At 39.3% G+C, this 72,089-nt stretch overlaps 1 protein-coding gene and 2 non-coding genes across 3 annotated transcripts; all 3 read right to left on the bottom strand.

The window, feature by feature from the left end:
• Positions 1-28,695: 28,695 nt before the first annotated feature.
• On the bottom strand, positions 28,696-28,802 carry LOC141645042 (small nucleolar RNA R71). Its single transcript, XR_012544637.1, has one exon. It is a non-coding gene; the product is annotated as a small nucleolar RNA R71 (small nucleolar RNA).
• A 17,909-nt stretch (positions 28,803-46,711) lies between these two features.
• Positions 46,712-46,818, bottom strand: LOC141645153 (small nucleolar RNA R71). The gene has a single exon (XR_012544740.1). It is a non-coding gene; the product is annotated as a small nucleolar RNA R71 (small nucleolar RNA).
• Positions 46,819-50,180: 3,362 nt separating this feature from the next.
• LOC141641030 (uncharacterized) lies at positions 50,181-50,843 on the bottom strand. Its single transcript, XM_074449707.1, has one exon. The coding sequence runs from the start codon at positions 50,841-50,843 to the stop codon at positions 50,181-50,183; it is 663 nt and encodes a 220-aa protein (XP_074305808.1).
• Positions 50,844-72,089: the final 21,246 nt, after the last annotated feature.

Genomic DNA, 72,089 nt, shown 5'->3' on the forward strand with positions numbered 1-72,089 from the left:
ACATACCTGAGACTTTGATCGAACTTCGCGGGAAACCAGAGATATATTGAAAACAGCAGGACGTCGGTAGAAACTGCTGGGGATCCGCTGCGTCGGTCTCAAGCGAACTCTGGCGAAATTTGGAGGGTTGAATCTGCTTGCGTTGGTCTCAAGCGAACTCTGGGTTGGAGAATATGTCGACGACTAGGAACATCTTGATCGTCGTAGGGAAACCTTGAGTAAGCAGTACTTGCAAAATACTACTGCGCTGGGGACAGACGACCAGGAACATCTTGATCGTTGTAGAAAGAAAGTCTTGAGTGAGCAGTACTGCAAAATACTACTGCGCTGGATAAAAATTGAGCAATACCGCGAAATACTGCTGCGCGGGATAAAACGAATTTGGACGATACTGCGAAATATTGTCGCGCTGGATAAGACGCGGGCCGGAACGAAAGGAAATCGTCGAAACGGACCAAAATGATAAAATGTCATCGAGGAAGAGGCGCACCAAGGATGGGCCCACGAATAACGAACTCATAACGGATTTTCGAAAATCCATATGGAGGGAACAAAAGGAAGAGGCGCAGCAAGAGCTGCGTCTCTTGGAAGAGGCGCAGCACCTGCTGCGTCTTTTCCCCAATTTGGCAATTCTGCGTAAAAACGCGAAAGTCAGAAGGTTTATGTTCATTATTTCGAAACACAAATCACTCTATTCTCTCTCAAATCTTCACCATTTCCGCCAAGGTTGGATTCAAAAGCTTGCTTAAAATATGACTAATCGAGGTATGTGCTTTAATCTTGCATTAATCTTCCATATTTGTCGAATTTTGAGCCGCGAACATTAGGGTTTTCGACCCTTTTGATCGAAAATTTGGGGCTTTTCCCCCAAATGGATTTGTCTTGCCAAATTGATGCTAGGAATAGATAATAGGTAATGTTAGGAACATAACCATGTATTTACTTCGAATTTTCATCGAGTTTTGAGCCCTTGAGTGAATTTTGAGACGGTTTCACAGCTAGATCGTAAATTGCTTCGAAAATGGCCTTAGGATTGCCCATTTGTGATGAAATTTGATATTTGGGACCCTTGGATGATGGGTAAACTTTATACCATCTTGGAATTTTGGTTTGTGACAACTTTTTCAGGACACTTTTTTAGGGCATAACCGCCATTATAGCGAAATGCTGCCGAATTTTCGACTCGAACCCGAGACTAGGCCTTGACTTTGTCTTGACTTGACTCAACTCATCACATGAGTGATTGAATTGGTGGGAACATGGCCAAGGATGGCCAGAAATGGGGAATTCCGGGGCTTTGAAGGCTCAAAAATTTCTTAACAAAGGCTTGTCGTCATGGGACGCGGCCTGAATTTGCTTTAATGTTTGTAGGTGACGCTGCTTCTACTTCTGGGAGAGATCCCATGGACATAGACGCCGCTGTTGTTGAGGAGGCGCTAGAGCAGGCCTTCACCGCTGCGGTGATGGCTGCTGCGGACGAGGTTCCCGAGGAGGAGGCTGCTAAGGAGGAGGAGATTCCGAGACGGGCCCACCTCGGACGAGGGGGTCGTCAGGTGAGAGGAGCTCCCGCGTGGGCCGAGACCTGGGAGAGTAGGCACCTTGTGTGGGCTGTCGAGGGTCACTTGTCCTACAGGACGGTGAAGAGCTTGGTAAATAGGAATTCCCTAACTCATTACCTATCCTTTTCTATTTTTGGTTCAAATTTCTTTCAAATTCATTCAAAACTAAAGATAGCTTTATTTCGAATCATAATAGGAGGCCGGGAACATCCGGTCGTTCTCGGGGTACACGACGGCGATGGAGCATTACGAGCGGTTGTCGGAGGAGGAGAGAGCCATGATCGAGGGTGGAGCGTTCGGTCCTCTGGTTCAGGTCTGGAGGGATATCGTGAAGAGGAAGTTGCGGGCCAACCTTAGCCTGGTCCGCGCTTTCTTGGATCGATTTTGGGATACGACTTCCACGTTTCACCTGCCTTTTGGTGAGGTGGGAGTCACCTTGGAGGACTACGGCATGATTTCTCGGTCCGCAGTGCGGATCGAGGAGATGGTGTGGCCGGAGACTGGCATGAGGGCGGATTCGGCCGAGGCGAAGAGGTTGAGTGGTCGGAACCCGTCGCCGAAGGCTATTGCGGTGCGGGTTTGGTACCCGGACCTACGTTCGAGATTACTTTGCGGGGAAGACCCCGTCATCGGTGGTGATCGATGGGAGGGAGACGGCTCCTCCTCCTCCTGTACCGGTGAAAGCAGAGGGCTCGTCTGTGGCTTTGGTGGTTCTTGTCTTCGATTTACCTCGGAGACAAGGGTGAGAGGTTGTCGACGAAGCTTCTTTCCTTTCTTTCTGACCTGAGCTCCCTAGGGCGTTGGGACTGGGTCACTGCTGGTTTTGCGGTCCTCATCCGCTTTATGAGGGCCATGGTTCGTCCGGAGTTGATGGAGAAGGGGACTTCTCCCGGCGCTGTCGGACACAGGCTCTGTTGGAGGTATGAACCTTCCTTTAGACCAAAGTAAATTCCTTTCTTTTATCAAAGGTCGAAAGATCGTCATTGACTATTCTGTTTTGCAGGCGTGGGTGTATTCTTACTTTCCGGGCCTCGCGCCCAAGAGGACGGAGCCGTTGGAGAGGGCCTACCCCGTGGTGAGGGATTGGGTCATGTGCCGGACGAAGAGCAAGCGTTCTTCTCACAATGTCTACCGGCGGGATGTGAACGCTCTTCAGCTGAGCAGCTTGAGTATCCCATTTGTATTCATTCACACCTTCTTATACTTTGTTTTAAATTGATCATAGGAATGACCTTTGCCTTTATATTGTCGCAGTGGGTGCCCAGACCTTGGGCGGAGTACGCTGGAGCGCCTCCTTTTGTCGCTGAGGTCCTTCGACCTAGGAGCTCGAGTCGACTTTGTTGTGGACGTCGATGGGTCCTGTGTGGTATCTCGGGCGAGCGGTTAGCTCGTCGGTGCTTTCGGGCGCGTTGACGGTTCCCATCGATCCTCCTAGGACGATGTTTAGGGAGCCTTCGAGGGCCGAGAGGGAGGCGGACTTGGCTGGTGCTAGTGGCGACGACCTTCTTCTCCCTGACGAGGACTACTCGGCGTTCCTTTACGGGAGGTTGGCGTATTGGCCGGTAGTGGTGAGTATCTTTTGTTTCTTGTTGGATTTTGATTTTCGAGAATCGCGACGAAAGATCATCGATTAACGAGGGCCATTTGTCTTTGCAGGAGGTTGAGGCGGCGGGCATCGAGCCCCCAGAGTACCCCGAGACCCTTGAGTACACTGACGCTACTGGGAGGACGACGATCTCCGAGTTACGTGACTTTGACGTGGCTGTGACGGATGCTGGCCTAGATGACTGGCAGCATCTGATTCGGAGGGTGAGTTCCCATTTTGCATAGTTTTCGTGTAAGAACACATTTGATTGAATTTGTTCAATTTTGCTGAGAATTACTTTTTTAAAATGCAGGTTGCGCCGTCCCGGTTCGTGGCATTATGGAGGGTGGCCAACCGGCTACGAGCTACGGCCATCGAGGCACTCATCAGTGGTCGGGGTCGTCAGGTATGAACCCCACTTGACTTCTTTTGATCTTTGGTTTTTCAGTTTTGTTTGAATTGATTGACATGAGTCAATTTATTGTTGTCCACAGGCCGATCGTGAGCTGGAGCGAGAGTTGACCCAGTCTCGGGAGGAGACGGCTCGTTTGTCGAGGGAGCTCGAGTTTCGGGACGCCGAGATTGCCGCTCTTACGGCTAGGGTTGCCGAGCTGGAGGGTGCCCAGTAGTAGCTTTTGTGTACATTTGGACATCCGTTTTTGAAACATTTTTGGACTTGTATTGGGGCGCAAGCCCCCAGTTTACTTGGACTTTTGGAATTGTTTGGGGCGAAGCCCCGTTGCACATTTGGACTGTTTGGGCGAAGCCCCCAGTTTGCTTATACATTTGCTTTTTTTTGTTGTATATACGACGGCCTGAGTGCCTTTTGCTACTGGGTTGTGTTGTTTGTACCTGCAGGTTAGCTTTTGAACAGGTTTGGTAGACAACGGTTTACGCCGTCATGCTGCCGAAATTTACATAGAAAATCACGTAACACATACATTTTTATATTCACATAGGGCCTTTAATTAATGCAAAGATGAGACTCAAAAGGACGTGAAAATGCAAAAATTTTGCCGGAAATGACCGGACGGTAGGGAGGGTTACCCCCGAAAAAAAAAGAAAAAGAGAAATCTATAAGTTAGAAAATGGAAAAAAATTAAGAAAATGAAATGACTAAGTAAAATGTTGAAATAAAAAAGAATTAAAATGAAAACTAAATATAAAAGTGTGAGAAAAATGGCGGAAAATGTCGATGTCGCCTCGAAATGCGTGTCCGCGGATTAAGGAAACCTGAAGCATGGTAAATTTCTCGGGTTTACCAAAATAAAATCCCGTAGGAATAGGAAATTATTTGTTTATAGAATTAGGAAAGATCCAAGCGAGGAAATCACGTAGTGAGGTCAGGGAAGAGGCGCGACATGAGTGCGTCCCTTTGAAGAGGCGCAATGTGTGCTGCGCTGTTCCTGCAGTCGGTTCCGACGGATTTTTGGAAACAGCAATTAGTATAAATAGAAGCGTCGACGAAGCTTTAAATCATATAATTCTTCCGTCTCTTCTTCGTCGATTCACACATAAAAACTCTCAATAAATTTTCAAGAGAAAATTATCATCATGAATACTTTGGAGATTCGTTTGAAGGAATGGACTAATGAGTTTTCGAACATTGAGAAGCACGATATGGGTGCTTATAACCTTGGGTCTTTGTTGAGTTTGAAACTCATTAAGGTTGTAAAACCGTTCTTGGATGCTTGCCTTGATTATTGGGACCCAAATTATCATGTTTTTGCGTTCCCAGGAGGTGATATTTGTCCTTTTCCGGAGGAAATTGCTGCTATTGGCGGGTGGGACCCTGAACATTTACCTGCCATCCCTTCTACTGCTCAAGGGTATAAGAGTAAGTTCAGAGATTTGCTTGGACTTACTAGACTTGAGGTGGACCGTCTCGTTACTCCGAAGGGCGTGAGGATGCTAGATTTTATAGACCGATTCATCAACAGGGCCGACCCTACTGTTTCTTATGTTGCTAGGAGGAGAGCATTTGGCTTCTGTTTGCTGCATGTGTATGTCTTCCAGGGACATGTTGATGAAGATTTGAGAGGCGATCCTCGCCTTCTGGGCCTTATTGAGCAAATGGAGCTGCGCAGGAGCCCAGCTTGTCTATGCCTAGGGGAGATCATTTTGGGCTTGGACAATAGGAAATCCAACCGTGATCTTCCATTTTTGGGGAGTCCCGTTATCCTACAGGTAAAAGACACCCTTCTTTCTCTTTTTTCTCTTTTTTTTTTTTTTTTTTTTTTTTTTTTTTTTTTTTTTTTTTTTTTTTTTTTTTTTTTTTTTTTTTTTTCGCGGGTGTCTAATACCTGTTTTTTGGTAGGTTTGGCTTATGGAACGGCTCCGATTGCTCGAGCCCCCAGTTCATGCACTTTCCTATCATGCCCGTATGATTTCGATGAGGACACGGTACAGACATGGTGGACTTCACCCGGTCTGCGACTATTGGAAGAACAAGTCAAGACCGATGATGGCCCGCCGATCGGGTGGGTCGTTCCGTGGTGGCACCTCAAGTCATTCTTTGGAGTGTCTTCTTTGGATCCCACTAGGTCCGTGCGCATTCCCGGATTGGAGTTTATGATATGCATCTTCCCTGAGAGATTGATGAGGCAAGTTGGGTTGAAGCAGATGATTCCTAGGCTTGACACCGTTCCGCAGACTGCTATGGCGCTTACTACAGAGAGCCGAAGAGAGTGGGCTATGAAGTGGGTCCAAAGAAACATGTGGTTCTTGAACTTCTCCTCCAATGCCTTGCGGGTGTCGGACTCTTATCTGAGGTGGAGAAAGGCTGCAACTTCGGAAGAGCGAAAGATCGAGGAAGCGCGAGCCCGTTGACTACAAGGTGCGCGAGGAGAGAAAGAGAAGGAGAAGCATCCGATCAAGGAGAAGAAGAAGCCGGGTTCCAAGTCATTCATCCTTCGAAGAAATCGAAGACTACTCCTGTCGCAGAGATGGTGGTTGGCAAGAATGGAAGAGTCAGGCCTCGAGAAAGACCGTTGGTGATTAGGTCTGAAGTGGTGCAAGAGCGCCCGGCTCGAGGTCGTGACAAGAAATATGACAAGAACGACAAGGGCAAGGGAAAGATGGAGGAATAGCCCAAGTCTTATTTATTATTTGATTATTATTATTTATTGTTGTAATAAGAAAGGAGGGATTTTTAGAATCCTAGCCTAATCTATTTTTATTATTTGTCGTATTATTATTATTAGAAATTGAATGAAATAAAAAGGTTAAGTGGTTATGAAACCGTTGTGATTTTCTTTAATTATTCTTGTCGAATTTCAAATGCAATGCAAATGTCCTTCTATTTACATTTTAAATATAATGGTGGGTTGAATCCCGTGAAGGATTGCCTACGTATTCACTTAGAGAAAGCGAAATCAAACCCTTGCGCGTAGTTCGAGTAAATGTAAAAGAATAATTGTTCGAAGCAAGAGCTTGTAATGAACATAGAAAATAAGCATGAGCTTTTGCTTACTCGGGAGGTGCGAATTTAGTTTGTTTGACGATATGAGGATGACAAGTTTGCCAAGATGCAAGAGCATAGTGACATTCAAATGGGCCAGGGGCCGTTTATTTAGTGCCACAAGAGCGACACTTAGGTTTACGCGAGGCGCGTTTTTGTTCCTATTCTAGGCATAGTATCGTTTCAGTTGGTCGAGATTTGTGGGGTTTGAAAACTCGTTCCCATCTAGGTCTGTGATTCTAACCGCGCCTCCTGGGAGTATGGATTTGACTAGATATGGTCCGGCCCAATTAGGTTTGAATTTTCCCCTCGGGTCGACAGGTAAAAGAGCTCTGACCGATTTGAGAACTAAATCTCCTTCTTTGATGTTTCTTGGCCTAACCCTTTTGTTGAAAGCTCGTTTGATACGTGCTTGATATGTTTGGACATTATGTAAGGCACGAAGCCTACGTTCATCCAGGAGGATGAGTTCTTCATATCTATCCCTTTTCCAATCGGCCTCCGGATTTGACTTTCTAGCGAGAATACGCAAGGATGGTATTTCTAGCTCGATTGGTTGTACGGCTTCCATGCCGTAAGTCAAATAGAAAGGAGTAGCCCTGATGGGCGTCCCGACGGATGTTCGATACCCCCACAAAGCGAAGGGTATTTTGCTTGGCCAATCTCTATAATTGTCAGTCATTTTCTTGAGGATCGTGACGACATTTTTGTTAGCCGCTTCTACCGCGCCGTTAGTCTGTGGTCTATAGGGCGAGGAGTGATGATGCTTGATCTTGTATTTGGCTAGCAATTGTTCGGTTTCGGCTTGGAAGTGGGACCCATTATCGCTGATGATCTCATGTGGGCAACCATATCGACAGATGATGTTATTTTGTATGAATTTGGCTACGTTTTTGGCCGTAAGAGCGGTGTAGGAAGCCGCTTCTACCCATTTGGTGAAGTAGTCAATTGCCACTAGGGACGAAACAGAGACCTCCCCCTACGGCTGGGGTTATTTTCCCAATTATGTCAATTCCCCATGCGGAGAATGGCCAAGGAGATGTCATCGTATAGAGCAACGAAGGAGGGACATGTTGTACGTTCCCGAAGATTTGACAGTTGTGGCAATGTCTCACATATTTGATGCAATCGGATTCTATTGTGGTCCAATAGTACCCTAGACGTGTGATTTTCTTTGCCATCATAGGCCCACTCATGTGAGGACCGCACTCTCCGTCGTGGACTTCTTCCATCACTTTTCGTGCCTGTGAATGATCAAGGCAGCGTAGGACTACACCAAGAGGTGTTCTTTTGTATAATTCTCCTTGCATGAGAACGTATTGTGAAGACAATAGGCGTATAGCTCGTTGTCCCCTTTTGTCCATATCCGTGGATTGGTGCCATTGAGCTTGAAGTTCATGATTGCTTGGAACCAGGGTTCCTGTGCGATTTCCTCTTCATCGGTAATTTGATGGACATAAGCCGGCTCCGACCGTCGTTCGATACACAAAGGCATTTCCATCATGTAATCCGGCATGTTTATCAAAGATGCAAGTTTCGCAAGAGCGTCCGCAAATTGATTTTCTTCTCGAGGTAGGTGTAAGTAGGTTACGTGATCAAAGAATTGAGCGACTTGGTCTATCCTAGCCTGATAGGGTGCTAGGCTTTCACTTCGGATTTTCCAGGATCCTCGTAACTTGGTTGATGATCGCTGATGAATCTCCATGCACTCGGAGGTTTTTGATGCCTAAGCTTACCGCCGCTTGTAGTCCAATTAGACAAGCCTCATACTCATGCGGGTTGTTTGTCACCTCGAAGTCGAGTTTGACAAAGATCGGTGTATGCTCACCTTCAGGAGAAATGAGCAACACTCCTATCCCAAATCCTCTTAGGTTTGATGCTCCATCGAAGTATAGATCCCAGGAGTCTACATCTGTTTGAAGTATATCCTCGTCGGGAAATGACCAAGTATCTATGGTTTGTGCGTCGTTGATGGGGTTTTCTGCGAAGAATTCGGCGACGGCGCGACCCTTTATTACTTTCAGTGGCACATATTTGAGGTCAAATTCCGAGAGCATCATGGTCCATCTTGCCAGGCGTCCATTGAGGACGGGTTTCTCGAAGAGGTATTTGACTGGATCCATTTTGGAGAATATCTTGACGGAGTAGCTAAGCATGTAGTGACGTAGCTTCTTTGTTGCCCACACAAGAGCGAGGCATGTCTTTTCGAGTTGTGAGTATTTGCACTCGTATTCCAAGAACTTCTTACTTAGGTAGTAAATAGCTCTTTCTTCACTTCCTACGGTTTGAGCCAGCATGGCACCCATGGCGGTTTCGGTTACCGTGAGATACAAACCAAGAGGTTGATCTTGTTGTGGTGGCATGAGCACTGGTGGTTTAGCCAATATCTCCTTGATTCTGTCGAACGCCTTTTGACAGTCATCATCCCACATGGTGTGGTCTGTTTTCTTGAGCTTCTTGAAGATAGGCTCGCAAATCATCGTAAGTTTCGATATGAATCGACTTATGTATTGAACTTTTCCCAGGAATCCTTTGACTTCTTTTTCTGTTTGAGGTTGTGGCATTTCGATCAGAGCTTTGATTTTGGAAGGATCTATTTCTATACCTCGTTGGCTAACGACGTATCCTAGGAGTTTGCCAGATGTTACCCCAAATGTGCATTTCTGAGGATTGAGTCTCATGTTGTACTTCCGTAGCCTTGCGAAGAACTTGCGAAGGTTCGTAATATGTCCCTCTATTTCCTTGGATTTGACGATCATGTCATCTACATATACCTCGACTTCTTTATGCATCATGTCATGTAGGAGTGTAGTCGCGGTGCGTTGGTATGTAGCTCCGGCGTTGATCAATCCGAACGGCATTACTGTATAGCAATAGGTTCCCCATTGGGTGACGAACGCGGTCTTATGCATGTCTTCCATGGCCATTTTGATTTGGTTATAACCTGCATATCCATCCATGAAGGATAGTAATGCGTGGTCTGCAGTATTGTCTACCAATATGTCGATGTTAGGTAGAGGGAAGTCATCTTTTGGACTCGCTTTGTTCAAATCCCTAAAGTCAACACAAACTCGGATTCTCCCATCCTTTTTGGGTACGGGTACTATGTTAGCTACCCAGTCAGAATACTCGGAAACCTTGATGAACCCGGCTTTGAATTGTTTGTCAACTTCTTCCTTAATCTTTAGAGCCCACTGTTCTCATTCGTCAAGCTTCGTTTCACGGTTTGAAACCCGGCTTAATCGGAATCCTATGTTCAGCGATATCCCCGTCGATCCCGGCATGTCTTTGTAGGACCAAGCGAAAACGTCTTTGAATTCATTTAGGAGGTCTATGAAATCGGCCCGTTCGGTAGAGCTCAAGGTAGTCCCTATCCTAAGTTCTTTGGGTTCTAGTTCGGTTCCTACATTGATGGGTTCGGTGTCTTCAATTACAGGTCCCCCTTCCCCTTCCTGTAGTATTTCTTTGGCTACGTAGGGAGGTATTTCGGTCAAGTCTGGGTCTTGGTCATCCTTAGTATCATCATAAACAGAATTGCACTCAAGATAACGCAAAGAGTAAGCAGAACCTGATTTATTCATATTAAGATTTGAGTAAAGTTGAAACAAAGAAGCCAACCGATCCATGGTCATGGCGGTAAAGGGACGATAATTGGGCATTTCCCGAACTACTGTGGCTACTTGAAAATAAGCTAGGAGAAACGAAGGGAGTGGGGATGACGACGAGTAGACTCTCTAATGACTTCTCTAGACTTTGACTCGACTCCGACTCCGACTCGATTCCGATTCGAACTCGTCGTCTTCCGGTTCTTCTTTGAACATCTCTCCTTCTCCAGTGGTGAGCTTGAAGAGTCTTCCCTGATTGTTGGTCCATTTGATTGATTTTCTCCATCCTTTCTCGCCGCTTTGTGTCGATTTCTGTGATCAATGCGGTGGGTTTGAAGCGATCGTCTTGAAGTATCGTAGTAATGATCTCATCCTGCGCGGCCTTAACAAATCGGTCCTCTCCAAACAGGAGGCTCACAGCTTGCTCGTCTAAGCAAGGTGCTTGACGGGTTTTGACGGTAGGAACCGTTTCTGGAGGGATGAAGTAGCAATCGTGAAAGATCTCGATTCCGGCTAACTTCCTCTCAAGGTAATGCCAAGGTTCGGGAAATCCGTGAAAGAGTTCCGAACTTCCTTCTTGAACGAAGTATCCATTTAAGGTGGGGAGATATGGCCTCATTTGGACTCCTACATACTTGCGATTTTGGACTTGGGCAAGCATTTCGAGAACTTCTTCTGTTGTGGGTTTGTACCCTAGTCCAAGTGGTATTCTCGATGAGTTGCCTTTCTTGTATGGTGCAAAGGTGTTCTTCCGAACTGGGTTTAAAGGCATTCCAGGGAAGTATCCCTGATTTTTGAGTATGTGGTTGACCACCAAGTTAGAGTAGGGATTATAGTATAAGGGTGCCAACTCACTTTCTATGACATTTACACTTTGGAAGCCCCCAAGTTCGTATATGGGATCCGCAAGGACTTGATTATTTGATTGCTTCTCGATTATGGCCTTGATGGGTGACGAAGTGATCGTCACAACCTTGCCATTTAGTGGGATCTTGATCTTTTGATGAAGGGTGGATGTTACTGCTTTGGAAGCATGAATCCAAGGCCTTCCCAGAAGTATGTTGAATGAAGCTTCGATGTCCACTATCTGGAAGTTAACCTTTCGTTCAATTGGTCCCGTTGCTATGGTTAGGTTAGCAAGTCCTACCACCTTTCGTCGTGTACCGTCATATGCACGTACGCTTTGATTTGTAGGGGTCCAGTCGGACTCTTTCATGCCTAGTTTATATGCCGTTTTGAGGGGTATGACGTTGATCATGAGCCATCATCTACCAAAGTCATTGGCACATTCTTCTTTAGACAAATGACGGTGATGTATAGAGCAAGGTTGTGACTGGCGCCGAAAGGTGGCAAGTCTTCGTCTGAGAAAGTAATAGGATTACTTAGCTTGGGTGATTCTTGGAAGACCAAGTTGACTACGTCTTCAGGAGTAGAGTTATGTGCTACATTTAATTTGGCCAAAGCTTGCAAAAAGCTTGGCGATGCGGAAAAGGAGCTTGCCACTAGTTGCCAGACTGAAAGATCAGCCTTGGTTTTCTGTAATTGCTTGAGCAAATGATCAGTGGGGTCGTCTTCGTTGTCATTTGGTGTGATGACGTTGGTTGGACCGTTTTGAGTGGTGCTTTGATATGGGCGACCCGAACGAGTTAGGTGGTCCACATCTTGGTCTTCACCATTTTGGACTATTTCCTTTACCAAAGAGTTTTCAATGAGATACTCGTCTTCATCATCATCGGCCCAAACTCCATTGATTGCAGCTAGTTCCTTCATCCTCATGATGTCACTTTCTAGTTGTATGATTTGATTGACTAGTTTATCGACCACGGCGACTACTTCTTGCATAGTGGCATTTTGAGAGAAGGTCAATGGTACGCGCTCTTTAGGTGTTGCATTGGGATTGCGCAAGGTCATTACCATGTTTTCTAGTTCCCACACTTGTCTATCTACGCTCCTTGCCCATGCGATGAAGTCGAAAATGGTAGGGGAGATGGTAGAGTAGAGTCTTTCTTTCTCAATTGCATGAATTTCATTTTCGGTGGGAGAAATGAGATGTGAGCAATCTAAGGTAGATTCGTCACTTGTAATCACTAGAACTCCAAGAGGATTCTGAGTGTTGTTGGGCTTACCTCCTGGTGGAATTGGAAGTCGGCCATCTTCAATCATATCTTGTAGCACATGTTTCAATTTGTAGCATTTTTCTGTGTCATGCCCCTTGCCCCTATGGTATTCACAAAGAGGAATTTTCGTCCCAGAATTTGGACTTCCTTTCAGGTTCGGGAGTAGGCCCAATGGGTTGGAGTTTGCCTTGCTTCATTAGCCTTTTTAGAGCATTGGAGTATGTATCCCCAAGGTTTGTGAACTTCCTTGGTGGGCTAGTTTTCTTGGATGGCTCGAGAAGGTTGACTTCGTCGGTCTTGCTAGTAGAGCCGTATGAACGACTTGTGGACCCTTGATATCCTCGACCTACCGTTTTGGACAAGAGTCCTTTACGGATGTCGTCTTCAATTCGTGTCCCTAACACGGTTAAGTCTTTGAAAGTCTTGATATTTTGATATCTCAAATGGTTGGCATATATGGGCTTGAGATTGTCCATGAACTTCTCCACAAGAGTGGCCTCATCCGGGCGTTCAACTAGTTGAGTACTAGTCTTCCTCCACCTACTTAGGAAGTCGGTGAATCCTTCTTTGTCATTTTGGGTAAGAACCTCTAGAGTGCGCATGTTGACTTGGATCTCAAAGATTATCCGCGTATTGTTTAGAGAACTCGATGGCGGCGTCCTCCCAAGTAGCGACCTTTTTGTGATCTAAAGTGTAGAACCATTGCTTTGGGATGGTGTCAAGAGATGAAGGAAAGATCCTTAAGAACATCTCGGGTTTGATGCCTTTGATAGACATGTAGTCCTTGAAGGCGCGGATGTGGTTCAAAGGGTTCTCATGTCCTTTGAACTTAGGGATATCCGTCATGCTAAAGTTAGTGGGCAATTTGGAATTGACGGCTTCATACTTGCGATTGTTTTCCCTATAAATGTCATCCCCCTTAAGGTACATCAATTGCTCCTCTAGGTATTGGAGTCTTTTCTCAGCTGCGGTTGTTCCTAGGACAGGATTCTCATCTTTAGACTCGTCATCGGAAAATTGTAGCACTCCACCTTTAGGGGGAGGTAGCTTTCCCGCTACATCAAAGATACGGCCTTCGATAAGCTCAAGGCGGTCATAGGTTTGTTCTTGGGTAATTTGCATTTGGGCTATCGCGGCTAGGATTCGATCATTACTTTCTTGAATTTGCTGGAGGTTCGTTTCATCACTTGATCCAGGCATCTTGGAAACTGGATAAGAGATCGCCGACGAATCAAAACACGATCGACCATTCTATCACACTTGCTAAAAGAGGAAAAGTTTTGACTCGTGAAGTGGGTGTGTGCCACTTGTGTTGAGTGAGTTTTGAAGAAAGACAAGGTCTTTGAAAATGTGTGTCCTAGTCAACTGTAGTGTAGTTGTAGGAGTGGACTCGAAGTGAGGTTTGAAATGGGCTTGTGGCCCGAGTTTTGACACGACAAACGGACATAGTTTTGACCGGATTTTGTACTAATTAAAGGCCCTATTTCGAAATTCTTGATTGAAAACGGGTTTTGATTTTTTTGAAAATTCGTCATGGTTTTGTTTTGAAATGGTGATCACATAAGGTTTACACATTTATACAAGCATTATAACGGGATGCTGAGTGCTTTTAAAAGGGTTTTGGTTTAAAGGGTGGGTTGCCATACCGAACCATCAAACCCGAAGTCTGTGGAGAGGCTCGTGCCAAACAAGAGTAAGGCCGATTCCTAGTCCATTTCCTCAAGTAGTGAAGGCCCTTGATACAAACAAGAGTAAGCATCATGGTATGGATGACGTCAATCGTTATCCATCTTTAGGCCCAAATAAGAATTAGGACCGTTTAGACGGGACGATTGGTCGAATGGGTTGGGTTGGGCCTAGGAAGGCCAATTAAACGGTCTAGGAAGACCGAGTTATGAAAGCCGACAATTGTCTTGTACAAACTTATTCCCTAACCTTGTTCAAGTTTCACCCTTAGCTACACGTAAGTGTATATCCCCAAAGGGAGTCGCCAAACGTGGACAGCGGGCCGCCCACGGGGCGCTTTGGTGAAGGGGCTCGAAACAAGCGTTTGCATTTTGTATGGAGTCGCCACCAATTTTTATGGGAAATTGGAACCGTTCGAATACCTCGTGTCATGTCAAGACACAAAGTAGTGACATGAATACTAAGCAATCGTTACCCTTAGAATTCTATGTCTAGAATGACTCTCGTGGATGCCAATGAACACGGGTGCTCACGGAGATCTGGAGTAAGGGGTGAGGGTACGTATTAGGAAGCTCTTTTGATCGAACACCTAATCCCGCCCGCCTCGATAGCGGCCTCTACTAATGATTAGGGAAGTTATTTATACTCGATATATCGTCGGCTATATGCATGCAATGCAACATCCAAGTTTTAATCCTAGCATGTGAGAATTAGACTAAGTCGGTTGACATGTAATTTAGCAAACAATTGGGTCGAAGTTGGGATTTAATGCTCATTTACATGTGAGAACATACAAACAATGAAAGAAATACAATAACTATGAATTGCAATAATGAAAATTACATTAATTACATTGGAATAGGCGATTTATGTCGAAAATACCTTTAAAACGGATAATTTGAGAAGAAGAAATAAAAGAATAAAACACGACAGATCAGAAGGTGATAATACAGATATTAGTTGATTAATACGTAGCTAATTAACTAGGTCAAGGCAGAAAAGGAGTTCAGGGACAGAAATCACCCGAACAGCGCAGAGTAGATCGCGCCCTCGGAAGAGGCGCGGCGATTCTTGCGCGTCTGTTCCAAGGGTGAGTTCTGGCTGTGAAGCCGGAACTGCAAACCGTTTATTTGTTAATTTTAAGGATTGATTACGATTTTAGACTCGGATGAAAGTGATTAATGAATTATTTACATATGAATGGGGTCATAAAACAATAAACATGGATGAGACGGAATTAAGATAGATTAATTATGTGAAGGGTCGATGTTAATGGATGATTAATTAAACTAACCAACGAATTAAACTAAACATGATGAATGACGACGAATTAACGAACAAACAGGTGAAAATATATCAACAATGAACCCCAGAAACTCAACATGAACGAATTGAATCTCCAAAACTCGAATTGAATTTAATGACGGAAACCCGCAAATATTGATTATTTGGGATTAGAGTCGGATTTATGACGATTTAAACATGTTAATGATGATGGTTAATATACATATGAATTATTAAACTATCATGTGAACGAATTAACAGACGAACAAAACAAAAGAAATAAATTGATACGAATTACAGAGGACGGAGGAAGAAGAAAAGAAGCGAGAATCTGCGCGGCCTCACGAAGAGGCGCAGCAGGTGCTGCGCTCCTTCGAAGAGGCGCAGCGGTTGCTGCGTCTTTTCTCGACGTCTGTCTACTGGAAATCCGCAAAAAAGGTTTCAAAGACGGTTTTTAGAAATCGGTCTTAACGAGGTACTTTCGACATAAACCTTACAATTGTTATACAATAATAAAATACAATAAATAAAAGAGAGATTAATACACCCTCAGACTTACATGTTGACGGAACGAGAAGAACTAAGAAGATCGATTAGTGATGCTCGACGCGAATGCAAGGAAAGAGTGCCCTCTTAAGAGGAAAACGATTTAACAAGATTGATTAATTAGATTGATTGAGTGTAGTGGTCAAATTGGTCGGTCATGCAACGGAGAGGCTGGTACCCGGAAGGATCCGAGCTTACGTGGTCGGAAGTCCAAGCACGTAGGCGCCAATTAGTAAGAACGAAGTCTAGAATGCAAAGGGAGAAGAGAAGGGCGGACACTCGCGTGAGAAATATGAGGAACGAAAGCTCCTATTTATACTAATCACGTGAAAGAATAGGGTTTCGGAGACTCTTTGGAAGTGAATCTCGGAAAGATATAAAAAAGATACGTAAATCATGCAAAGAAGGGCCTGGGAAGAGGCGCAGCAGCCCACTGCGTCTCTTGGAAGAGGCGCAGCACCTGCTGCGTCTATTCCCAGGAGGTTTCCTCCTGCTTAAGAAAGATTTCCGCGTTTAAGTTATGGTAGGACGGAAATAATTCGATTATCTTTTGAATATTTCGGGATATTATTTGCCAAAAGATAAAATTTGAGGAATATGGAATATAAATATCCGGAACATTCCAGAACATTCTGACTCGGGATTTAACAGTTATCAGAAAATGGAGACGGTTTTTTACCCGGACTCCGAATGTACTCTAATTACTGCCAAAACGACCGTATCGGCACGTAGATGACATTTAAGAGGTTGTCATTAATATTTGAGCAATCACTTGACGATAATCTTACGAACTGTCACTAATCGTTCCGCGTATCAAACATGCAAGACATAATTCTTTAATTATGTAGATTAATTTCCCAAACCACCTATTTAATTGATCAAATTAACTGACAATTCCTCAATTAATCACATTAATTTCAATCTTAATTCATATTTACCTATAATATGAATTAATCCATCAATATTTTAAACTGCTTTAAAATAATTAGGTATCTAAAAATTGTGAACTTCTTCACAACAATTAATCATACATTTTCGATTTAATGTATAATCAATATTGGCCAAAACAAACAAAACAAAAAAAACTTTTTTTTTTTTAAATAGTCTCGGCATTTTTACAAAAAAATGAAAAAAAAGCAGCCTTTTTTTTTCTTTTTGCTCACGTTTTTAGCCCGAGGAAAAAAAACAAAATCCCTTTTTTTCTTTGCTCACGGTTATAGCCAAATAACAAAAAAAAAAATTTTTTTTTAAAATTCGGCAAAACAGTAAAACGAAAAAAATAACAGATTTTTTTTTTCTTCTTCTGGCTCGGCAAACCCTAAAACAGCCCCCCTTTTTTTTTTTCTTTTTGCGGCAAAAATGCCCTAAAACAAAAAAAGGTACTCGGCTGAAACAAAAAAAACCAAAACAGCCCCAAAAAAAATTTAAAGATGAACAAAATCGTTTATAGTTGCTATTAGAACAAGATTAGCATATTAATTAATGAAACATGATTAACCGTATATGCCAAAAACTATATAACAAAAACAATTTTTTTTATATCATCAACATGACGATTCCATTTACATTTTAACTTAATCTTCATTAAATCAAACATCTACCAATTCTTCATATAATTATTTTAATAGATTAAAACAACAATATGAAAAATAAAAATAGAAATATAGCATCAAAAACAAGAAAAAAACCGGCTGAAAAAAATTTCAATTCGGCAAAAAAAAAAAAATCCAGCCGTGTTGTTTTTTTTTTCTTTTCTTTTTCGATTCAACGATCTTTTGTTTAAATGCATTTTATGAAAATCATCACAATAAAATCAGGGCCTTAGCTCTGATACAACTTGTGGGAATTATCTGTATGCTTCCCATTAAATATAAGGATTATAACGATTTATAATGATGAATGCGAGCCATAAAATAAATTACATAAACAAAAGGGTAGAGAATTAAGAAATCAACCTTCGGTCCTAGCAAAATCGGCCTAAGAACAATATCACAATGATATTCACCTATCAGTTGCACCCAAGATGATATGAGATATGCCCTTTTCTTCTTGCTAGAATCGATCCCCAATTTTCTGTAAATTTTTATGGTTTTTCGGTTTTTGTGTTTTGATGTGAGGCAAGATTAGGTTAGAATGATTAGGGTAGAAAAATGAGCTCCCTACTCCTCTTATTCTAACCGAAAAAGAGAAGTCAATGGGGAGATTTTTACTCTCCTAATTTCGGCCCAATTCAACCGAAACAATAAGAGGATATTTCTTCTTATTTTCGGTTTTTGTCACCTACCAAAATAAGGTGATTAAATCTTCTTATTTTTGGTAGTTTACAAAATGTATATAAAGTGTATAATTCATCAATTGTCATTTAATTTATTCCGTATTAATAAGTCTACATACAACACTTATAAAGGATTTATTAATACCTATTCGTAATAATTTATTATGACAATCTCGTATAATATATACTTTAATTATAAATATCGCATATTTATAATTAGCTTATTAAATATAACCGATTACATTTAATTACGAATTAACAAATTAATTTGTCCAAGCTAACATTATATACATTAATTAAATATAACTTATTATATTCAATTTACTTAATTGATTAATTGTCTCAGCTAATATTATTTAATCGGCATTAAATAATCGTCTCATCAACACGTTGACTAACTGTTTAGTCAATTATATGAACTAACCTTTTAATCATATAAGGCATCAATGTGATTACATTTCCATATTCACATCTCCCAAACACATCCTTTAGGTGTGACTTTTAGGGACCAGTTGATCACCGCCATCTGTATGATAATAACGTCAAACTTTCTAGCAAGCCAACCGTTATTAGGTAATCGTTAATCAACTGATAAAATACGAAGTATACCCTTGTTAACCTATAAGATATATATAAATGTTATCACACTAATTTGTGGAGGACACAAGCTCCAACACTGCCTCCATACCGTATGCTAGGTGGAAAGGTGTGGCTCTTGTTGGTGTTAGAATGGAGGTTCGATATCCCCAGAGTGTGATTGGGAGTTTGCTAGGCCAATCGCGGTAATTATCTTGCATCTTCTTGATGATGGTGACAAGAGTTTTAATTGCTACCTCTACCGCTCCGTTGGTTTGGGGACGATAAGGGGATGATCGATGCCGCTTGATTTTTTATTTATCCTGCAAGGCTTGTGTTTCCGCCCGGAATGTTGGCCACCCAGTCAGAGTATTCGGACACTTTGATGAATCCGGCTTTGAACTGTTTGTCTACCTCTTCCTTGATTTCCAAGGCCCATTCAGGGCGCATACCGCGCAACTTTTGTTTCACGGGTTTAGCTTTGGGTTTAATGGGTATCATGTGCTCTTCAATCTCCATGTCGATCCCTAGCATGTCTTTGTAGGACCATGTGAATACGTCCTTGTACTCGTGTAGGAGGTCGATGAACTACTGTCTTTCCGAGGGGTCAAGGGTTGTCACTATCCTATGTTGTTGAGGTGTGTTATCGGTTCCTACGTTAATAGGTTCGGTCTCCTCAATGATGGGGGGGTCCTTTCTTCTCGTTTGTCAAGTTCTTTGGCTAGGTGAGGTGGGTAGTCAGTCAAGTCAAATTCCTCATGTTCGTTCAGAATGACATTGCAGTTAAAATGAGATGAGTGATAAACAAACCTAGCGTTCATTAAGTCGACTTGAGCGAAAAGCTCGGATAGGACAGACATCTCATGGGTAGTCAGAGGCGACACAGTAGAGGAGGTGGCCCCTGGAATAAGCTCCAGGTTGCTACCTTCCATGGGAGTAGGGATAACCTTAGTTGACTCAGCCTCTGAAGCAACCACAAGTTTGTGATAAAACAGTGGAAAAAGGACTTTGACCGGGACATCAGGAGTGCTAGGAGCTAGGACAGAGTTTTACTCTGACTCTGACTCAGACTCAGACTCTCCTTCACTTTCTTCTTTTAACATAGGGCCTTCTCTAGTTGTGACCTTAAGGATGCGGCCTTGGCGATCGGTCCACTTGACAGTTTTCTTCCAGCCTTGTGTAGCTTTCTCCGGGTCAGTATCAAAGATTAAGGCGGTGGGATCGAACTGGTTGTCTTTTAGAGCAATGTTAATGATGTCTTCATAGCTGAGGTGCTTGATATTGTCTTCTCCGAAGAGGAGACTGGCGGCTTGTCCATCGAGGCATGGGGTCGACTCAGATTTGGTCGACACGGCTTTGGTGTTATCAGGGATGAAGTAGCAGTCTTGGAAGACTTCTACGCCCGGGTGTTTGACCTTAGCTACGGAGTCGTAGATCGGCTCGGGAAAGCCGTTGTAGAGCTCAGATTCTCCCTCGGGGACGAAGTATCCATTGAGAGTCAAATAGTAGGGACGGAGGATGACTCCGTGCTTTTTGCGCTTCTGTATTAGGAGGTTCTGTAACACCCCCATACACCAAGTGCCTTACCAGGACCACCTAATACATGAGAATGCTACCATCTCGGTTACCCGAGGCAATGTATATCAAATAGACCATAAAAAAACGTAATTTAATAGATAAGTTTAGTGATTACATAACAAAACCAACTGTAAAGTAAAGACAGATTAGACTCAACGAGACGAGGGCAACCGTGTGTGGTGCCTCGATGTTAACTCGATTTATAATGTGACGGTGTTGACCGGACTTTGACTTGCGTCCAACGTAATGGCGTGACGCCGTAGAACGAGTCTTGAGGTGAGACGACTCATAAGTAAAGACCCATAAGTACGCTTGCTTCGACTCGATAGACACGAGGCGGAATTGGAATAATGGACTAAAGTTTTCGAAAATAGAGATTTTCAAAAAGATTCATTTGTCGCTTTATGGACGGCTTTCGAAGAGTAGGGATCTTCGAAAGTCGGTCAGTTAAAGAGTTGTCTTAAGTTTGTTTTAAAAAAGACGGTATGGGTTTGAGTTGAGGTGGCTCTGTAAACATTGTACTGTTTCCAAAGACAGTTTTTGAAATTCAAAATTGTATGTTTTGAAAATCGAGTTTTGAATGGTTTAACAAGGTCTAGGGGACGGTGTATGGTCCTCGAGATTAGAAAATTGTTTGAAAAAGGGGTGTGTGCCTTTCTCGGGTTTTGAAAGAGCCATTGTGTCGGCGCGAGAGGGATTAAAATCCGTGTCTTGACAAGGCGATTATAACGGCGTAAAAAGGCGTTTTTTGAAATAGTTGTGAAAACCGGGTTTGAAAATCGTCATTAGGACGGCCTAGAAAGGCACGTTGTTTGAAATGGTTGTAGAAAACCGGGTTTGAAAATCATCATTACGACGGCCTAAAAAGGCGTGCTTTTTGAAACGGTTGTAGAAAACCGGGTTTGAAAATCGTCATTACAACGGCCTAAAAAGGCGTGCTATTTGAAATGGTCATAGAAACCGGGTTTGAAAATCGTCATTACGACGGCCTAAAAGGCGTGCTTTTTGAAATGGTTATAGAAAACCGAGTTTGAAAATCGTCATCGCGGCGGCCTAAAAAGGCGTGTTGTTTGAAACGGTTGTAGAAAACCGGGTTTGAAAATCATCATTACGTCGACCTAAAAAGGCGTGTTTTTTAAATCGGTTGTAGAAAATTGGGTTTGAAAATCGTCATTACGACGGCCTAAAAAGGCGTGCTTTTTGAAATGGTTTGGTCCGCGAACGACCGAGGTTTTTAAATGGTCAATATAACGGCGCAAAAAGTTGTTTTGAAAGTTTGAAATGACACGGAAGGACTTATGATCACTGACACATAAGCACTCGCAGTTTCATTATATTATGCATATGCTGACACGGGTTTTGGTTTAAAAGGGTGGGTTACACACCGAGCAATCAAAACCCGATTTTCGAGAGGGATATCAATCCAAACAAAATGTGTAAGGAGGGTGCCCTAGCCTCGTGCTCGAAGGTGATGAAAGCTCTTTGACGAAATAGAAATGTGTAACGTCAACGGTATGCTTGACTCAATCGGGATTCGAAATGCGGGGATGAGAAAACTCATGCTGACGAGACGAGCCTGTAACACCCCATGAAATGTGAGGAAAGTTGTCCCACATGGAATGAATAAGGAGATTATGAGAATCTTATAATATATTCCACCCACCACTTAGTAACAAGGCCTTATCCTTTTGGGCTTAAGTGGGGACAAATAATTGGCCCAATCGGAGCATCCCATCTTATTGGGATTGTGTTACGACTGTGGCGGGTCGGCTCGTTACAGGTGGTATCAGAGCAACCCTGCGACCGTGTGGTGATCGGAGGCAGTTGTTATACGCTCCTGGAGGAAGTGGTTCTAAGCTTCATTGTGATCACCCACCTAGCGGGGGAGGATTCTGGGTAATGGTTATGCTTCCAGACACAACAGGGACGTTGTGCTCCTTAAGTGGGGGAGAATGTAACATCCCATGAAATGTGAGGAAAGTTGTCCCACATGGAAAGAATAAGGACACCATGAGAAGCTTATAATAGATTCCACCTACCACTTAGTAATAAGGCCTTCTCCTTTTGGGCTTAAGTGATGACAAATAATTGGCCCAAATGGAGCATCCCATTTTATTGGGATTGTGTTACGACTGTAGTAGGTCGGGTCATTACAGAGCCAATAGGTCGAAAAGGGTTAGGGTTTTGGCCAAGACATGGAACCCGACTATGACCGTAATATCAATTAATACATTTCAACCAAGACCTCGTTCGACTCTCGCCATCTAGGGATCACAAATACACAAGTGTCCTAGTTTTTCCTAGCGGATTCACCAATCTGTGGACATAGCCACCTACACGCTCGGCCAATCCGTGGACGTATAGCGGTCTTTTGAAAGCCACGCTCGGCGGCATAAAAATGCTTTCGACCGGATCATTGTAGATCGGTCGGTTTCGTCTCCGCAAGGGTCTCGAAATGATGCAAGAGATGTTCGGAGTCGCCACCAAGCATTTGTGGGATGCTCGGAACCCGTTCGAATCCTCTTTATACCTTGGTCAACCAAGGTAAAAAAGCGGTGTTTAACATAGGTACTAAAGATAAGGATTCGTCCCTCTTTAGCATTCTATCTCTAGAATGACTCTCGTACGCCCTGGATAAGGTCGTCAACTATCCAAAGTTTCTGAGTAAGAGGTGAAGGTACGTAGTGAGAAGCCCTTTAATCGGACACCCAATCCCGCCTGCGGTAGCGGCCTCTACTGATCGATCTTGGTTGGTTAAATGCAAAAGTTGATAAAATGGGTAAATGCATGAATGCGTGCATCCACAAGTTTGAACCTAACATTTAAGCTTTCTATACCAGTTGTTTAATCCAAATCTCAACTATTTGATGTCGAGTTGGATTTAAGGTTGATTTGCATGCAAGACGGAAATTAAACATCCATTTACCGAGTTAGGTTTATGGTGCATTACGTGATCCATTTGTCTTAGTAAGGCATTTTACAAATACGATGTGAAAGGGACATATTTATCATCTGATCCGTCCTGTATTCGGGTTAATCGAAGTCGGGATCGTCCTAGACAAGTGCTTGAATTAAACAGGGTCTGCAGCAGGCAGCCTATATAGGCACAAGCCATCAGGCGATGCATACAGGTCTGTCTTGGTTTGAAAATTTGAAAATGAGTGGCATGTTTAAGCGCGAGTCAACAAACAGTTGAAGGGACGTCTTCTGACTGTTTTTATGTGAAGAACGAGACTTGAATAATCAGCATTGTATTGGCAATATTCGATGTCGGGTTTGGTTTTGCAAGCTTGACATGAATAGTTTTGAAAATGATTATGAACTAATTCTTTTAAGTTCATTTGCTTGTAATTAGTCAATGTTTATCATCGTTCTCGGGTTAAAATCCGACATGGCATGTAGAACCAAGGATGATTTTGTGTTTATGACTAATGTGTGTGTTTTTGAGATGTAAGAAATGAAATAAAAGGTTTTAAAATGCCTTTTAAAATGTAATTAACCAAATTTTATCACCGAAACACGGATTAAACCGTCGTGGTATTAGGAACCAATGGTGAAAAAGGTTTCATGGTTAAAAGTTTATCATGAAAAATGATTTGAAATATTTGAAATGGTAAAAAACCGATTACAAATAAGAAATGAATTAAAGAGGAAGATGAGACCAAACACGAGTAGATTAAGGCCTGAAAGGGAGTTTAGGCGCGAGCCTGCCTGCTATACAAGGAACCCCTATCCCCGGCTAAAATCCGGTTTTGGCTCATCTAACCTATGTTTGAATCGTGTTATGCATGTTTTAGCCTGTTATAGTCATAAAACAGATGAAAAACATGATAGAAGAGGATTTTATACACCCTCATACTCACATGCTAGGCTTGAGACGAGAAATCGATGAAAGTGTATCAACTAGTTTGGTCGGAAAACTCGGTTTGAAAACCGTTTTAGCAATGTAAAAGAGTGTTTTAAGTTTAGTGATGGTGTAGTTGGTCGAGATGGTCGGTCCAGTGGTTTAATGCATGATGACGGTACCAAACAATGTGTAAGGCTTGTGTTTTCGATCGGTAGGTCGAAAACACGTGTCGGATTGTGACTTGAGAAGTCGAGTCTAGAATATTAAGGGAGAAATGAGGGGGCGGACACTCGTGTAAGGTGTTATTGTATGTGAAGGTGGGTATTTATAGAGAAATGGGTGGTTGTGTGCGTTTTAAGGGACGTGGCCCCATGGGCTGCTCGAAGAGGCGCGAGCCATTTTGCGGGTCTTCGAGGTGTCTTGTCACTATCACGCAATTGAAATCATGATTTGTTCTATCCTATGTTTTGGTTGACATGATTTGTACTTGACCATGAAGCATTCCGGGAATACTTAACATGGAAGTCATGAAAAGTTTTGTTTGTTGTGTTTGACTCGTTCTTGGAGTTGAGATTTGAATGTTGAGTCGGTTTTTGGTCCGGTGTCGGTTTAGAATCTAGTTAGTGTAATTGTGGCCCCGTCGTCATGCATTAAACACGCCAGGTACTTTTGAAAAGTTTTTGAAATGTTTTGTTATCGAAATCGTTTTAAATTTTCCGACGTATAGTTTTACAAAACTGTCGATTAAACGCTGCGATTCCTTAGCATGTTGTGGTTGATGTGACTCATATTTGAGCACATTTAGTCCCCGAATTAACCTCGTTCCCATGCTTTCTAACACATATTAGGGTCATTTCTTATCTTTAGTTTCCCATTTTACATATTCTGTAATACTACGATTTTCTATGTCTATGGGTACTCTATCGAGTGGGACTTACTCTGTCGAGTAAGTAGCTTTTTAGACAAAACAGTAGTCTGCCTGTAGGGTACTCGATCGAGTAAGTTTGGGACTCGATCGAGTAAAGGGCACTCGATCGAGTAAGGGGCACTCGATCGAGTAAGTCGCTTACTCGATCGAGTAACTGTGTTTTACGGGTTTGTTTAGACGATAACGCGAGATTAATATAAAAGCTTCCGTCACTTTTTCCTAAACACCTTTATCATATAAAAACCTTTCAAGAAAAGATTAGGAGTTACGTTGTTCGCATCTCTCGTGTTATTGGCAAATCCCAAGGCTAGGTTCGTCGGATCATCTTGTTCATTATACCGTTGTGATCGTCGTGTCAAGGGTAAGTTCCTTGTATAATTTTTATAGCTTTTAGTTGAGTTTCATTAAAACCCTAATTGGGTAATGTTGGGGGTTTTTGGCTGTTTTGTGATGTGTAGTTGGTAATTGTATGTGTGCATGTTATAGGAGGAGGATTCGTAGAGGAGAGATTCTGATTAGCTGCTAGATCGTCGGTGATGATTGCTATTCCAGGTAGGGTTTCCCTACTCAGTATTGGTTAGATGGCATTGTCGATTGTTGGTGATTATTTTATTGTTGTTAAAGGAATTGGTATTTGGTGATTGTGATTGTGATTGTATAAGGTTATTGTTGTATAACTGCCTGTGGTTCTCAGGGCGCGTCCTTGGCTGAGAGGAGTCACTTGCGGGAGTGGATGCACGCCCTTGATTCGCCTTCTTTGAAACCCGCCACAGAAGGGATGTGCACATTAAGGAACATGGGTTATCGCTCGGATGAGATGAGCTGGGATTTGGTGGGAACGGCTGCGGTCCCCCATTGGCGGTGTGGAATACTTGTTGCGATGAGTATTCTGGCAGGACTACACACTTTAGTGTGTAGTCAGGTGTGTGGTGATGTGATGGAGTTGGTGGATTGGATTGGCTTGTCTTGTTGTTTTATTGCAGTTGTTTGTTTGTGTAATCAGTACTGGCCCCATTTAAATATTTTAAAAACTATGATGATCCATTCGGGGATGGTGAGAAGTTATTGAGAAGGTATGAGTTTATGCGCATGGGATAGCTGGGTCGAGTCATCACAGTGTTGTTTTAGAAGTCTTCCGTTGTGTCGAACATTTCTTTAGTTGTTTAGTTGGTTAACATTTTGAGAACATTTGTATTTCTTTTATCAGTTTCGGTTTTGGTTGTATCGCCTTAAACTTTATTATTAAAGTACGTTTCGTTATTGTCTATTTGATTATCATTGCCTCGAGCATTCGAGATGGTAGCACTTCCATGCCTTAAGTGGTCCTGGTAAGGCACTTGGAGTATGAGGTTGTTACATATTCTTTTAGGTTTTGTGTCCTTAGTAGGAGAGGATCTCTAACCTTGCATTTATAGAGCGAAATGGAGCTAAATGGATCACATATAATGACCAAGCATCAAAGAGGAGACCGATACTAGAGGCCTTAGGAAATAAATAAAGTGAAATGGGCAATGATGAAAAGATCCTTGCATCCCCAACACGATCCCCGCGTATTGTTAAGGAGCCAAACAAGAGAAGAACCCTGTCCCACGATCCGAGCGGCTTGGGCTCAGGACAAGCGTACCAGAGCACTATCCGAGCATCCCGACTGCCAGCCCGAGCGGATATTCTTACAGGACAAGTCGTGCTTCAGGTGAGGACGAGCGGATCCTGGTGGGAGTTGCAAGCACGATCCGCGCATGTCCCTCGGGAGTTGCAAATCCTCGAGTTTCTCTTAGGGACTTATTAGTCATTTAAGCCATTAGTAACCCTAATCCTTGTACTTAATTTTAGTATAAATACCCCATTGTACTACCTAGATTATCAATCAAGCCTTAATCAACTCTTAATATCATCTGAATTCTCTCTTAATTTAGTCTTAATTTAGTTGTAATACACTGCTCAATATCAATCACATCTTAATCTTTCCTTAATTTCTCAATTGTTCTTAGTTTTATTTGGGTAATTAGAAGATTATTTGGGTGTATTGGAGGATTAACAACATTCCATCAATCATCAAGTACTTCTATTATTCTTTGCTTTATTATTTGGATCATCTCCATAAGTATAATCCCATTTTACCGTTGTTTAATTATTGTTAATCACATAATTTATTCATCATGTTTTGCTTTGTTAGTATGATTGACAACCTTATTAGCATGCTAAACTTGATCATAAGTGAGTAGTCCTTTAGCTAGGGTTAATGGGGAATTAGGGGAAACAAACATGGGGATTGATCTATGCTTAATCTAATATGTTTTCATAATTAAATTGCTTGTTTGTTGTGATTTCAACCTATGCACATGTTATGTTTGATGAAATGCGAGCCTATGAATCCTTGCATTTTTTACCCATCTTTTATCTTTTCAATGAGGCTTTTAAGACATACCCAACTCGAGCCTCATTAGACCATGCATAGAGTTGAATAGGAGGAGACTAAGTCGACTTTTAGGTGTTGTACGGTCTAGACGACTCGGCTCCGGGACCTAAATCTTCCTAGAGATTGTAAGATATACACTAACTCGATCCCATCACAACAATAAGTGCTTGCATCTATTTGAGAACATGTTTGTACAATCTATTTCCATTAATCCCCTATGAATCCATGACACCCTAGTGCTTTTAATTAATTGTTTACAAACCCCTTTATTTGCTTTACTTTGTTTTCATTAATTTACATTCATCTTGTTGATTAGTTTAGATTACATCTCACCTCAACCCAACTTGTGACACCCTAAGACATAGCTACTTTCAATTGAAAATCCTACATCAATACCCGTCCTTTGGGATCCGACCTTTACTTACCTCTTTACTAAGAGTAGTTTGTGAAGTAATAAATATTGTTTTGGTTGGTAGCTTTTGACGACGAGTATAAGTTCCGAACGAAAAATGGTGCCGTTGCCGGGGACGGTGTTCAATTGATTTGATTTTCGTTAATTGTTTTTAGATGTGTCTTTCTTTACCCTGGGGAAGTCAATCTCCTCAAGGTTGTTCTAATTGTTTTCTAGTTGTTTGATATTTTACATAACTAGGAGATCACAAGGTAATTTATTACCTATTGATTTCGAGATTGAAAGGACCTTAACCAAAAATAGAAGAGTTGCTAGAGGTACTTCAACAGTTGTAGGTATTGGAGAGATTGTGGACATTTAACCAAATAACATTGAGTTTGTCAACCCTTTTTGCAAGAGAAGGAGAGGATAACCCAATTCAAAACCTACCACAAAATCAACCCCCAATGCCTAAATTTTCATCACATTCCGTACCAACCGAGGAGAACCTACCAAACGGTACTCCTACACCATCACATTTAACCGGTAATTTCATTGCCAAATCCGCATTCATACAATTAGTTGAGAGAGGTCAATTTGGAGGGATGCCTAGTAAAGACCCTCATTCACATATGGAGACTTTTTGTGATTATTGTGATGCAATTTCTCAAACCGGAGTTACTCAAGACCAAATCTGATGGGTATTATTTCTTTTTCCTTTGATCGGTACTGCAAAGCAATGGTTGAAGAGCCTAGGCAAGGCTACCCTTGGTATTGATTCATGGAAGAAGTTAGCACTTGCCTTCTACAAGAAATTCTATCCTCCAGAGAAGACTAATATGTTGAGAGCCCAAATCACCGGGTTCAATCAAAGGGATGAGGAATCATTATATGAAGCATGTGAGAGATTTAAGGACACTTATCGTTCTTGTCCACACCATGGACTTAGTGAGTGGTTCCTTGTGCAATAATTTTGGAACGGCCTATATGAAGACTCACGCAATGTCATTAATATGGGATCCAACGGGATGTTTACCGAAGTTAATGACAATCAAACATGAGCCAAAATCGAAAAGATGGCGGTTCATAATTCCCAATATAGTAGGCCTCGAAAGGCCACAAGAGGAGGAAAGCATGAGGTAGATTCCATCACTCAATTGGGTGCTCAACTAAGTACTCATATCGACACCATCAATTTGAAGTTTGAGAATGACATGGCTAAGCTTGATGAAGCCTCCAAATCACCCAAACAACATGTCAATGCTATGGTGGCATCATCCTCAATTCCAAGTGGAGTATGTGAAAGTTGTGGAAACTTGGGACATGATCAAAATGAATGTAGGGGAACAAATGAATAAGTTAATGCTTTCCAAGCATACAAGAGTGGTACCCCTTATTCCAACTACTATAATGAGAATACCAAATTTCATCCAAATCTTTCATACAAGAGCCAAAATGTCCAAAACCCCCAACAAACATACACCCACCTCCAATGAGAAACCAAGGTCAAAGACCCTTTTTCAACCAAAGTCAAGGTTACCAAAATCAACCTTCCAACTAATAATCAAATGACCAAAGCTTTGATGTTTAAAAAGCGGTCCGCCAAATTCAAAAGAACCAACAAGAATTCTTCACCCAAATGCAAAAAGATAGCCAAGCTAAAGAAATCACCATCAACAACATTCTTGCCCACACAGAAATGTTAGAGACTCAAATGACTTAATTAGCATCTTCTAGCTCTCAAAGACAAAAGGGGCAATTACCGCCTCAAGGTAATCCCCCAAGACATGAGACGGTTAGTGCCATACATTTGAGGAGTGGTACAAGATATGAGGGGCCGAAGTGGTCAATTGATGAAGATATTGTGGATGCTAGTGACAAGCAAAGAGTTGTGGAGAACTCTAAGGAGGTAGATCCTACATCCAACGAACTTTCAAAGAAGAAGAATGAAGAGAAGGCTAAGGAAAAAGAGCCTATTGTGATTAGACTTCCATTCCCAAGTCGCCAAGCTAAGCCTAAGCTTGATGAGCAACTTGGAAAGTTCATGGAAATTATGAAGAACTTAGAAGTCTCAATCCCATTCACGGAATTGATCAATCATGTTCCGGCTTATGCAAAGTACATGAAAGATATTCTTACCAACAAGAAATCCATCCGAAAATTAGAGACTATTGCCTTTACCAAAGTGAGTAGTGATATTCTTCAAGGGAGTTCCCCCCACAAAGCTCAAAGATCCGGGAGGTTTTTTTATTTCATGTACCACTGGCGACACTACAATCAAGAAAGCATTATGTGACCTTAGAGCAAGTGTAAGAGTCATGCCATACTCGATATGTAAGAGGCTAGGAATGGGAGAGCTCAAATGCACCAACATCACTCTTTAAATAGCGGATCGATCAACAAATATACCTTTAGGGGTATAGGAGGATGTGCCCGTGAGAATTGGAAAATTCTTCATCCCGGTAGACGGTATCGTTGTAGACATGGAAGAGGATTCCAACATTCCTATCATCTTAGGAAGACCGTTCTTGCATACCGCCAGAGCGGTATTCGATGTGAAACATGGAGAGCTCACACTTGAAGTAGGGGACGAGACAATCACTTTCAATCTTGACAAAATAATGAGAGCTCCCCGACTACATGAGCCATGCTTCATGGTCGATCTCTATAGCCGAGAAAGTGATAGAAAGAAGTTAGAATCTCTATGCAAAGATCAAGCCATGGGTAAAGAAACACCACCCATATGGAAGAAGAAAGTGGGTGACCTTCAAGTAGCGATATTCGGAGAGCAAGGAATTTTCAACAACAATAATGAGAGATTAAATAGCTCACCCATCATGACAAGTAATGATGACGACCTCATTAGCCAAGATAACAAGAAAGGAGAGTTGCTCTTGTCAACTCATGACATCATTGGGGAACAAGCTAGTGAAGTTTGTGGTCTATGTACGATGAATTTGAAGGATTGCTCAATCTTTATATTTAACATGCTATGTCCTTAGACCAAGGCTTTATTGATCCTTGTCATCACTTTGACTTGGAATGCAACAATGAAGATAACAATGTGCAAAGGTCTACCTAAGACCTCTATCATGAAAATGAGCAAGCCTTCGACTACTTCTACAAGGTGTTGAGCAACATTAACAGCACCTTGGCTTTGCCCACTTGACATCTCATCCAAGAATGAGAGTTTGGTGGAGTCCTCCCTAAACCACCATTTGTAAATATTCTAACCCCTTAACTCGCATTTTATTTCCTTTATTGCATCTTTGTCATTTTTGGATTCGCATTTTTGTGCTTTGATCAAGATTTTTGACGTGAGAGCAGGTGAGGGAGATATTTTAATGTGTTTTGATGTGTAGTGTTTGACCAAGTGTGGGGATAGCAAATGCCTAGGCTAACCGAGCCTTTTACGTGCACCCACAACATTTAACAAAGGAAAAGAAGAAAGAATGATATGGGAAAAGGAATCCCCACGAGCAGACCTAAGCTCGTGGGAGCTGAAGAGGGTCTGAGCGTCCCCAGCATCAATCCGCGCGTCCTGACCTTAGAACGTGGGAGATGGGATAGTTTAAACTGAAGAAAATGTCCTGTAGGGAAATCTGCGCAAGCCAACTTCAATCCGCTCGTACCCAACTTCAGGACGCTCGAGCTGTAGTAATTCGCGCGTCCTCGGAAGTTCCAAATTTACCAAATTTTCATGTAAGGAAAACTGCGCGTCCCAGGAAAAATCCGAGCGTCCTATCAGAAATTCGCTCAAGCTAAGGAGGATCCGCGCGTCCTGGCACTATTTTTAAATTTTGGGAAATCCTGTAAGAGGATCCGCGTGTCCCGTGAAGAATCTGAGCGTCCCAGGCCTGTACTTAAGCAAAACACGGGACAACCCCTTCCGTCCCAATTCATTTCTATCTTTCAAAAAAACAAACACACACCTTTTCTCCCACTTAAAACCTCAATCAACCCATTCAAAAACACAAATTTCTCAACAAAATTCACCACCATTCAAACAAAACTTGCTCAAAACAAGATTAAATCACTCCTTTATCAACAAAAGACCATCTAAACACCAAATTCTTCACAAATTGAATCAATTTCCTAGGGTTTGGAAAAAAATTCGAATATCCTAAATTGATTGAGGAATTGGTTGAAATTTGAGGAAGCAAGGAACATTCAAGCAAAATCTTGGTTTGTTGATACCAATTTGAGAAGGAGAATACAATGGCAAGGACCAAAAGCGGAACCAAGGCACCCAAGACTCCAAATTTATCAAAGAGACAACAAGCTCTTCTTGCATCTAAGGCTTTGGTAGTGACCCAACCAAGGGTGGAAATCCAAGAAACCGCAACTTCTATTGAGGAAGCTACCACACCTACTCCGCTTATAGAACAATTGCCAAATTTTGCGGAGGTAACTTTCTTAACCGATGCTCATAGGAATGCATTTTTATCCTTGCTAAAATGACTATTGTGGCTACCTAGTTTATTTGTCAAGACACTTTGGAAAAATTGGGTGTGCTTGAGCGAACTAGAGCATTTTTCGAGTCCATGAGGTTGTTAACCCTCTTTGAAATGGAAGAATTGACTTACCCTTCATTAACCAGTGAGTTCATAAGCTCCTTGAAGGTATATAAGATAGAGACTTGAAATTACGTTGAATTCCGTCTTGAGAACAAGAATAGAAGCATGACTAAGACCGATTTTCGTAAAGTGTTTGGTCTATTGAAATATGATCATTTTGAGAAAAAGCCTTTGAAGTATGATGCCGCACCCCTTTGGAAAGCTATGACCACTGTCGAAAATTTGATTCTTTCCGGGAGTGCCATGCTTTATATGTTCACCATCCGGGCATATGAGTATGGCACAAGTTTGTGGGTAATACCTTAATTGCAAGAAAAGACGCCAACCACTTCACCGAGCTTGATTTTGTCTACCTTGAGTCCTTCATGAATATCAATGGAAAGTTCACCAAAAAGTAAAACATTTTTCAACTATTGCTTGATTGGTGGCTTGAGATTGATAATGGAAAAGATGGACCGACCTTCATTGTAAACGGCGTCTTGGTAACAAGGCTAGCCAAACCCTTTAACCCGAATTTCAAAAGAGATAACACCCACAAACCGGTTAAAGGGAGCAACCTCCTTGATATGAGCACTATGATCAACAAATTCCATTGGGTCAAGAATGACAATATTGACAACAAATATGAGTGGCTCATCAAAGAAGCTAAGTCCTTTGTCTTGCCTAGCAATATTTTCTGTATCTCCACCGGTAGACCAAACAACCTATTACCCGTCTCCAAGGAAGCCGAAGTGATAATTAAGCAACATAGGGAACCAAATGCAAAGCCCTCCTCCACCATTGGCTCTAATGTCGTGGTAGGCAATGCTATTTAACCCAATTAATGCAACAAATGCATAAAGAAGCTCACGATGATCGGGTGAATGCTTACCGTGCCCAATATCCACCCCTTCTATATCTAGCTAGGCAAGGACTTCTTGATCCTTCATGTCCTTTGCCTATTTGGGTTGATAAGGAGGTATTCTTCCCAAGTGCTTCTCAAGATGCCGAAATCGATAGTCGGGTGTGTTAGAAATCTATATCTCATTATTACAACATATTCTTATATGTTACAATTTAATTTAGTCATAAAATTAATTTGGATCTTATGCATGAAAACATGAATAAAGATAAATAAGAAATCTTTTTCCTTACATTGAGAAATCGGATTATTGGGCACAAATGAGTTCTCCTACTCACTTGTTCCTGAGCTCTCCTAATATTGGATGAACAAAGGATTCAAGTTTAGAATCCCTCCCAAGCAATAATACCCAGGATAATAACCTCTTAATAAGATAAATATTATTAATACTAGAACAATATTAATCTAAATAAAATTAACCCAAAAATATTGATTTTGATCTCTTAATTTTCGGTTAAGAGAAGGGAGAAGAAGAAGTAATTTTATCTCTCTAAAACTCTATATTTTAGATGATGTTAGAATGAATAATACACTAACTAATGATGTAGTATATTAGGTAAATTATAGAGAAAACCCTTTGGTCTTTTCTACAAGGAAAACCGGGTAGGAGAGGTGGGTAATGGCCAATGCATGAGCTTCAAATCTTCCCAAGAATTATAGGCATGTAAGGCTATGCATTAGGTCTTATAATTATGCCTTCCACTAAACATAATTAACACAAAAATAAGCCTAATACTCCCTCCTTATTTCGGCACATATGGTGTAAAATGGAAAAACCATTTTACACATTATTTTGTCAATTTGTCACATGTAACATGTTTCATGACATTTGATATATAAAATGTATTTTTAACAATTAAAAATCAACATATTAATAAAATATGTCACTTATAAAGTTAACCTGGTAATTCATAATTACTTGTACCGAAATGAGTTCCCGAGTCATAAATTACAACATTCTGTATTTATAATAATCAATTCATTCTGTTTCAATTGTTTCAGTAAACAATAATTTCATCTAAGTAATAAAACAATTCGATTACTTAGACCGTATCTTATTTAATCAAATTATAACGAGATACGTAAATATTACTTCCAAAATCGTCCGTCAATTTTAAGTAATTTAATTAACCCGTATCGTCATACGATCAATTAAATAGTCAATTAAGAGTGTTACCCTTTAGGTATGACCTAAGGGGATCAACTGATCACCATCGTCGCACGACAGTAATGTCAAACTCTAGTCAGCCAATCATTACCGATATGTGTGGACCAGTTGATTGTAAAACATTACATCCCACATGTATTCTTAAAATGAGACTTAAACATGTGATCATCATGATCGACAGTTGTGATCGCATTATTGTCGGAGGACACATATTCCAACAATCTCCCACTTGTCCTCGACAAGTGTGCGTCACCAATTCTCTTGTCCTATTACTATCTTCTACTCAATACAAGGTGTCTTTCAGGTCGTACTTGCAAGTGATCATATCGAGAGTGGTTTCCTCGATCTGGAGAACAACTGATTGACCGGAATCATCTACCATGGATACCTTCCGAGCGTGGCCACGCATTTCCAGTTCACTACTCCTCGAGTGGCCCTGAGATATTGTTATAACCCTGACTAGGGGTGGACAATTTCTGTCGCACTCATTCCCTTCGACTAGCCACAGCCATCATAACCCAAAATATGCCCATTTGACCCCATTTACGAAGGTCGTAGTAACACAAATCAAAGTTAATCTGAAACTGTGCCATCTTAGGCGAACAGTCTTTAGTCAAAAGAATCGACTTATTAGAATAATATAGTAGCTCTCGCCACGACCAAGCTATATAAATTTGCCAGAACTCTATAAGCTGTCATAAGGCCCGACAAGGTGTTCCTAACAGTCTGCCTATGTGATCGACTAGTCATCACACATGACTCCATGGCACTTGAACTTGCCATCAATCGCATCACACTCTAGTCACTTCGAGACGTCACCTCATACAAGTGACTATGGGCGAATACTATGTTAATCCGTGTTCACTTTAACGGGGTTCAATTTGTCACTATAACCCGTTTGGATGTAACAATGTATAAAGAAAAGATAAAAGACATATGTGATTACGAACATGAACAAAAACAACACTTTTATTTCATTTCAAAATCTAACAAAAACTTGGTACACGTTTAAGTCCCATGGACGCAACATGTCCATCATGCTTGGCCTGCGATAAAGGCTTGGTGAGCGGATCGTCTATGTTGTCATCCGTCCCAACCTTACATATCGCAATCTCCTTTCTTTCAATGAAATCTCTAATTACATGATATTTTCTAAGTACATGTCTTGATCTATTACTAGACTTAGGCTCTTTAGCTTGGAAGATCGTCCCACTATTATCACAATAGAGAGTGATGGGATCATTGGCGGTAGGTACTACTCTTAGACCTTTCGTGAATTGCCTGATCCACACAGCTTCCTTGCCAGCTTCTGATGCTGCATTGTACTCAGCCTCCATTGTTGAATCCGCATTCACAGCTTCCTTGAAGCTTCTCCAGCTAACGGCACCACCATAGAGCATGAAAACAAAACCAGCTTGTGATTTCATGTCATCTCTATCCGTTTGGAAACTTGAGTCCGTGTAACCATTAACACGGAGCTCGATGTCTCCTCCAAACACTAAGATAGAATCCTTAGTCCTTCTCAAGTACATAAGGATGTTCTTGATGGCTATCCAGTGACTCTCACTTGGATTTCCTTGATATCTACTCGTCATGCTAAAGGCATACGAGACATCAGGACGTGTGCATATCATGGCGTATATGATTGATCCAACAGCGGAAGCAAAAGGGATCAACTTCATGCGTTCAACATCATGGGGTTCGGAGGGACATAAATACTTGCTCAATATGGTCCCAGTTACCATAGGTACCAATCCCTTTTTTGACTTGTTCATGCTGAACCGTCGAAGAATCTTATCAACATAAGACTCTTGACTTAGTGCCAATATCCTTTTGGATCTATCTTTATGGATCCGGATACCTAATATGCGTTGTGCCTCTCCTAAATCCTTCATTTGGAAGTGGTTACCTAACCACTTCTTAACAGAAGATAACATCGGAATATCATTTCCAATGAGTAGTATGTCATCGATATACAAGATTAGGAACACAACATTGCTCCCACTAAATTTCATGTATAAACATGGTTCCTCAACACTTCGAGTGAAACCATTCTCTTTTATAACATGCTCGACTCGATGATTCCAACTTCTAGATGCTTGATTAAGACCATAAATGGATCTCTTAAGTTTGTACACTTTGTTAGGATTCTTAAAATCAACAAAACCTTCGGGTTGTATCATGTACACTTCCTCTTCTAAATGCCCATTTAGAAAAGCGGTTTTGACATCCATTTGCCATATTTTATAATCATGAAATGCGGCAATCGCTAACAAAATCCGTATGGATCTTAGCATGGCTACGGGGGCGAAGGTCTTATCATAATGGAGACCTTGGACTTGGGTAAATCCTTTTGCCACTAGCCTAGCTTTGTAGACATCATCATGTCCTTCTATGCCATTCTTGACTTTGAAAATCCATTTACATTGAAGAGGTCTTGCCCCTTTAGGCAAATCTACCAAGTTCCAAACTTGGTTTTCATGCATAGAATCCATTTCGGACTTCATGGGTTCAAGCCATAAGGAGGAATTAGGAATAGAGATTTCGGCCTTGTAGGTGGCGGGCTCGTCACTTTCTAAAAGCAACACATCGAGTGTTCCATCTTCTTCGATAAGTCCCACATATCGATCGGGATGGCGAATAACTCGGCCCGTTCTTCTAAGAGGAGGAGGGATAACCGCTCTAGACGACGAAGGAACATCTTCTTGCGTCTCTACCTCGGATTGTGGATCTTGAACTTCATCAAGTTCAAAATTTCTCCCACTCTGTCCCCTAGAAATAAAGTCACTTTCTAGGAAGATAGCATCTCGAGACACAAACACTTTGTTTACTTGAGGCTTATAGAAGTAATAGCCTCGTGAGGCCATGGGATAACCTACAAAAATGCATTTTTCGGATCGTGGTGCCAACTTATTGTCATTTTTTATTTTGACATAAGTATCACAACCCCAAATTTTCATATGGGATAGAACTGGAACCTTTCCTCTCCATATCTCATATGGAGTCTTTTCAGTTGGTTTGGTTGGACTTACGTTCAAAAATTTTATTGCGGTTTGAATCGCAAATACCCAAAACGAGTTCGGTAACTCGGTTTGACTCATCATGGATCGAACCATATCAAGTAGGGTTCGATTTCTCCTTTCGGCAACACCATTGAGTTGTGGTGTTCCGGGTGGAGTAAGTTGTGATATAATACCACAACCTTTCAAGTGTGAATCGAATTCAAGGCTAAGATATTCTCCACCACGATCGGATAGTAGTGCCTTTATCCTTTTGTTCAATTGGTTCTCTACTTCGTTTTGAAACTCCTTGAATTTCTCAAAAGCTTCACTTTTATGTTTCATTAAATAGATATACCCATATCTACTCAAGTCATCGGTGAAGGTTATGAAGTAGTCATAATTTCCTCGAGCGGTGATACTCATTGGTCCACATACATCGGTATGTATGAGTCCTAATAGTTCACTTGCTCGTGTCCCTTTACCACTAAAAGGATTTCGAGTCATTTTGCCAAGAAGGCAATATTCGCATGTTCCATATGATTGAAAATAAAATGGTGTAATCACATTAGTCGAAATTAATCTTTTGATGCGATTCTCGTTTATGTGACCTAATCGACAATGCCAAATGAACGATTCATTTGGGTCACTTGATTTGAGTTTCTTTGATTGAATGTTATTGATATCATTACTCGGATTCGAGGTTTCTAAAATGTAAATTCCATTAATGGAAGAAGCTTGGCCTATAACCAAATCGTTCCTTGAAATAGTACAACGATTGTTCTTAATGACTAAACAAAATCCGTCCATGTCTAACATAGCGATAGAAATAATGTTTTTAGAAAGTGTAGGCACATAAAAACAATTATGTAAATATAACTCAAATCCATTAGGCAAAGCTAATACATGAGGTCCTTTGGATTCGGCCGCTACTCGAGCTCCATTTCCAAGGCGTAGATCCACATCTCCTTTGCTAAGCCTCTTCACGTCTCTTAAACCCTGTAAATGATTACAAAGGTGAGAACCACAACCGGTATCCAGTACCCATGTCGTAGTGGAAGTATAATTTATATTAATAACATAAATTTCCTTAGGAATTTTACCTTTTGGAACGATGATTCCTTCCCTTATATTTCGCAAATATACGGGATAATTCCTAAGCCAATGTCCCATGCCATAGCAATAATGGCACTCATCTTCAACTTGCTTGAAGTTTTTCCCTTTCTTTCCCTTCTTCTTAAACTTTTTGCCCTTAGAAGCAAGAACTTGATTGCTTGAGCTCCCACTAGTTTTGGCATCTTTTTCTTCCAAAGACAAAGATCCTATAGATTTTATGAGGCGGTCTTCCTGAGACCGGCTCACAAGAGATCTTCTAGTAGTAGTAGGAGGTTTAGAAGAAGTGATGAAGTTTATGTTTCCATCCGAACCTATCCCAAAAGAAATTTCTCTAGAAGTGTCGAAATCATTGTGGAAGCAAACGTCGTCAAAAACATTGTGGCAAGACTCAATAGTTATCGGTGCGGTGGCGTTTGATGGATTCATTGTAATGAACTACAAGTATGGAGGAAAACGAAATATTAACATTTGTCTTTTTAAATCATACTTGTAAATAAAATTAACAAGATATGAACATTTATATAGTGACCTCTACCCAACTATAATAAATGATTCCAAGACCCAAATTCATATTAACTTAGGGCACGGTGTGCCGAAATACCCTTTATTAACATAACTCGGTGGATTAACCTTTTAATCGATTCTACTTTTAGAACTCTTGGTCGATAAAATTACATTAATATTTATCTCTAGCCCGAAACACATCCGGAAATCGTCGTGAATACTTTCGTTGAGTTCAACCCAAATTTCGAATAAATGTGTTTATGATCCAAACTCATATCAACTGAGGGCACGGTGTGCCGAAATACCCCTCATTAATATAAATTCGGTGGATTGACATTTATCACCCACTTCCCCTACGTAACAAGGTTTGTACCCCGGTGTGGCCGAGTGCACTCCCTCACGAAATAGGTTTTCATGGTTTCTACTTTTTGGTAAGGCTATGTCTCAATTGTTTATTTTTAGCGAGAGGTCATGTCAATTTATTATCTATCACGTTTTAAGTGAACTAAAGCGGTGAATTACGATAATTGTAATTGACACGGTCGATAAACTTGATTAAATTGATAATTGATGGGTGTCTTTTATATGATGTTTTGCACCTCATTTTACACGCATTTCAGAACTCATTTGTGTAATTTAAGCTACCATTTCCCCCATTTCCGTCTACTTTCGTGTTTTTGTAGTTTATTGCAGAAATGTGAAAAATCCAGCGGAAATCGAGCTAAATCCGTCCCCGATTATCCTGCATTGCATTTGACGTGAAGTATTCACTTTAGGAACGAGCTTGGTGCGCATTTCAAGCCCAAAAGACAAATCAACGAGATTTTAGAAGTCAAGTAGAAGCTCAAGCAGTCGATCGACCACTACCATCAGTTGATCGACCAACCTGCGGATTCCAGAAGCTACTGTACACTGAAGAGCAGTCGATCGACTGCCATGCTTAGTCGATCGACCAAGCTGCTATCCCAGGCGATAATTAAAAGACCGAGGAACTTGAAGCCCATTATGTTTAGGTTTTGATAATAAGTGTTACGTATGTTTGCTATATAACGTAACCTAGAACATCAGATATAGGCATCCAATTTCGATCCAGTTTTTATCTAAGTTTCACATTCAGTTTTAGAATATCATAGTTAGGGTTTGGAATATTGGTTGCATCGGATTTTCATTCATACTTCTAATCATTCCGTTACTATTCTTCTGCAATTTTCGGTATTCCTTCTGTTCTACTTTCAGTTCATCTTTATTGCGTTGTTAGGTATAGAATTGTTAGTTAGAATCCAAGCCAATTATCGTTTATGTTAATTGTTTGTTCTACTATTTTTAGCATGAATTCAGTAGTCTTTATCGTCAATATTATTGGTTATTTTCGCCATAGCCATGAGTAGCTAAATCAATTGTGCTAGGATGTAGGGGAATTATAGCGTAGGCGGCGTAGTATTAATTTGGACTGAAATCGCGTGTCAGTCGATCGACTGCCATACCTGGTCGATCGACTGACCACGTGAGGTTACCTTTTGTTTTAATTGATTTTAATGTTGTATTTAACGAATCGAATGCATGCGACCAGTTAGATGCTTAATTTATGACTGACCCATTAGATCGAAAGATAGGGAAAGTTGTTAGATCACCAATTAAAATGACTAAACTGTGCTGAGATCGAAAGATAGGTAAAGTTTAGATTATTAGTCACTTTTCAGGACGAGAGTTAGTATTAGTGATATTAGGGACTTATAGCGAGATCGAAAGATGCTATTTGTTAAGAGTGGACCGAGAGGACCTCTTGTTTTCCCGCCTAACATGTGTTCGATTTAGACCTGTTTAGTATGCTGCCGCCGAAGCTATAACGAACTGACCATCCTAGTACCTCTTTTTATACTTGATTTCATCCGTTTGCTTAGTTTACTTTATTTTATTGTTCATTAGCTATAGACCAATCCAATCAACCCTCACCTTATTGTTACCTTAGGCATTATATATAGTCAAGCTATTTCAATCAATGGTATTTATATTCTAGATACTTGCAACGATGTTTATCATTTAGATAATAAAAGACTCAAAACAGGTGATCCTGATCTATCTTATTTATGGCATTGTCGATTAGGACACATCAACGAGAAGCGCATTAAAAGACTAGTGTCGACTGGTGTAATTAAACCTTTTGATTTTGAATCATTTGGTACATGCGAATCTTGTATTCTTGGCAAGATGACTCGTTCACCTTTTCTAGGAAAAGGATCTCGAGCTGGTGAGTTATTGGGTTTAATACACACCGATGTGTGTGGCCCAATGACAGTCACTGCTAGAGGTAATTATGACTATTTCATTACTTTTACCGATGACATGAGTAGATATGGGTATATCTACTTAATGAGGTATAAAAGTGAAGCTTTTGATAAGTTCAATGAGTTTCAGAATGAAGTAGAAAACTAATTAAATAAGAAGATTAAAGCATTACGATCAGATCGTGGTGGGGAATATTTAAGCAATGACTTTAAAAATCACCTTATAAACTGCGGTATTGTATCTCAGTTAACTCCTCCTGGCACACCACAATTAAATGGTGTGGCTGAAAGGAGAAATCGAACTTTATTAGATATGGTTCGATCGATGATGAGTCAAACAGAATTACCTAAGTCATTCTGGGGTTTTGCCATTTTATCTGCTGTACAATCACTTAATAAAAGTCCCACTAAAGCAACTGACAAAACTTCATATGAGATATGGAAAGGGAAAGTCCCGAATCTGCGATACATGAAAGTATGGAGTTGTGATGCTTAAGTCAAGAGTAAGTCTGACGATAAGCTTGCACCTCGTTCTGAAAAGTGTATTTTTGTAGGCTACCCTAAAGAAACTTGTGGATATTACTTCTACAATAGTAATGAGAACAAAGTGTTTGTGGCTCGTGAAGCTGTCTTTCTAGAAAAAGAATTTATTTCTAGAAGACAGAGTGGGAGAAAATTTGAACTTGACGAAGTTCAAGAGCCACAAACTGATATGACAATACAGGAAGATGTTCCTTCTACGTCCGAATCGGTATTGTTCATTCGAACCTAGGAGGTCGAAAAGGGTTAGTCGCCAGCCCGATAGATACCTTGGTATTATCGAGGAAGATGGTGACTATGAGGTTTTACTTTTAGAAAGTGATGAACCCAAGACCTATAAAGCAGCTATTATGAGTTCTGACTCTAAGCTATAGCTCGAGGCCATGCAATCCGAAATGGATTCCATGTACGATAATCAGGTATGAGACCTGTTTGACTTACCTAAAGATGTTCGACCTCTTCAGTGTAAGTGGATATTCAAGATTAAAATCGGCATGGATGGACATAAAGATGTCTACAAAGCTAGATTGGTTGCAAAAGGTTTCACTCAGGTTCATGGTTTACACTATGATGAAACTTTTGCACCGGTTGCTATGCTTAGATCTGTTCGGATAATGTTAGCGATTGCTGCATTTCATGATTATGAGATATGGCAAATGGATGTCAAAACCGCTTTCCTGAATGGGTTTCTGGAAGAGGAAGTGTTCATGACACAACCTGAGGGTTTTGTGGATCCTAAAAATCCTAACAAAGTATGCAAACTTAAGAGATCCATTTATGGTCTTAAGCAAGCGTCAAGGAGTTGGAATCATCGTTTTGATCATGTTATTAAACAGAATGGTTTTTCTCGAAGTGTTGAGGAACCATGTTTATACATGAAGTTTAGTGGGAGTAAAGTTGTTTTCTTACTTCTTTATGTGGACGACATATTACTCATTGGGAATGATGTTGATATGCTTGCTTCTGTTAAGAAGTGGTTGGGAAATCACTTCCAAATGAAAGATTTGGGAGAAGCTCAGCGCATCTTGGGTATCCGGATCTATAGGGATAGATCCAATAGGATATTAGCATTGAGTCAAGAAGCATATATCGATAAGATTCTTGACCGATTCAATATGAAAAACTCCAAGAGAGGTTTTCTACCTATGGGCAGTGGGATCACTTTGAGTAAGTCACAGTGTCCTACTGAGCCTAAGGATATTGAACGCATGAAATCGATTCCCTATGCTTCCGTTGTTGGGTCGATCATGTATGCTATGATGTGTTCTCGTCCCGACGTCTCGTATGCTTTGAGTATGACGAGTCGTTTTCGAGAAAACTCCGGTGAGAGTCACTGGATAGCCGTCAAGAATATTCTCAAGTACTACTTGAGAAGGACTAAAGATTCATTCTTAGTGTTTGGAGGAGAATCTCAATTACGTATAAGAGGTTATACGGATGCCAGTTTCCAAACCGACAGGAATGATTTGAAATCCCAAGCTGGTTTTGTCTTTTTGTTGAACAGAGGGGCGGTTTGCTTTGGAGAAGTTTCAAAAAGTCTCGTGGATCACGATTCTACAACGGAAGTGAGTACATTGCATCCTCTGAAGCCGCAAAGGAAGTCATTTGGATTAGGCAATTTTAGAGGGACCGAAAGTAGTTCCGACCGCCGAGGATCCTATCACTTTGTATTGTGATAACAATGGGGCTATTTTTCAAGCAAAAGAGCCCAAGTCTAGTAACAAGTCTAGGCATGTACTTAGGAAATTTCATGTAATTAGAGATTTAATCGAAAGGAAAGAAATTACAGTTTGTAAGGTTGGGACAACTGACAACATCGCTGATCCTTTAACCAAGCCATTGTCTCAAGCTAAACATCATAGTCATGTAGTTTCGATGGGGTTGAGACGAATGCCGAATCATTTGTAAATTATATGATATGTAATAATCAAAATATTGTATTTATTATTTCATATATGATAAGTTGCATTTATCGTTATATTCAGTTTTATATCTGAATTTATATACTTTGTTTTCTCCAAATAGGTTGTAAAGACAATGTCAAACCCTATTAAGTGAGCTGGATTAACATTGTATTTTGTCCCTAGTTACTTAATGAGGTGACGTCTCAGAGTGACTAGATTGTAAGGCGATAGATGACAGTTCGATCGTCATATGGTCATAGTGATGACCGGTCGATTACATAGGCATATTGTGAGACAATTTGTCGGACAGTGACCGTTTATAGAGTCCTTTTGTTGCTAGGTCGTGGCGAGGACTTCTATTTATTCCTTCGAGACAATTCTTTAGACTGGTGACTATTTGTCTGAGTTGGTACGGTTTTTCGGTGGCTTTGGTTTTTTGTTCTAGGTCGCACCGTAAAAGGAGGCCGATGAGCATTTACTGGGTCATTGTGATCTGTATCGAATGAAGAAAATAGGTCAACAGGATTGTCCTTTTAAGTCATATTTTATCTCAAGGCCACTCGAGGAGAGATAACTATGAATGCGTGGCCACGCTCGGATGAGATCTATAGTAGATTATCCGGTCGATACATCATTCTCCGATCGAGGAAACCACTTTATGATATGATCACGTGCAAGAACGACCTGGAAGACATCTTGCATTGAGTGGGAGATATTATTGGACAAGAGAATTGGTAACGCACACTTGTGTCAGACAAGTGGGAGATTGTTGGAGTAGTGTCCTCCACAATGAGTGCGTTTACATAATAAATCTCGTAAAAGGAATATCAGGGATTTATTTATTTATTCGTCAGCTGGTCATCGTTAATAGGTAATGATTGGCTGACTAGAGTTTGACATTACTGTCGTGTGACGGCGGTGATCAGCTGATCCCTTTAGGTCACACCTATAGGAAGGATCCCCAACTGAAAAACTAATTATTTGTGTTAGATACAGTTTAATTAGTCCCTTAAATATTATTAACTAAAGGATAGTCAAGTGAGTTTTATATTTGATGACGGGTTACGAACTCGGGACAAGGAGATTTATTAGAATTTATTAATTAATTGTTAATTAATTAATTTTATACGATTGGTGTATTTTGTGAGGCGGATGTAATTAGCTATTAAATTTTACAAGGAGTTGTAAAATTAGCTAAATGGGTTAATATTGACACATTGTATGTTGATAAAATGGTCTTATGATTACTTAATAGTTAAGTAGTCATTGGTAGTTAATTTATATTATTTAAGTGTTAAATAAATTAAATTAATATTTAATTATGTAAGATAATTAAATATGTGACTTATAAGCATTTGTGGGACAAATGTCAAAAGTCAAATAAGACCCATAATTATTAAATAGGCCGTTTTTGGTGAGTGGATGATCACCAACTATTTGGTAAATTTTTGCCAAATTGTGATGTCATTATCCATTCATGTTCCCCATTATCCTTGCCTATAAATACAAAAACACATAATGGCTTTGTGGTGTTAGAATTTTTTTGTCAAAAATTCCACAAGAAGCTCTATGTTGGTCGGTTGTGTTTTTGTTCAAATAAGAACAATTGTTATTCTTATTTCACCATCCAATCTTTATCAAAGATAAATATAAACTCATCTTATAATAATATACATCAATATTACTATAGTAGTAATATTACTAATATATTTAAGGGTTATTTCTACTTATTATCTAGTCAATAATAGTAGAGATTTTGGGTACTTCTTGGGTGCCACCATAGGAGGTACTCAACTTTGGGTACTAGTATTTGGAGGATCATCCTTAACATTTTAGCACAAGAACAACATCAAGAAAGGAGTCCTTGAGTTGTGCCCATTTTTAATGTAAGGAACTTTTGTCTTAAGATGGTTTAAAACCAACTTTTATACATTTTATTTGCATGCATGTAGATTTAGACCACATTATATTAATTTGTAACTTTAATATCATAAGATGAGTATTAATTAGGTCTAAATAACTAACAAGTGCTATTTAAACAACTAGAAATTATGTCTGCCTCTCTGTGGTTCGACCCGACTGCCGCTAGCTATAGTTGTAGTTGGAGATTATAAATTAATTTTTGACACCTCACGACGGGTATCAAATTTTGGCGCCGTTACCGGGGAGGCAATTGTTCTAATTTTTAGTTGTTTTTATTCAGTCTTTCTTTAGTTTAAGGGACTTCCGTTCCTTAAACTTTTCTTATATTCTTTTTGTAGTTTCTTCTTATGCGCAGGTCACAGGGTGGTGAACTAGTACCATTAAATCCTGAGATCTAGAAATCCTTGCGCGAGTTGAGACGATCACAAAGGGTATTACCGACAGAGGAAGAGCTGAGTACTCTGTCAAGCTACTACGAGACGCTCTGTCAAGGAGATCCACCTACATCTCCCGCCTCTACTTCTTCAAATTGAGACAGTTACTTCTCCGAAATCCCGCATGGTCAAGAAGCAACCATTGCTAGTCACTCGAGCCTACAAACCGCGAATCTCTACAAAGGATTCGAACTACCTGGGGAGGCGAGAAAATTCGAGCCAAAGCCTTCCTATATTAACCTGGTTGAGAGAAACCAGTTCGGGGGAGCTGCAAATGAAGATGCAGCCAAGCACATGGAGATTTTTATTGATTATTGCTGATCTATACCCCCGCCGGCCGGTGTGACCCAAGACATGATCAAGGAGACCATGTTCATTATCTCCCTTCGTGATGCTGCAAGAGAGTGGTATAGAGATCTGGACCGAGCTGCTCATGGGATCACCGACTGGAACTCCTTAGCCCTGGCATTCTACAAAAAGTACTTCTCTGCCTCGAAGACGAATGTCATTAGAGCTCAGATCACGAGCTTTAAACAAGGGCCTGATGAGAACTTTCATGAAGCATGGGTCCGTTTCAAGAAACTGGTGCGAACCATACCGCACCATGGGTTCGAAAAATGGAGCCTTTGCAATCGCTTCTATAATGGGTCAGTATGACGATCGAGGGCTATTTTGGATGTCATGCACCAATGGCCGATTTGCTGAGAACATGGGAGAGACTAAGGGGTGGAAGATCATCGATGATTTGGCCACTCATAAGGTGAATATGGGAATTTGAGAGGAAACCAGAGGAGAGTCACGAATCTTCCTCTCGTTCTTTGCACTAGAAGCTCTCACTGCAAGGTTTGACAAATATAAGTTGGGAGGAGCTTCCAAAGGAGGGATGTACCATGTTAACGCTGTTTCAGACGGTCCTTTCGTCTGTAGAAGATGTGGAGCTGAGGGGCATGTCTCGGAAAATTGTTCTGTCCCCTTTGAGTCTTGTGCCGCCTTTCAACACTATAGGCAGACAAACACGTACTATGAGCCGAATGTCCACTCCAACTTGAGGTGGAGTAGCCGAATGTCCCGAATCCGACTCAACCTCCACAACAAGAAGAAGAAGCAAAGCAAGCTTATGTGCCCCCTCATCATAAGCAACAACAATACCAAAAACCTCCCTATGTGCCGCAAAGAAAGAACAATCCCAGCATTCCGATTTTACCGAGTTTAAGAACTTGTCAAAGGAGTCCCAAGCTAGAGAGGCCGGGATGAAGCTACTAGAGAGCCAAATTGCTCAATTGGCTAGTAAGAGTACCACTCGAGCTCCCGACACTTACCAACTCAAACCGACCGAAAGAGACCCCGAATGCCATTACTTTGAGGAGTGGGTCTACCCCTGGAGGGGCCTCGCTATGGTCGAGGATGCCCCTGAAAAGAATGAGGCGGAACCGAGTCAAAAAAAGCTTTAACGAAAAATAACAAGAATAAGGCGTCTACCGGTATATCGGTCGATCGATCGATATACCCTTTGGCCGATCGATCGATATGCGCGTTACAGAGAGCTTACGAATCGTACACCTCAGTCGATCGACTGAGCATGGTGGTCGATCGACTGAGACCCCTGCTGATATTGAGAAATTTCGTCCTTCAATGCCCGATAATTTAAGAGACCATTTGTTCCGGGGTTCGATAACTCCGAAAGGGTTGGGGCAAGACCCGAGTGTTGATGGGTCCGTCCCGATTCCGAAGTTCGACCCAATGTCAGTCAATGGCTCACATTTGAGACGGTCTGAGGAGGGTTCAAGCTTCAATAAGGAGAAGGTGGTGGACTTTCAGCCAAAGTCCACGGATGCCAGCATGCGAGACTTAGAAGAGAGGGCTAAGGTACTTCTCTCGGCCCCGTATCCAGAGAGACTAGTGCCGACAAAGGAACAGGTATCTTTCAATAAATTTGAAAAGGTTATTCGTAGTTTGAATGTACAAGTTCCTTTCCTTGAGTTGGTCAATCAAGTGCCTGCCTACACTAAATTCATGAAACAACTCTTGTTTAAGAAAAAGTCACTTGAAAATGTGCATACTGTCGCATTAACCAAAGAGTCGTGCTCTTATTTGTCTCATACTGCACCCCATAAGCTAGAGGACCCGGGTAGCTTTTCTGTTCCTTGCAATATAGGTACCTTCTCTATTGAGAAGGCATTATGTGACTTAGGAGCTAGTATAAGCATCATGCCTTTGAGTCTAGCTAGGAAGCTCAAATTGACTAGGTTCGCAGTGATGATATGATGACAGACATGGGTCGACCGATCTGCAGTCCAGCCAATAGAAGTCTTAGAGGACATTCCTGTCCAAATAGGGAAGTTTTTCTTCTCCGTTGACTTCGTTTTACTTGACATGCCTGAGGATGCCCATATCCCCATTATTTTGGGTAGGCCATTTCTGCACACTGCTGGTGCAGTCATAGATGTTGGTCTAGGTACCTTGACTTTTAAAGTAGGCAAGCATTCTATTGTCTTTGCCCAACCTACTAAGAAAAAGGACCCCATGTGGCCTGTGACTTGTAATACGGTTTCTGACAAGAAATCGTACTTTGTGCTTCCTGATTTACCTATCTCTATTCCTGTTGTAACCCCTCCGCCCCAGATTGGGAGCAAATTGGAGGAAGATTTGTCTATTTCTGATATTGCAGGAGCTGGTTTGGGGAAGAAAGAGCTGCAAGTCACTCCAGCCGCAAAGAAGCCAATCGTTTCACGAGGAGGTCTTGGTTGCCTTAGCTATGCCACTGATGAGGAAGTTGATGATGAACCGGTCAAGGCAAGGGAGTCTGACTTGGACTTTGACGAGTCTGAAGAAGTCATTAACTGGGGAGATGTTGAAAGTGTTGATCCGTTGAGCCATACGGACGTGGAAGCTAAGAAGGGTGCAAATGATAAGATAAGCACCATTGAGGCTACCTCTAGTAGCCAGAAGTCGACGAAGTGGGCCATTCCGTGGCCGTTCTTGCTCAACTACTAGTTGATCCCATGTTTTCCAAATATTTTATTTGCTTTTGTTAGACACTTTTTATTGCTTTTGTGTGCGCGAAACTTCGCATTTTATTTTGCTTGCTTAGGATTTTATGCACTTTAGACTTTATTTTGGGTTTTGCGCAATTTTGGGCGCATATTATTGTGCATTTGCAGGTTTTTAGACCTCTTTAGCTCAAGTAATTGAGCAAATACGAAGAAATAAGAAGTTACAAAGAGTATCTTGATCGATCGATCGCCTCGAGTGGTCGATCGACGATCCGCAGTTCCGTGCTCTTTTTCCTTTCACCTCGGTCGATCGACTGAGCTATGTGCTCGATCGACTGACCTGCACTGCTGTACCTGTTTACGACCTCTCTCCTGCTATGTTTGGTCGATTTGCGGAATTAAGGGAGTTTTCTACTCCACTTTATCTTCCGTCATTTTATTTATTTCTTCTATTTTTCCAAATTATGCACATAATACCGCTTCATTATTGTCCTTCTCGATTTTATACGTGGGTTTTGTTTTGTCTTTCAGGTACTTATTAGTAGCACTGCTGGCTACTGAAACCTCCTAGCTCACGCTGGTTTGGGGAGGTTTCCTTTGCTGCGCTTAAAGTCTTGTAAGTTCCTGATTTCCACTTCACGTCATTTTTATTTACTTTCTCGCAAATTCCTATTTCTCTTTTCTTCATTACATGATTTTGCACAATGGGGACATTGTGCGATTTGGTTTGGGGACGGGTTTTGCGTCGCATATCATTTGCTTGCATTCACGTTTACATTTTGTTTTGCATTGTTTATTTCATTCTTATATTCAAAAAAAAAAATTTGAAAAATTTGAAAATTTTCAAAAAATTCAAATAAAATGCACGTTTATTTTATTTTTTTTAGGTGAAATGTGAGTATATATATATATTTCAAAAAGACATATCCAATTACAAAAGGACCAAAAAGCTTTCTACAAATAGAAACAAAGCATTCCTATTAACAGAAACCAATCCAAGTCCTTGCATTCAACTCATGTTGTCCTCCTCTTCGATCAGTAAAATTGCAAATTTGTTGTTGGACCACTATCTTCATCCGTTCTGCCACTAACACAGGCATGGCTACACTGAACTGAGTTCGAGCAAGATTGCGTTGATGCCAAACTGTGTACCTGTAGCACGAGAGCACCAAAGCTAGAGCCTTCCATTTCATGCTGCTATCAGAAACATTCAGCAGCTCACTATCAGTGGGGAAAGGACGTTCAATCCAGTCTTCAACATATTGCTGAACTTGACAACTGAATTTACATTCAGTAAAGAGATGCTCATTTGTTTCAGCCTGTTCTGCACACAGGATACACAGGTCATCCTGACAGCATCCATACGAAAAGAGCCTGACTTTGGTATTCAATCCACCCTGCATTATCAACCATGAATTGAAGGAATGTTTGGGCACATTCCATTCATTCCAACCTATTTTTGTCCAATGCTGAGTAGGAGTTGTTCCCATAAGCCAATCATATCCATGGCTAATTGTATATCCTTTTTGATGAGGAGCCCAACAGTTGTCAATGAATCCATGTTTAAGCTGCTCCTTCACCTTACAAATAGTCTTCCAAGTCCAAGTTGAGTCATTTGCAGGTGTATAGTCATTCCAGTCCATCCCTTTGAGATAAACACTATCTATCCACTTAATCCATAGCCTGTCAGCCTTCACATATATCCAGTTCACCAATTTTCCAACTGAAGCTATGTTCCAAGTGCTGGCTTTCCTCAATTCTCTTAATAGCAGCTTTAGGAATGACAAACATTGTTGCCCAGTAATTGTATAGCTTTTTTGCACCAATACTTCTGATCCTTGTCATCATTTTCTCCACAAGACTGCTACATTCTTTCTTTGATACTTTCCCTGGCTGAATTGGGACCCCTAAATATCTAAAAGGCATTTCCCCTTCCCGAAAGCCGTGATCGATAGAATATCATCTGCAAGTCCTCATTCATGCCATTAAAAAATATTTCTGACTTTGCATTGTTCATCTGCAAACCTGATGCATTAGAAAAGGAGGTGAAAGCTTTAACAAGGAGGAGAATAGATGGGGCATCTCCTTTGCAAAACATCAGGAGATCATCTGCAAACATGAGGTGAGTTAGCTTAATTCCTTTGCATTGTGGATGATAATGAAATGGCCATCTGGCTGTGGCATAGGCAATGAGCCTTGTCAAATAATCCATACAGATTGTAAAAATAAGAGGAGAGACTGGATCACCCTGCCTGAGTCCCCTCTTACCCTTGAAGTACCCAAAGTTGCTTCCATTCAAGACTAAGGTATAGGAAGTAGTTGTTATGCAAGTCATCAGGAGGTCAATAAATTTGTTAGGAAACTTCAGTCCAACCAACAATTGTGCCACAAACTCCCATTCTACAAAGATTCATAGGCTTTCTGCAAATCAACTTTGAATAAACATCTGGGAGAAACATTTTTCCTAGAGTATTGATGCACTATGTCCCGGCATATCGAACATTCTCAATAATGGACCTACCTTGTACAAATGCTCCTTGACTTTCATGTATCGATCGAGCAATACCAGGGCAAGCCTATTGCAAAGAATTTTAGAGATAACCTTGTAAAGTACATTGCGGCAAGCAATGGGTCCGAATCGTTTAACGAGGTAGGTCTCTCACACTTAGGAATCAAAGCTAATGTTTGTTGTATTCATTGAGTTAGTAGTTGACCAGTATTGAAGAAATCTTAAACAGCATCAACCACATCACTCCCAATCAAATCCCAGGAGTCCCTTAAAAATCCACTTGAGTACCCATCTGGACCAGGGGCTTTATCAATAGGAATGGAAAAGACCACCTGTTTGACCTCCTCAGAGAGCACTGGCTTATTCAGAATAGAAATGTGTTCCTCTGTACAAAATTTCCCAAATTCAAGGACTGCAGGTCTCACATGTTCAGTTACCTTTCTACTACCAAGGAGTCCATTATAATACTCTAAGAAAGCATCCTGAATACTCTGATTATCAGTACACATGTTCCCATGCTGATCTTCAATCTGAATAATAGTATTTCTGATGCATCTCTTCTTTATGCTGACATGAAAGTAAGCAGAATTAATATCCCTATCATCCGTCCATTTAATCTTGGCTTTCTGCTGCAGAAAACTATACTTTGCCTTGGTCAAAACTCTAAAATTCTCCATAGCTTCCCTCTCCCTGGTGATAAGAGAAGGATTCATAGGGTCACCCATAATATGACTCGGAACGGTAGTATTCTCATGATGACATTGCATTTGTATTCGTTTATGCCTAAGCCTTGCTAATTAACATGTTATTAGTAGAATCGTATAAGTGCATACCCACGAGTTTTCGTTAAATTTCTTGCTGAACTTGAGACTTGACTTTGAAAATTGGCAAACTACATCATATTTCTGAGATTTAAAGCCTATAACTGGTGACATCTATGACCAGTTTATCTAGGATGTGAGTAGTACTCCTTATGAGACATGTCAAATCAATTTGCATAAATATGAACTTAATCTGCTTAATACCTGTATGCATTCGGTTTGTGGTTTGTTGACACATGTGATAGAGGTTTCCCTTTATTCGTTTTACCCATAAGCTCCACACTGCCAAAATATCCTTTTTTGTCCCATTTACTACATCCTACATTTAGCCTGCCCTTGTCAAGCTAGTAGTCTTAGTTGTTGGGATTGTTACTTCGTTTTTGGTTGTGAATGCTCTTATTGAGATTTAGTTGGGAAAATGAAATGAAGGAGGAAAGAAACAAAGTTGAAACGAAAAAAAAAAGTGAAAAAGAATGATTCGAAAATATGAAAAAGAGGTTCTGTACTGTTTAAGCGGTCGATCGACTGACATCATAGGTCGATCGACCGAGGTTCGTGAGAAAGAAAGAAATCAAATTCGCATAATTCAAATCCTTATCTTTTGGCGAGTTTTGCTCCCATGTATTATTCATATCTTATGGGGAGTTAGTTGATTACTTTTATACCTGGAGATTATGAGATTTGTGCTGGCTATAGCACCGATTCGTTTGATTATGAGAAAGAAGAAGGATGTTGCCATATGGTTCCGTTTTGGTACTAGCTTGATCATCTGTACCTCCACTTTTCCATAAATGTTTTACCTCTTCTTACCCACACCTCACATATCCCATATATACCTCGGCATGTGTCATGGTCTTTTGTTGGTTGGAATGCATATGTACGGTTATAGAGATTGTTTTCATATTATATTGAAGGCATGTTCTTATAGGTCATAGTTAGGTGAGTGTCACTACGAATGAATTCTTTCTAACTTTACATTATTCACCTGTGCTTATTTGAGTGATATGAGCGACCCGTGAGAGTCCAATTTGATAAGTCTCTACAGTTGACGGTTCAGTAGTTTTTAACGACTCCATAACTCGTTTGCATGATTCATTTGCTAATTGATTGTTGGTTGTGCATTAAATTAGTTTAGGCTTTACACATTGCATTTCGCTCTGAGATTGAACTCGTTCCATTAGGTCATTAGATCGAGTCTAGTTCTTGCTTGGGGACAAGCAAGGGTTTGGTTTGGGGAAGTTTGATGCGTGTCTTTTATATGATGTTTTGCACCTCATTTTACACGCATTTCAGAGCTCATTTGTGTAGTTTAAGCTACCATTTCCCCCATTTCCGTCTACTTTCGTGTTTTTGTACTTTATTGTAGAAATGTGAAGAATCCAGCGGAAATCGAGCTAAATCCGTCCCCGAGTATCCTGCATTGCATTTGACGTGAAGTATTCACTTTAGGAACGAGCTTGGTGCACATTTCAAGCCCAAAAGATAAATCCACGAGATTTTAGAAGTCAAGTAGCAGCTCAAGCAGTCGATCGACCACTACCATCAGTCGATTGACCAACTGCGGTTCCGCTTACAAGACATCAAGAGCAATCGATCGATCGCCATGCTTAGTCGATCGACCAAGCTGCTATCCCAGACGAGAATTAAAAGATCGAGGAACTTGAAGCCCATTATGTTTAGGTTTTGATAATAACAGTTACGTATGTTTGCTATATAACGTAACCTAGAACATCAGATATAGGCATCCAATTTTGATCCAGTTTTTATCTAAGTTTCACATTCAGTTTTAGAATATCATAGTTAGGGTTTGGAATATTGGTTGCATCGGATTTTCATTCATACTTCTAATCATTCCGTTACTATTCTTCTGCAATTTTCGGTATTCCTTCTATTCTACTTTCAGTTCATCTTTATTGCGTTGTTAGGTATAGAATTGTTAGTTAGAATCCAAGCCAATTATCGTTTATGTTAATTGTTTGTTCTACTATTTTTAGCATGAATTCAGTAGTCTTTATCGTCAATATTATTGTTATTTTCGCCATAGCCATGAGTAGCTAAATCAATTGTGCTAGGATGTAGGGGAATTATAGCGTAGGCGGCGTAGTATTAATTTGGACTGAAATCGCGTGTCGATCGATCGATCGCCATACCTGGTCGATCGACTGACCACGTGAGGTTACCTTTCGTTTTAATTGATTTTAATGTTGTATTTAACGAATCGAATGCATGCGACCAGTTAGATGCTTAATTTATGACTGACCCATTAGATCGAAAGATAGGGAAAGTTGTTAGATCACCAATTAAAATGACTAAACTGTGCTGAGATCGAAAGATAGGTAAAGTTTAGATATTAGTCACTTTTCAGGACGAGAGTTAGTATTAGTGATATTAGGGACTTATAGCGAGATCGAAAGATGCTATTTGTTAAGAGTGGACCGAGAGGACCTCTTATTTTCCCGCCTCACATGTGTTCGATTTAGACCTGTTTAGTATGCTGCCGCCGAAGCTATAACGAACTGACCATCTTAGTACCTCTTTTTATACTTGATTTCATCCGTTTGCTTAGTTTACTTTATTTTATTGTTCATTAGCTATAGACCAATCCAATCAACCCCCACCTTATTGTTACCTTAGGCCGAATTTAAACAACTAGAAATTACGTCTGCCTCTCTGTGGTTCGACCCGACTGCCGCTAGCTATAGTTGTAGTTGGAGATTATAAATTAATTTTTGACACCTCACGACGGGTATCAATAATGCATGTTTTAGTTATGGCGATTTAGCGATGCATGCGACATATAAATAAAATGCAAAGCATAAATTAAATCCTAGTATGGCCTTCCTAAAAATAGTAAATCTAATAACCTATTATATATTCGGAAATCAACTCCATTGGTCCCTTGAACTTCGGTTTTGGCACGCATCTTGAGGTAACACTGTCTTTTATGGACCGCCTTCTTGAGCGGCACCGTCTTCAAGGAAGTCCGGAATAAATAAATTACATAATTTCCTATTATACATTTGTAATTAAAATAAAAATAAATCTATTAAATTACAAAACGGTGATACGAGATCATAATAAATTACAACCGAATCAATATTCCCATTCATTTCGGGTAATACTAATTATAACTAAGGCCATACTAAGCAAAATTACATAATTCAAAATTTTCATAAAATTAAATTATGACAATCATAAATAAAATGCAGCATTATAATATGTATGAACATGCCCAATTTTATGCTAAATCGCCTTTAAGGAGCCAATATCGTATATTAATCGGTTTTTACGGATTTGCGTGATTCAACCTTTTAAAATCACAATAATTACATAAAATCACATTTATGTATTAGTTAATTACCCTAACCATCTTAGGACTCAAAATTACTCTCCACTAACATATTGGCTATAATTAACTTTATATTTCTTAATATTGTTCATAAAAGGACTTAAAATTACAATAAAAGCCATAAACTTCAAATAAATCATAAAAATTTCAAATAAATTCAAGATTTGAAATTTAAACTCATGAACATTCTGGAAAAATACCATGACACTCATAATGTTAAAAAAACTTAGGTTAAAAATTTCGAAATTCATCGAGAAAACCAATGTTGCGGTTTATCGGATTTATCAAATATTATCATAAAAATATGAGAAAAATTATATTTATCAACTTTTCAATTTTAGATCTGAAAAAGGTGATAAAATGCAACATGTGACGTTTTTCCTTAGTCATGAAGTATGTTTTAGCAATTTATACTAATTAAAGTCACTATTTATGTTATTTTTCATCAAAAATTCATAAATCATGCATAAGACTTCATTATAGCCAATTATTTTACACACATCTTGTAAAATTGCATGTGACAACATACTAAATTTCTATGACCAGATTCGAAATATTTCTCATATTAACCTATTTTATCATTTAAATTCAATTTTTATCATGAAAAATCTATATTTCGAGCATAAGAACTCATAAAATTATGAAATTTTACAGGTCATCTAAATATAATATATGTGAAAACATATTCAAAAACAACTGGAAAAATCGAAGTTTAGCTACTTTTAGTCCAAAAATGACATTTTTGTCATAAAATCACATTTTAATGCCATTATTATATAAAATGAACAATAAAAATCCATAATAAACACAAATTTTTAAGTTTTATATGTTAATCGTATAACTCGGAAAAACTATAACCGATTTGCATGCAAACAACCTAAGGCTCTGATACCGCTTGTTAGAAATCTATATCTCATTATTACAACATATTCTTATATGTTACAATTTAATTTAGTCATAAAATTAATTTGGATCGTATTCATGCAAACATGAATAAAGATAAATAAGAAATCGTTTTCCTTACATTGAGAAATCGGAGTATTGGACACAAATGAGTTCTTCTACTCACTTGTTCTTGAGCTCTCCTAATATTGGATGAACAAAGGATTCAAGTTTAGAATCCCTCCCAAGAAATAATACCCAAGATAACCTCTTAATAAGATTAATATTATTAATACTAGAACAATATTAATCTAAATAAAATTGACCCAAAAATATTGATTTTGATCTCTTAATTTTCAGTTAAGAGAAGGGAGAAGAAGAAGTAATTTTATCTCTCTAACACTATATATTTTAGATGATGTTAGAATGAATAATACACTAAATAATGATGTAGTATATTAGGTAAATTATAGAGAAAACCCTTTGGTCTTTTCTACAAGGAAAACCGGGTAGGAGGGGTGGGTAATGGCCAATGCATGAGCTTCAAATCTTCCCACGAATTATAGGCATGTAAGGCTATGCATTAGGTCTTATAATTATGCCCTCCACTAAACATAATTAACACAAAAATAAGCCTAATACTCCCTCCTTATTTTGGCACATATGGTGTAAAATGGAAAAACCATTTTACACATTATTTTGTCAATTTATCACATGTAACATGTTTCATGACATTTGATATATAAAATATATTTTTAACAATTAAAAATCAACATATTAATAAAATATGTCACTTATAAAGTTAACCTCGTAATTCATAATTACTTGTACCGAAATGAGTTCCCGAGTCATAAATTACAACATTCTATATTTATAATAATCAATTCATTCTGTTTCAATTGTTTCCGTAAACAATAATTTCATCTAAGTAATAAAACAATTCGATTACTTAGACCGTATCTTATTTAATCAAATTATAACGAGATACGTAAATATTACTTCCAAAATCGCTCGTCAATTTTAAGTAATTTAATTAACCCGTATCGTCATACGATCGATTAAATAATCAATTAAGAGTGTTACCCTTGATAGAAATCTATATCTCATTTCTATACATATTCATATATGTGATAATTTAATTTAGTCATAAATTTCGGTCATCATATGGGCACCAACAAGATCTCCTTCTTGTTAGTTCTTGAGCTCAAATACTTTGGGATGATCCTCCATAACCCAAGTTTTCAAAGTAGAAAACCTCCTCTTGATTGCACCAAGACTAACCCAAAATACCCACATAATGATTAATTAGACCTTGATGTAAGTAACCTTAAATTAAATCTAATAAGTGTATAAATACTACACTAGTATAATATGGAGTTTATTAGAATTTTTATGAAAAAAAGAACACAAAACTTCTTGTGTAATTTTAGAGAGAATCTTAATTTTTCTCACCCTTTTCTTATCTTCTCATAAAAATGAACAACAACAATAATAATGTATGTTAAGGGGGAGTGGCCGGTTTTTTTTTGAGTGGGTATAGGGAGTGTAGTTTTTGTCTTTTCCATGCCCAATAGCTTTTGTGCATGGGTTAGACAAAAATTGCTTTGGTTAGAGTAACCAATAGAAATCAAGGCATGCTTTAAACTTGTCTCTTTTGTGTCTAGTGCACACAAAACAAGGCATGTTTTACCCGGTACAAATGACCCATTTACGGGTCCATTTTGGTTCTTATATTTGTCACACAAACACGTGTAATTTTATTTTAAACATCGTCTAATGTTCAAATAATTTCCGATTAATTTGGTCAACAACACTCTGTAAATATACGTATACAACTGCACATATATTTTACGTGCCAATACTAATCACATTAGTCAATTAGTACAAATTTTAATAATTAACCGTTAATTATTAATTCCCGTCTCAAATAATTAATTATCGCATAATTAAATAATAATTTCCGTGCCTCGAGTTCAAAACTCGAAATCTCTCCAAGTAATTTGTTCGAATAACTTTAGTCAATTTTAAGGAATTAATTAACTCGTATCATCATACAATTAATTAATCTTTTTCAATTAAGGGAATCGTCCTTTAGGTGTGACCTTAAGGGATCAACTGATCACCAACGTCGCACGACAGTAATGTCAAACTCTAGCCAGCCAATCATTACTGATATGTGTGGACCACTTGACTATATATGTAATGTATCATCCCTTTCGTATTCTTGATATGAGATTTAAATATGTGATCAATATGATCGAAAATTGTGATCGCATTATTGTCGGGGACACTTACTCCAACAATCTCCCACTTGTCCTCGACAAGTGTGCGTCACCAATTCTCTTGTCCTATTACTATCTCCCACTCAATGCAAGGTGTCTTTCAGGTCGTACTTGCAAGTGATCATATCGAGAGTGGTTTCCTCGATCTGGAGAATAACTGATTGACCGTAATTATCTACCATAGATACCTTCCGAGCGTGGCCACGCATTTCCAGTTCATTACTCCTTGAGTGGCCCTGAGATATTGTTTAACCCTGACAAAGGGGTGGACAATTCCTATCGCACTTATTCCCTTCGACTAGCCACAGCCATCATAACCCAAAATATGCCCATTTGACCCCATTTACGAAGGTCGTAGTAACACAAATCAAAGTTAATCTGAAACTGTGCCACCTTAGGCGAACAGTCTTTAGTCAAAAGAATCGACTCATTAGAATACTATAGTAGCTCTCGCCACGACCAGGCTAAATAAATTTGCCAGAACTCTATAAGCGGTCACTGCCCGACAAAGTGTTCCTAACAGTCTGCCTATGTGATCGACTAGTCATCTCACATGACTCTATGGCACTTGAACTTGCCATCAATCGCATCACACTCTAGTCACTTCGAGACGTCACCTCATACAAGTGAATATGGGCGAATACTATGTTAATTCGGGTTCACTTTAACGGGGTTCAATATCGTCATACAACCCGTTTGGATGTAACAAAGTATAATATAAGAGTTTTAGAATAAAACTCGAACGACAAATGCGATTATCACATATGAATAGTCAATGCCTAATTACTACATCATATTCTATAATCCAGTTTGATTTTAAATGTAGTTGTTCATCTCAATTTAATTGAAATGACATGACTCATCATGTTAAGCCTATGAGAAAGCTTTGGTTAGTAGGTTTTATCAACTTCTTGTACCTTACTCAACCTTACTACATACTCGTTTTCCTTTGTAATGTATACATTTGCATTACAAAACTTTCTGAGTACGTGTCGAGATCCAATCAAGACATAGGCGCTCTAGCCTTAGAATAGCTCCCACTGTTTTCACAGTGTGCGGGACTCATCCTTCTTGCACATCTCATGATTGCAAGTGTACTCAATTTCCGTTGTAAATATTTCTCATTGTTCTTTATTGCCTAGAACGATTCTAGAAAATCTATTTCTTAAATAACATAGCCACAATGGTATCTTAACCATCCTAATGTGTTTTGATTATGGTTTTGTCGGAAACCATGCGCAATCTCAATTGTCAATTGTCACTTGTGTAACACCCTTACACAAAATTGCATCAAAAACACTTTGCATTACATCCTTAATGCTTCTGCAAACACTTAAGGGTAATCTTTATGGCGTACTTGGTAACTATTACTTAAATTCGATTTGAAAACAATTCATCATACTCAAAGTACATGAAGTGTTATACATCATTTCCTATTTAATTGATTTGGCAGCGGAAGCCAATGTAATCAATCAAATATCCTCAACTTGATTGAACTTGTCATGAATCTTATCAACATAAGACTTCTTATTTGACGCTAATATCATGTGAATTTATCTACATAAATCTGGATATTAAAGATGTATTATATTACTCCAAGTCTTAAATCATTCCCAATGATCAATATGTCATCCATATATAAGACTACTAAAATTTCCGTAACTCCCACTAAACTTCATGTATAAACACAACTTCTCGACCTATCGAGAAAATTTTTATAACATGATCAAAACTTTGATTCCAACTCATTGATGTCCTACTTAAGACCCTCTGTTAAGTTTCACATTTATCTTAGGATTGCAAGAATCTACAAAAACCAAGGCATGTATTTAATACATTCCTTCTAATTGAAGAAGTGGGTTTTAGACTCGCTTGCTAAATGTATATCATCATAATGAAACACGATCCCTAAGAAGATCCAAATAGACTTAAGCATTTCAACTAGTGCAAAACCCTTTTCAACCAATCAGGCTTTGAAATCTCTCTTTATTAGTGTAAAACCCTTTGCAACTAATCAAGCCTTTTATTTCGGATTTTCATGGTTCTAAGCCTTGTATTGAGTTGTGACTTAAAAACTCTTATTTAAGTCATATGATCATTACTTTCTAGAATTAACTTGAATCAAACAATTTCTTTGTAAGTTGCAAACTCTTTACTTTCTAAAAGTAACACTAATTCATCACCTCCAACAAGTGATGACTTTAACCTCCTAGGTTTTAAAGAAACAATGTCTTGTAGAAAACGTCTCATGTAGCCAAGAAAGACCAGTTTCTTGCGACATAACATTCTTTGTGGCTCTTGAATAATTTCTCCCACTCTATCTTCTAGAAATAAACTTGTATTCTAGAAAGACAGGTTCACGAGCCACAAACCCGTTGTACTCGTGATTATAATAAGGAAAAATGAGGATTGGTTTCTTTTGAAAAACTTACAAAGATGGTACCCTACCATTTCATATCTCATATGTCTTGTTTTAGATTTAGCGGAAAAATAATTTAGACAAAATGATAAAATCCCCAAAATTAGATCAAATAACTCAAGGTAACTTGATTAAGGTCCAAACCATATCGAATAGCGTTTGATTTCTTCATCCAATCACACATTATCCAATAATGCGTGCTAAGAGAGATTAATTTGTGAAACTATATCACATTTCCTTTGGCTTATATCAAATTCTTCACTTTGATAATCCCATCACAACTAAATCGTGATTCCTTGAACTCTTGAACTTCTTCAAAGATTTCTCTATTTACCTTATTAAGTGAACACATTAGCGTCAACTTAAATCGTTGGTAAAAGAAAATGATCAACCTATTTTGTATCAATGATTTATAACATCGATCTCCTTTTCAACCAAAAGGCACGAGACATCTTGCTTTGAATACAAGATACGCATATACCATAAGATCTAATGGTTTCAAGAGTACTCGATAACTCTTTGCGTTCATCATTCCAGAATCTAGGGTTTAATCTTGGGTTACCAATTTGAGTCTTACATCATCTTCATGATATATCATTCTAGTTTGGTTTAGAATATAATCACCTTGATAATGGGCTAGCCATACATCAAATCATGGTGTATAGGGTCACAAAAGTGAAACTTCTTTTGTATCTTAACAAATTTATATTCTTATTTGGAGTTTATGCACTTAATAGTCACAATTAAGTACAACTTTAAACTCAAAAACTAGATTGAGTACACAATGACTTTATCTCTCGACATCGTATGTTGCTAGTCGTCATATTCTAATCATCCTATGTATCAAACACAATGATGAAAACCACCATCGGTTTCTAATATTGACGAAGTAGTACTATCAAAATTTTATGTCAATCAAATGACCATTTAAAGAAGAAGGTCCCATTAGATGTCCTACAACTAACTTGTTGATTCTTCAATAATTTGTGGTAGTTTCTTTTCTAGCGTCTACAATTAAGACAATGGAAACTTTATCGGTCGGGATTGATAGGTTTAGTATTGTTATTCTCAATAACTTTACTTTTAACATTACCTTGTATCAATTCCATTCTAATTTTACTTCTTTGAACCTCATCCCTTTCTTAATGGTTTAAGAGAATGCTCCCACTCATTTCAATGAATCTTTGCTTAGAGAAGCAAAATTGAATTTCATGAAGACTACCCTTTATTCGTTTGTTTAAAACTACCATTGAAGTGGTTGCGATATTTTGGTCAATTACGATTTCTAACAAATCTAACTACCAAAACAATTTATCATTTCAAGGTACTTAACTCACTTAAGCATGTGAGAAACAATCCATTGTAAGTAGATGTGTTTAGTCAAGAATCAAAAACCTGTTTGATAATGAATAAGTTTAATCTATACTCTTTACAAGAGATCCTTAGCAATGGTTCATTTGAGGTTTTAGAATCAAATTCATATTTGTCTTTAGTTACGATGTTTAAATGGAGATTTGAATCAAAAATCGAAATGATATCGTATATGAATTGTGGTAAAGAAATAGAACAATATGATAACGGAATAATGAAAACAAAACATTCATCGTTATAATAATACTTGTAAATAACAAGTAAAGCATTTACATTGTGACCTCTACCCAACTATGATAAATGATTCCAAGATCCAAATTCATATTAACTTGGGCCACGGTGTGCCGAAATACCCTTTATTAATATAACTCGGTGGATTAACTCTTTAATCGATTCTACTTTTAGAACTCTTGGTCGATAAAATTACATTAATATTTATCTCTAGCCCGAAACACATCCGGAAATCGTCGTGAATACTTTTATTGAGTTCAACCCAAATTTCGAATAAATGTGTCCATGATCCAAACTCATATCAACTTAGGGCACGGTGTGCCGAAATACCCTTCATTAAAATAAATTCGGTGGATAGACATTTATCACCCACTTTCCCTACGTAACAAGGTTTGTACCCCGGTGTGGCCGAGTGCACTCCCTCACGAAATAGGTTTTCATGGTTTCTACTTTTTGGTAAGGCTAAGTCTCAATTGTTTATTTTTAGCGAGAGGTCATGTCAATTTATTATCTATCACGTTTTAAGTGCACTAAAGCGGTGAACTACGATAATTGTAAATGACACGGTCGATAAACTCGATTCAAAATGATAATGCATGTTTTAGTTATGGCGATTTAGCGATGCATGTAACATATAAATAAAATGCAAAGCATAAAATAAATCCTAGTATGGCCTTCCTAAAATAGAAAATCTAATTAACTATTACATATTTGGAAACCAACTCCATTGGTCCCTTGAACTTCGGTTTTGGCACGCATCTCGAGGTAACACCGTCTTTATGTATCGCCTTCTTGAGTGACATCGTCTTCAAGGAACTCCGAATAAATAAACTACATAACAAATTACATAATTTCCTATTATACATTTGTAATTAAAATAAAATAAATCTATTAAATTACAAAACGGTGATACGAGATCACAATAAATTACAACCGACTCGATATTCCCATACATTTCGGGTAATACCAATTAAAAACTAAGGCCATACTAAGTAAAAATTACATAATTCAAAATTACATAAAATAAAATTATGACAATCATAAATAAAATGCAGCATTATAATATGTATGAACATGCCCAATTTTATGCTAAATCGCCTTTAAGAAGCCAATATCGTATATTAAACGGTTTTTACGGATTTGCGTGATTCAACCTTTTAAAATCACAATAAATTACATAAAATCATATTTATGCACAAGTTAATTACCCTAACCAACTTAGGACTCAAAATTAGTCTCCACTAACTATTTGACTATAATTAACTTATATTTCTTAAAATTGTTCATTAATGGACTCAAAATTACAATAAAATGCTATAAACTTCAAATAAATCACAAAAATTTCAAATAAATTTGAAATTTGAAATTTAAACTCATGAACATTCTGGAAAAATACCATGACACTCATAATATTCAAAAACTTAGGTTAAAATTTCGAAAAATTATCGGAAAAACTATGTTGCGGATTATCGGATTTATCATTTATAATCATAAAAACATGAGAAAAATTATATTCATCAACTTTTCAATTTTAGATCTGAAAAAGATAATAAAATGCAACATGTGACGTTTTTCCTTAGTCATGAAGTATGTTTTAGCAATTATTCACTAATTAAGTCACTATTTATGTTATTTTTCATCAAAAATTCATAAATCATGCATAAAGACTTAATTATAGCCAATTATTTTACACACATCTTGTAAAAGTGCATGTGACAACATACTAAATTTCTATAACCAGATTCGAAATATATCTCATATTAACCCATTTTTCATTTAAATTCGATTTTTATCATGAAAAATCCATATTTAGAGTATAAAAACTCCAGAAATTCTGAAAATTTACAGGTCATCTAACAATAATATATGTGAAATCATATCCAAAAACCACTGGAAGTTTAGCTAATTTTAGTCCGAAAATGACATTTTGATCATAAAATCACATTTTTAATGCCATTATTATATAAGATGAACAATAAAAATCCATAAATCAACTAAAATATTCTAAATACATTTTAGGATCAGATACTTTAACATGAATAATTTATTTCGTGATATATCATAATAACACAAATTTACAACTTTTATATGTTAATCGTATAACTCGGAAAAACTATAACCGATTTGCATGCAAACAACCAAAGACTCTGATACCACATGATAGAAATCTATATCTCATTTCTATACATATTCATATATGTGATGATTTAATTTAGTCATAAAATTAAACATTGATCTTATGCATGCAAACTAAATAAGAAAAGATAAGAAAATTGATTTATCACCATCTAAATTTCGGTCATCATATGGGCACCAACAAGATCTCCTTCTTGTTAGTTCTTGAGCTCAAATACTTTGGGATGATCCTCCATAACCCAAGTTTTCAAAGTAGAAAACCTCCTCTTGATTGCACCCAAGACTAACCCAAAATACCCACATAAAGATTAACTAGATCTTGATGTAAGTAACCTTAAAATAAATCTAATAAGTGTATAAATACTACACTAGTATAATATGGAGTTTATTAGAATTTTTATGAACAAAAGAACACAAAACTTCTTGTGTAATTTTAGAGAGAATCTTAATTTTTCTCACCCTTTTCTTATCATTTCATAAAAATGAACAACAACAATAATAATGTATGTTAAGGGGGAGTGGCCGGTTTTTTTTTGAGTGGGTATAGGGAGTGTAGTTTTTGTCTTTTCCATGCCCAATAGCTTTTGTGCATGGGTTAGACAAAAATTGCTTTGGTTAGAGTAACCAATAGAAATCAAGGCATGCTTTAAACTTGTCTCTTTTGTGTCTAGTGCACACAAAACAAGGCATGTTTTACACGGTATAAATGACCCATTTACGGGTCCATTTTGGTTTATATATTTGTCGCACAAACACGTGTAATTTTATTTTAAACATCGTCTTATGTTCAAATAATTTCCGATTAATTTGATCCACAACACTCTGTAAATATCCGTATACAACTGCACATATATTTTACGTGCCAATACTAATCACATTAGACAATTAGTACAAATTTTAATAATTAACCGTTAATTATTAATTCCCGTCTCAAATAATTAATTATCGCATAATTAAATAATAATTTCCGTGCCTCGAGTACAAAACTCGAAATCTCTCCAAGTAATTTGTTCGACAAACTTTAGTCAATTTTAAGGAATTAATTAACTCGTATTGTCATACAATTAATTAATCTTTTTCAATTAAGGGAATCGTCCTTTAGGTGTGACCATAAGGGATCAACTGATCACCACCGTCGCACGACAGTAATGTCAAACTCTAGCCAGCCAATCATTACCGATATGTGTTGACCAGTTGACTATATATGTAATGTATCATCCCTTTCGTATTCTTGATATGAGATTTAAATATGTGATCAATATGATCGACAATTGTGATCGCATTATTGTCGGGGACACTTACTCCAACAACCCTTTAGGTATGACCTAAGGGGATCAACTGATCACCACCGTCGCACGACAGTAATGTCAAACTTTAGTCAGCCAATCATTACCGATATGCGTGGACCAGTTGACTGTAAAACATTACATCCCACATGTATTCTTAAAATGAGACTTAAACATATGATCATCATGATCGATAGTTGTGATCGCATTATTGTCGGAGGACACATATTGATGTGACCATAATTAGAGCATATTTAGTCCCCGAATTAGCCTTGTTCCCATGCTTTTTAGTGCATATTTGGGTCATTTATTGTCTTTAGTTCTTTGTTTTGCATATTCTTTGAGGTTTTGATCCCTTGGTAGGAAAGGAGTGCAAACCTTGCATTTTCATGGCAAAACGAGACTAAATTGATTGAATTCAATGACCAAGCATCAAGGAGAGACAAGATTAGAAGGCCTTTGTACATACTATAGTAGATGGGCAATTATGAGAAAAGATTCTTGCATCCCCGAGAAAATCCCCAAGGATCTTATGAAGAAAAAGGAAGAAAAGAAGAAGAAACGAGACTGCACAGCAATCCGTGCGTCTTCCCCAGTAGACGCCCGTCTCCACCACCACAATCCGTGCGTCTTCACTCCAAGACGCCCGGGCAGCAGCTCCAGAAGACGCCCGTCTTCTCCACAAGACGCCCGGGCAGAGACCACCGAATCCGCCCGTCCCGTGCTAAAGACGCCCGAATTCTCAGGCAGACCCATTTCGTCTTCTTCAAGCTTCAAGGAAGGATTCGCATCTTTTTCTAGAGACCGGAGTCTTTCCAAAAAGACCGGCGTTTCCTTAAGTAGGGACTTAATTGTCATTTAAGCCCTTAGTTAACCCTAATTAATCCACCTAATCCCCACTATAAATACCCCATTAGTCTAATTAGAAGAGCATGTTCTTCTTAGCAATCTTTAGTGTAGTTAATATCAATCAAATCTCTCTTTAATATTGTAATCAACAATTAATCAAGTTTTAATACAAGTTTTATTTCCTTAATCTCTCTCTTGTTCATCCTTTATTTTGGGTAATTGAAGATTATTTGGGTTATTATTGGGAGATTGACAACCTCTCAATCAAGCATCAAGTACTTCTTTTATTCTTTGCTTTATTATTGGAATCATTAGTAGGTATAATTCTCTTAATCCCTCTTTAATTATTGTTAATCACTTTCATTTATTCATCATGTTTCACTTTGTTGGTATGATTGACAACCTTGCTAGCATGTTCAACATGATAATGAGTGAGTAGTTCCTTAGCTAGGGTTAATGGGTAATTAGGGGAAAACAACATGGAGAATGATTCATGCTTAAATTAATATGCTTTCATAGTTTATTTGCTTGCTTGTTGTGATCTCAACTCATGCACAAGTTATGTTTGATGAAATGTGAGCCTATGAATCCTTGCATTTTTTACCCATCACCTATCTTTTCAATGAGACTTGTAAGACATAAACCAACTCGAGTCTCATTAGACCATGCATGTTGTTGAGTAGGGCTGACTAAGTCGACTTGTAGGTGTTGTACAATCTAATCGATTCGGCTCCAGGACCCAAACTTTCCTAGGATTGTAAGATTTAAACCAACTCGATCCATCACAACAATAATTGCTTGCTTATAATTTGAGAACATGTTTGTATGATCAATTCCCATGAATCCCCTATGACCCCATGACACCCTAGTGCTTTTTATCAATTGTTTACATCCCTTTTAATTCATCTTGCTTGTTTACTTTCATTGCTATTTAGTTTAGTGATCTTCTACATCAACCACAATTGTGACACCCCTAAGACACCACTAGTTGCAATAGAAATCTCATCTCAATTCCCGTCCCTTGGGATCCGACTTTTACTTGCCTCTTTACTAATTTTAGAGTTGTTTGTGAAGTTATAAATTGTGTTTTGGTCTAGGTGCTCCTAACGACAAGTTACCGAAAAGACATAGTCCGACCAAAAATGGCGCCGTTGCCGGGGACGGTGTTAACTTGATTTAGATTTTTTTATATTGTTATTAGTTGTGTCTTTTTTTGCCTTGGGGAAGTAAAACTCCTCAGGGTTTGTTCTAATTGTTTTCAAGTTGTTTGATATTTTGCAAGATGGACCTTATAGATTGTTTTGTAGAGGACCACTTAAGTATACCTTTCTTCAAAGATCCCATGCAAGCATTGGAGGCCTTGGAAGCAAGTGAGGCTAAAAATATGTATTGGGAATTGGAGGTAGATCTTTTTGAGGCGGCTCTAGCTAACAATGAACATGCTCATGCACAATCCGAATTAGTGCATAACATCCTTGTGGAAGCATGTCAACCTATAGAAGATGAGCAATCCATCCTAGAAGACATCTTACAAGCTCAAGAGCAAGAGGAATCCATTATGGAATTCGAATGTGATGAGATTGATGAGAATGAAGAACAAGTTGAATATGCTATGAGAATGGAATGTCTAATGGAGATGGAGAAAATTCTCAATGAAACTCCAAAGGAGGAAAATGAGGTACAAACTCCTACTCTAAAACCCCTTCCCCCAAATTTGAAATATGCTTACCTTGATGAATCAAAGACCAAACCCGTGATTGTTAATGATAGACTTGATGAGAACCAATTGGGAAAATTGCTTGATGTGTTGAAACAACATGAGAAGGCTATAGGTTATAGTCTAGATGACCTTAAGGGGATAAGTCCCAACTTTTTCATGCATAGAATTCATCTAGAGGAGGACCATAGACCTACCATTCAACCTCAAAGAAGATTGAACCCCCACATGCAAGAAGTTCTCAAAGGAGAGGTTATGAAATTACTTGATGCGGGAATCATATATCCCATATCAGATTCTTTGTGGGTTAGCCCCGTCCAAGTGGTACCTAAGAAAGGAGGTACCACGGTAGTGACAAATGAAAAGAATGAACTAATACCCACAAGGAAGATCACTGGTTGGCGTATGTGTATTGACTATCGAAAATTGAACTCCGCAACAAGAAAGGATCATTTCCCCCTACCATTCATTGACCAAATGCTTGAGAGGTTAGCCTCCAAAAAATTCTTTTGTTACCTTGACGGGTATTCGGGATTCTTCCAAATCCATATACACCCGGATGACCAACATAAGACCACCTTCACATGCCCTTATGGTACTTTTGCATATAGGAGGATGCCTTTTGGTTTATGTAATGCCCCCGCCACTTTCCATAGATGCATAATGAGTGTCTTCTCCGACTACCTAGAGACCATAATGGAAGTTTTTATAGATGATTTTAGTGTTTATGGAAAGGACTTTGACTCATGTTTGCATAATCTTTCTCTTGTGTTGCAAAAATGTGAAGATGTTAGTCTTGTTTTAAATTGGGAAAAGTGTCACTTCATGGTCAATGAAGGAATTGTTTTGGGTCACTTAATTTCGGAAAAGGGCATCGAGGTCGATAAAGCTAAAGTTGAGGTGATAGAGAAACTCCCACCTCCCGTGAATGTTAAAGGGGTGAGAAGTTTTCTCGGTCACGCGGTTTTCTATCGCCGTTTCATAAAGGATTTTTCAAAAATAGCGAAACCCCTCACTCAACTCTTGCTTAAAGATGCCCAATTCCATTTCACTGATGAGTGTGTTGAAGCCTTTAATAGAATCAAGGAAGCACTAATCTCGGCACCGATCATTCAACCTCCAAATTGGGAACTACCGTTCGAGATTATGTGTGATGCTAGTAACTACGCCGTTGGAGCGGTTCTTGACCAACGGGTAGGAAGAGCTCTTCATGCCATCTATTATATAAGCAAGACTCTTGATCCCTCCCAAGTGAATTATGATACCACCGAGAAGGAGCTTCTTGCCATTGTCTATGCCTTGGACAAATTCCGTTTCTACTTACTTGGATCCAAGGTGATTGTCTTTTCGGATCACCGTGCTCTCCGACATCTCTTAATAAAGAAGGAGGCAAAACCAAGGTTGTTGAGATGGATTTTTCTTCTTCAAGAATTTGACTTGGAAATAAGAGACAAGAAAGGAGCCGAAAATGTAGTGGCGGATCACTTGTCAAGGATCCGGTTTCATGATGAGCATGGAGAAACCCCGATCAATGACTCATTTCCCGACGATATTTTGATGGCCATTCAAACACAACTTGAAAGGCACATCACCCCATGGTTTGCCGATTATGCTAACTATATTGTTGGAAAAGTACTCCCTCCAAATTTGAACCACAACAAAAGAAAGAGGTTCCTATTCGAAGTAAAGAGGTACTTTTGGGATGACCCAAACCTCTACAAGGATTGTAGTGATGGGCTCTACCGGAGATGCATCCCTCAATGGGAAGTCCAAGGAATCTTGGAAGGGTGTCACTCATCACCCTATGGTGGGAACCATGGAGCAAGAAGAACCATTGCAAAAATTCTTCAATCGGGCTTCTATTGGCCTACAATGTTTCAAGACACAAGGGAATTCATCATTCATTGCGATGCTTGTCAAAGAACGGGGAATATCTCTTGGAGGAACGAAATGCCACAAAGGGGCATTCTAGAGGTGAAGATCTTCGATGTTTGGGGGATCGACTACCAAGGTCCCTTTGTGACATCCAATGGGAATAAGTACATCCTTGTGGCCGTAGACTACGTCTCAAAGTGGGTGGAGGCAATTGCCACTCCAAATGATGATGCAAAAACGGTCACCAAACTCTTCAAGAAAATAATCTTCCCAAGATTTGGAGTTCCTAGAGCAATCATAAGTGATGGAGGAACGCATTTTCATGAAAAGAAACTCGCATCTCTTTTGACCATATATGGTGTCCAACATAGAACCGGCTTGGGATATCACCCTCAAAAAAGCGGTCAAGATGAAGTTTCAAATAGAGAGATCAAACAAATCCTTGAGAAAGTTGTGAACAAGACCCGAAAAGATTGGAGCACAAAGCTTGATGATGCTTTTTGGGCTTATAGGACGGCCTATAAGACTCCCATAGGAGCCTCCCCTTACAAACTTGTCTATGGAAAAGCGTGTCATTTGCCAATCGAATTGGAGTATAAAGCTTTTTGGGCAATCCGAGCTCTTAATCTTGATCTCAAATTGAGTGGCCAAAAGGGGATGATTCAAATTCAAGAGTTGGAGGAATTTCGACTACAATCCTATGAGAACGCCAAGATTTACAAAGAAAGGACGAAATTGTTCCATGACAAGAGGATTAGACAAAAGGTCTTGCACAAAGGGCCGCTACCGACTTTTTCCGGGAAAGTTGAACTCTAGATGGATGGGTCCATATGTGATAACCGAAGTTGGAAAATATGGGGACTTTGAAATCAAGGCGGACGATGGAAGCAAGTTCAAAGTCAATGGTCAAAGGTTAAAGCCATACTATGAGGGAGCATTTATTGGAGAGGTAGAAGTCACCTACCTCGGGCCTTCTCATCCTTGAAAGAACCATCAAAAGGGAGAGTTTGGTGGAGTCCTCCCTAAACCACCACTTATAAATATACTAACCCTTTAACTTGTATTTATAATTCTATTGCATTTTCATAAACATAAACTCTTTTCATGAGAGTAAGTGAGGGAGGGTCACTAACGAATTTTGAATGAGGAAGGAACCAATCTT

The sequence above is a fragment of the Silene latifolia genome, chromosome 2 (assembly GCF_048544455.1).
Source record: "Silene latifolia isolate original U9 population chromosome 2, ASM4854445v1, whole genome shotgun sequence".
In the NCBI taxonomy this organism is placed as follows: domain Eukaryota; kingdom Viridiplantae; phylum Streptophyta; class Magnoliopsida; order Caryophyllales; family Caryophyllaceae; genus Silene; species Silene latifolia.

Excerpts from the sequence above, each read along its gene's own strand:
- LOC141641030 (XM_074449707.1), bottom strand. The coding sequence starts at position 50,843 with ATGGACTGGAATGACTATACACCTGCAAATGACTCAACTTGGACTTGG.